This window comes from Hyposmocoma kahamanoa, unplaced genomic scaffold (assembly GCF_003589595.1).
Source record: "Hyposmocoma kahamanoa isolate Upper Pololo Valley unplaced genomic scaffold, ASM358959v1 95, whole genome shotgun sequence".
NCBI lineage: Eukaryota > Metazoa > Arthropoda > Insecta > Lepidoptera > Cosmopterigidae > Hyposmocoma > Hyposmocoma kahamanoa.
The window spans coordinates 10,575,356-10,630,934 of NW_020654972.1; the positions used below are offsets into that span (position 1 = coordinate 10,575,356).

At 37.6% G+C, this 55,579-nt stretch overlaps 1 protein-coding gene across 1 annotated transcript; it reads left to right on the forward strand.

Moving 5' to 3' along the window:
- Positions 1–37,024: 37,024 nt before the first annotated feature.
- On the forward strand, positions 37,025–45,715 carry LOC113238358. Its single transcript, XM_026475199.1, has 4 exons — positions 37,025–37,204; positions 38,023–38,129; positions 38,670–38,769; positions 45,148–45,715. The coding sequence occupies exons 1-4, from the start codon at positions 37,047–37,049 to the stop codon at positions 45,713–45,715; spliced, it is 933 nt and encodes a 310-aa protein (XP_026330984.1). The 5' UTR covers positions 37,025–37,046.
- The last annotated feature ends 9,864 nt before the right edge of the window (positions 45,716–55,579 follow it).

The window sequence follows — 55,579 nt, forward strand, 5'->3', positions numbered from 1 at the left end:
CGTTTCTGCCCAGAGGGACTGCGACGCGCGTACGCACTGACAGTTTACGCGGCACTAGCGCGAACGCCTGATCAGACGAAGCAATACCCTTCCCTCGCCCCGCTATCCCCGCGTACCCATTGAAATCTCAAATGTTTTACATTTCCGATTGCTATTTAGGAAATGTATAGATTTCCTAGGAAATGTGTCTAATATAATTTATTTTACACATTTCCGTGCGATTTTAGGAATTACATACATTTCCTAGGAATTGTATACAATGACGGATTACATACATTTCCGGTAACATATATAAACCTAGCCTAAAAAAAATATTAAATTTTTATTCTGATTGTTCTGAAATTGATATTCTGATATTTTTTGTGAAATTACTCCACAAGTTTGTTATATATTTTTTTATATGACATTATATTAGTGATTATATATAGTGACGGGACGAACAAGTTGTGCGCCTGTTGGTAAGCTACACGCCTGTACATAACAGTTGCAGTGCTACTCAGAGCTTTAAATCGCAAAGATCCGAGGGACACTGCCACTGCGCCCTGAGGCATAAGTAATTTAAGCCTGTAATTTCACCAGCACCCTTACCCTTCACAACCGGAACACAGTAATGCTGTAATATAACACTTAGAAAAAACTCCTTCGATTCACAAAAAAATAATTGAATATCATTTCAATACAAAATTAATTACAATTAATAGCGACGTATCTAGTCAGGGTTGGTAGCTGTAAAGTTACCTAACTGGGTGACGAAATATTTTCATATATTTTTCTTAGATGGCGTTACGGCTAAAAAAGTCGTTGAAAGCCAAATACAAAGATCCGACCACAAGCACATAGAATAATTCGTGAGGTTCGTTCCGTGGCTTAGTTGACATAGAGTCTGACACGGTTTGCTAGGAGACGTCGGTTCGAATTCGGCCGGATACAAGGAATTTTTCTTAATGTTCGATCTCGTACGTGGGGACGCTTCTTCCGTGAGAACCGTGGTAAGAATTTTTCTATGTTTTTGTTGCAGCATCTTGGTTTTTGGGTTGTTAACGACTTTTTTCGTAGCGCCATCTATGAGAAATCTATGAAAGCTTTCCGTCACTCAGACAGGTACCTTTACAGCTACCAGCAGCTGACTAGAGATGTCGCTTTAAAATTGAAATATTGAGTTTATTATCACGATATTTTACTACTATGATATTCAATTATTATATTTTCATTGTCTTTTTCGAAACGAAGTATAAATAACAAACAGTATACATATTATAAGGTAAAATGAACAAAGTCACGTAACGATAACTGAACATGAATCACTTTGTAAATTCCATCTCATTAGCATGTATTTTGGGTTCAATTTTGGAAGTACTAAAATGCCTATAACATTTCCTTTTTACGATTACGACCCGTGAATAACAGTAACTAGAGACTCTGTGCGTATATTTGAACTAGACATTATATTACTTGCTATCTTTTGTTGTTACGAAAACACACGCATTTATCGTGATCGTTTTTTTTTATAATATCAAGTGACGGGACGAACGAAGTCGTGCGCCTGAAGGTAAGCGACACGCCGGTCCATAACAGTTGCTGTGCCACTCAGAGCTTTAAATCGCAGATCTGAGGGGCACTGCCACTGCGCCTGTCACCCAGATACATAAGTTGACAAGTGTGCCTGTAATTTCACCAGCACCCTTACCCTTCAAAACCTCAATAAGGAGTTAAGGCAATGAAATGATTACATTGTAACATTTATTATCAAATTATAAGACAGTTTCTTTAAATCCGTTAACGTCCACTACAGTTATGTCTGAACCAGAACCTAGAACTGAAAATCCATTAAGTATACAAGTATAAAAAATTAGGCAATGCAGTTTAACATACCAACTTTCATCAGTCATCAGTGAAATAACCATGAAAATGGACGATATTTTTTTTTAAATGCAAACTTACGTACCGTATGTAGCATACAAGGGTAAAGATAGTGGTCCTTATTTGAAGTTGCTTAGCAACCGTATTTAAAGAGGGATAATGTTCATAGTTGCTGCAGTTTTCCCCTAAAAGGGTACGGATAGTTGTTGAATATAGCACGTTGAACTAATTAAATTCCACCGAAGTTCTGTTTTGGTATTTACCTTTAACCAACTAATATCAGTTTATAAGTTTCTTGAGGTGTATAAGCCTCGTTTGATTTAACTGTCTCTGAGGCTCTATTATGTAACTATCGTCAAATAAGTAAGTAATTTTCGTCTAAGTTATTAAACGCATGATGCGAATGAAGCTTCATACTTGAGATTGTGTTGTAATTAGGTCGAGTATTACTTATTTGATGGTAATTGGATCGACTGTACTTCTGATGGTTGTATGACTGATGCTTTAGTAAGTTTAGGCTCGTCGCCTAACGTCTAACTAATAAGATATTTCAAAACAGCCTGTATAGCCTTGTATGATGAAATAAACTCAGTCTTTTAAGGCGTTTTATAACGACTCGACTGCCTTTTTAACCAGCTTCAAAAAAAGGAGGAGGTTTTCAATTCGACTGTTAGTTTTTTTTTGTATGTATGTCACGCGAGATTTGTGCGCCAATTTTGATGATTCTTTTTTTGTTGGAAAGAGGGTACCTCCATAGTGGTCCCATTTCATTCTGAAGAAAATCATCCACCTCTAAGGATGGCTGTTCACGCATGAAGACTTGTTTTTATAAAAAGCGCCTAAATTTATTATAAGGTGCAATTATTTTAAAGGTTGATTTTGCTATTCTCCAATTCAAGGCGTTTTTCTCTCAATATATTATGTACTTTAAGCAGTGAGAACCGATTTTTATTATCTCCTTTGTTAAGTCACGTACATGATCGTAGACCGAAGCCGGGATGAATCCGGGTTTGCGCACTTTCCGATGACCGATTTCAATAAAACTTGGCAAATAGAAGAAGACCCCCAGACGCTATGCTAAGTAAGCCACGAAACGAACCCGCGAACCTCACGATATTTTCTGTGTTTGTTGTCGGATCTTTGTATCTGGTTTTTAACTACTTTTTAGCGGTAGCGCCATCTATGAGAAATCTAGGAAGTATTTCGTGACCCATTTAGGCCCGTTTGTAGCTACCAGTCCTGGCTAGAGATGTCGCTATTCACTGTAATTCGTCTGTAACTTTTTATCCTGTGATTTTTTTTAAATTAAAAAAAATGTCGAATTATCGGTTTTAACAGTTCTCTCTAAAACGTTAAAAGAACAAACAATTTTACAATTATTTTTGAAAAAAAAATAAAAACAGCGTGATTAAAGTTATAATTAATTTGGGGTTACTTTGAAACCCCCCCTTTTATAGTATAAATATTGAAACTAACCTAAATCAAAAAAAAAACATTAGTCAACAAGGAAAAAGCTGTTTTTATATCTTGGGGCACATTTGACCGAATAAAACTACCAATTAGGAGAGAACCTTCGTTTTAATTAGAGATTGTTGTTATTTATAATACAAAGCTCCATAAGACATATTATAAAGCTGTGATGCTCTTCTGATGGTTAGCTTACCGTCCACGATTTGACTCAATGCTTCTTCTAACCTGGCTTCTGAGTAATTTTGGTACTCGCGGTAACCTAGTTTTTAAATGACTCCAAAAATGGAGGAGGTTCTCAATTCGACTGTATGTTTTTTTTGTATGTATGTTACGCGATAACTCCGGTATTTGTGAACCGATTTTCATGATTCTTTTTTCGGTGGAAAGGGGATACTTCCCTAGTGGTCCCATTTCGTTCTGAAGAAAATCATCCACCTCTAAGGGTGCATGACGATTCATTTTCATAAATAGCACCTAAATTTTACTAAGGAGCAATTATTTTAATGGTTGATTTTGCTATTTCTCCAATTCAAGGCGTTTTTCTCTCCATATACTTTGAGTAGTGAGAACCGATTTTTATTATCTCCAGTGTCAAGTCTGTATAGCGGCGAATTTAAGGATATTTCAATAAAACTTAGCAAATAGACGTAATTCCACGTACTTTTGAGGTCGGTATTTTTAGTACTCTGTACTGAGATTATCAGTTATATGTTTAATTTTATGTTCGTGGCATCGTTCTGAAAAACAAATAATATAAAATTTTTTTTTTATTTTTTTTTTTATTTTTTTTTAAGCAAATGTTCTTGCTGGCGGCTGGGGTGACTTTGACACTTGATCAATCTCACACCATGCACCCTATCAATGACACCCCGGATAAAATAAACCGACGCCATAACGGAAGCTTCAAGGTTAGAACAATAAAAAAATGTTGTTATGAATTCACAAATGTACAATACTCTTTTGATTCTATCGAAAAAAATCATGATACTAACACACACTGAGCTGGACATGAAGTTTTGCAACACATTTTTTTAAAAACTTACCTTTTTGTACATAAAATACAGGGAAATCACCCGCCAAACGCACCCGCAGAAATGAACTTGACTGTGTGAACTTTTTTTTCTAAAAGTAGCTGCGTTTTCTGCAATTTGTAGTTTTATGTGAAAAGGAAGTTTTGATCAAAGTAATCCCGAGAGTCAAAGTAAAGGGCCTTAAAAACACTCAATCCACCAACAGAACATTGGGACATCCTCATAATTCTCATGGTTATAAGTGGGCTGGACCCAGCTGCAATGCGTGACTGAGAAAACGAACGCAACAATATCAAAAACATTCAAAATTTAAAGGAGTTTAATTATTTTTTAAAGAACCGTGCCGACTTACTTGAAACCATGGAAGAGGCACAATGTAAACCACGCAGATACAGTGATATCACACACGTTCGTCCAAAAGCATTCATGGCCAATCATACAGAAAATCAAGTTTCTCACAAGTGTCCTGTTTGCCACTATAATCATTCTATTTATCACTGTATTAAATTTAAATCTATACCAATTGAAACACGCACCGAGAAAGCAAAACCTGTGTACTAATTGTTTACGTGCAGGATACAACGAAGGACGTTGTAAATTAAGTTCGTGTAGATTTTGTTCACAACGTCACAAGAGCATGTTACACATTGGTGAAAAATCAAATCAAACGCCCAGCACGTCAACTTCTCTACCTAGCGACTGCGTAGTTTTGCCAACGGTGCAGGAGCAGACTATATTACGAACACAACAAAATGGTCAGCCAATGAATCAGGATAGCGTCATGTTGTCCTCCACACATCACAGTCATATACTACTTTCTACCGCTATAGTCAATGTTAAAGATTATTCGCGTTCTGTTAGACAACGGAAGCACTTCTAGTTCTATCACAGAAAAAATGCAAACTTAATTAGGAATACCCAGCTATTCTACGTCTTTATTTGTACAAGGGCTGAGCAAACAGTCCTCAACGATCACAAAAAGATGTGACGCCACTATATTTTTGCGTACAAACAGCGGTTATACGACAGATGTCAATTATTTTATTGTGACACAAATCACCCAGTTGATACCTACTATTATAATAAATTGTGAGGCAATAGATATTCCACGTCACATCCTCCTTGCTGACCCATCTTTTTCAGTTCCATCTGAAGTTCACATGTTACTAGGAGCAGACCTCTTCTGGGAGGTACTGTCTAATAATCACATAATCTTAGGCAAAAACAAACCAACCCTAGTTGAGACAACACTATGGTGGCTTGTCTCAGGTTCCATACAATTGCCTAAGTGACATGCAAGTCATTCCTATAATATAGTTCACTGCTGCCATCTAATTAACAATATGGAACTCGAACAAAGACTTGACAAATTTTTCGAAGTAGAATCAGGTTCCACTACTCAACAAATCCACACTAAAGGTGAGAGCTAGTGCAAGCAAACATTTTCACAAACAACAACACGCCACACAGATGGTAAATTTGTTGTCACAATACCATTGAGAGTGTCCCATGAGTGCCTAGGTGAATCAAAAGAACAAGCTCTAATTAGATTTCACACATTAGAGCGTAAATTCAAACATAACCCAGAGTTCAAAGTAATGTACACCAATTTTCTTAATGAATACTTATCCTTAGGTCTTATGTCTGAGAATACTGACAAACAAAACAACGAAATTTCTTATTTTATGCCTCATCATCGTGTGATGGGTAAGGTCAGTCTCACAACAAAATTGCGTACCGTATTTGACGCCTCAGCTGTGACTAGCTCTGGAAAGTCTTTCAATGATATACACACTGGCCAAATTGTACAAGATGATTTACTCAGCATTTCGTTTCAGACAGCATAAATTTGTTGTAACAGCAGATATAGAAAAAATGTATAGACAAATATGTATATGTTACAGAAACCCAACGAAGTCTACAGCAAATTTTCTGGCTGTCGGATTCCAGTCAACAAATAAAGCAATACAAATTAAATACAGTCACATACGGGACAGCTTCGGCACCGTATTTAGCAACCAGATGTCTGGTACAGTTGGGTCTAGAGAGCACTGACAAAGATGTAAAGGAGACTACATTACACGATTTTTGTGTAGATGATTATATCTCAAGAAGTGAAAACGAACAGATTCTGGCCCAAACGTGCAAATAGAGTTATACAAGCGCTTGAGAGCGCTCATTTTCATTTACGCAAATGGCGTTCTAATAAACCTTCCATTTTGAATAACATATTTCACGAGAGTGATAGGGATAAACTTTTGAGTTTAAACAAGGACAATTATGCTAAAACATTAGGCCTTGTATGGGCGTGCAAAATAGATACATTGTTGTTTTAGTTAACAAAATATGATACACATAAACACAACATAAATAAACGCACCATCTTGTCACAAATTGCTCAAGTGTTCGACCCTTTGGGTTTAATCAATCCTTGCATGTTACAGGCTAAACTCCTTTTACAAACACTGTGGTCTAAAAATGTCTCATAAGACGCCCAGTTACCAGCTAAGCTGGAAACACAGTGGAAAAACTTTTTAAAATACTTAGATGACATATGCGAAATTCAAATTCTTCGTTGAGTTGTATGTGATTTCTACAATAAGGTAGAAATACATCCATTTAGTGATGCATCTATTAAAGCATATTCAGCATGCTTATATTTATATGTATTTGACAATGATCTTATGATCATTGTCAAATACTGGAGAAGTAGAGGTAAATTTACTTCTTGTTAAAAGTAAAGTGGCTCCTCTGAAATAGAAATTAACTATGTCCAGATTGATGCTCTTTGGAGCGCTATATAGCTCTGATCTATATAGCGCTATAGCTCTGATCCCACAGCTTAGCATTACGTTCCCACAGTGATGAACGCCGCTGACATAGGTTCACGGGGGCCCATCGCTTCACAACTCAAAAACTCTTCTTTATGTTGGGAAGGTCCTCATTTTCTACACCTAAATGCCATTCAGTGGCCCATGCAATCTCAAAACACTCATTTCGAAAATTTACCCGAAACAAAATATCAGTGTCACCATCCCGCCAAACAAACAAACACGGCTATATACATTGACTTACAATTATAATATATGATTTCTTTAACTGGCAGCCGCGACTCTTTCTGTTCGCTATCAGGACTGGACCTGCATAGTCGACAGCTGTGTTTGAAAATGGATAATCTGCATGCAACCTTTGCTTAGGAAGATTACCCGTAATGGGTTGATAAGTTTTTCAAATTCAATTCAATTTCAAATTCAAAATTTTTATTTCGGACATAGTCCATATCATGTTAGTAACAAACAGCTTATAGCCTATGTTAGTAAGACAAATTATTAAAACTGTATCAAAATTCCAAATTGAGAAATTAATTAAAAAGAATATATGAGTGAAAATTAAATATTATAATTAAATCTAAAATTGAATAATAAAATTACATAAAATTTACATGTTATCACATTAAATCATACACCAAGCCCCTGGAACCCATGTGAAGCGAGTCCCAGTGTTTCCATAAAGCGCAAGCAGGGTCCTCCCAAATTAGGCGAATAAGGCTGTTGGAACTAACACGCACGCGACGCATCAGGGAGGCAGTTCTCTTACGAACTATTACACCGTAACTGTCTGTATGTGCCTCTGGGAACATACCTGCGCTACAAAAGCTCGGTAGCCCCAACAACCTCCTAAAACCGTTATTATATTGGACTCGCAAGACGTTGACCGCCTTCTTAGTGTAGTTTGTCCACAGGCTGCACGTGTAAAGGGTCTGACAAAACGCCTTAAAAAGGGTGGTTTTGACATCCCCATCACAGCGCGCAAACCTGCGGGACAACATATTACAACGTACGGCCAACGCCCTGCGCTCCCTCTCTATATCAACATCGTCCTGGAGTCTATCTGTGACCAAGGTACTTAAAACGTGTGACTCTTCTCAGAGGAATACCACTCAGGTGTACTGTGGGAATTGACGTAAGAGCCTTGTTTCCTGCCTTAAACACTAAGAGCTCACTTTTATTAGTGTTGTACCTTAGACCATGAGCCACCGCATACTCCTCACAAACTTTCAACAGCCTTACAAGCGCACTGATCGACGGGCACAGCAGCACCATATCGTCCGCATAACTGATATTATTCACAGTCCGACCACCTATTGAGCATCCGACACCCGTGCTGCTGAGCCTGGCGATCAGCTCGTCCATATACAAATTAAATAACCTAGGCGAGCTGAGCCCCCCCTGTCTCACCCCACACTCCAACCTGTACTTGTCTGAGAGCACACCTCCCCATCTCACTTGGTTGGTCTGATTTCCGTACCAGTACCGGAACAGGTTGATCACCTCCATCGGGGTACTTGTACACTCTTGCATCTTGTCCCAAAGGATATCATATGAGATAGTGTCGAATGCCCTCGACAGATCCAAAAAACAGGCAAATACCGGCGTTTGCCCTTTAGTGTAATACTGGACAGTGTGTTTAAAGCATAGGATGGCGCTTTCCGTTGACAGATTGGGTTTAAAGCCAAACTGTGCATCCTGGGTTGTTATGTGCTTTGATAACACACCGTCCAGCAGTCCGTCTAGCACTTTAGCCGCCACTGTTGCCAGCGATATAGGCCTATAATTGGATCCATCAGAAGCATCCCCCGTTCTATTTTTAATAATAGGCACAACCAAGGTCTTCATAAGGCTATCAGGTAGATGACAATGACTAATGCACAGGTTGAAAAGCATTTTCAAGACTCGAGGCAAGTGCGTCCCAGCGTGAAGGAGATGCTCTATACTGAGACCGTCATGCCCCGGAGACTTCCCTCTGGTCATTGATTTTATAGTACGGTCAACCTCTATAAAACTGAATTTAACCCTCCTCTCGGCATGACGTTCCCCATCCGAGACCACCCCCGATGACTCACCTAATGGACTCTCAGCTTTAAAAAGCGCCCCAAACATATTCGCTATCTGGACGGGCTAGCAAAGACCATTCACACTAGCTGGGTTACTAGTCCCTGGATTCATTTTGTTTGTGTGCCTCCAGAACCTGCCAAAGTCTTTAGCTTTGTGGTGTGTAGCTAGAATGTCCATTATTATTTGAGTCTCGTTGTCCTGACACCACTTCAGCTTCGCCTTGAAAAGTTTTCTAGAGGCACACATATTAACGTAAAGAGGTCCAGTCACTGGCTTCCCGCACCAGAGCCACTGCTTAAAGCACTCTCTCGCCCGTGAATGAACCTCCTTTACGTGTTTGTTCCAGCCGACTACCTGCTTGCGCTTACACTTCCTAGTACCATAACACATTTTCGAGGCTGCCTGCAAAGTATGAACAATTTCGGTATATAAATTATCAATTACCATCTTATGCGAACTATTATTACAAAAGCCATCACAACATGAACTTAATTCTATAGGATAATCTATTTCCCTTAATTTTTCACAGCAGATGTCATTATATAATTTTATTTGGTCAATATTTCTTTCCCCCCAAATAATTTTATTCTTATAAATTTGCCCATCATTAATACTATTAATATTATTTGATTTGTTTGAATGAAATTTACTTTTAATTATGAGAGGTAAATGATCCGACCAATAAACATCATAATTTACATACACGTCAGTAACTGTCAGCCAGGCCACCTCTGTAACCAGACAGTGATCCAGCCACCATCTACATCCATGAGCATCGCTCACATATGTATACGTCCCCGAACCACTGCCCAACCACTCTAAATCGGCACAACGCCATTTTTGTTCTACACAAAACTCACACATCTCCGTATAAAATGGACACCCAGGATGAGCATTAAAGTCACCGAGGATAAAAACACTATCCGCCCTTTGAGACTCGATAATAGCACTTACTTCACTTAGGCATTCCGTGAACTCAGGTAAGTTAATAGCGTCATCATTAGGCATGTACACAGAAAATATTAGCAACGAGCGACCCCCAACTCTGCCACTGATTGACGCCAAACGCGCACTGTTACACTCTATTACATTGACGGCCGTAAATAAACCCTTTCTCCACACTAATGCAACACCGCCATGAGGCCTCCCCCTCAGTATACCCAGAGAAGTATCCACAGCCGACTTGCTCGTGTAATCAAAGTTACCATCAATACTTCCAACGTAATCAACATCCTCTGGTAACAACCACGTTTCCTCAAGAGCTATCACGTCGGCTAATTTACACAGAGCCCTGACGTCGTCAACAGATCTCGATACTGACTTACAATTAAAAGTTGCTAATGTGATTTCCGATATTAAATTGTCAGACATACTTAAATTAATTACATATCCTTCTTGAAATTCACAAATCTTCGAAATATAATTCCCTGAGATTTTTGAGATATTTACCTGAGAATCTAAGACATGTTATGCAATTATGTGTAATCATAACAAGGTTACGGCCGTTAACAATCCAAAACTTGTGACGCAGTAGTTGTGGTCCTGCGTGTAACATAATTTTGTGATAGTGTTGTACTAGTAATTTTGTGATATGATGTGAAGCGTGAAGTAAGATGGGGTGCTTTGTGTTATACTCATAATTCGAGTTCGATAACCTCCCTACAACACGCATTATGCCTAAATCGTCTATGAAGGGATTTAATTTTAATAGTTTATCTTTTGATAGGAACGAGCGTTTCTGAACTAAAAGTGAATATTGTTTGCAGTATTATGTTACTTTGTACCTGTTTACACAAAACTGATAATGCATTATTGAGCTCCGAAGCTATTAATGGACCTACTTTTTTGTCGTTACGATGTTGACAATTATATACAAATCTCAATATGTATGCCACAGTGTGTTGTAATTTAGTAAATGTCGACAAATTATTTGTGAAATTGCTTTCATGTGGTTCAACTGCCGAAAGGTGACACTGATATTTTGTGTCGGGTAAATTTTCGAAATGAGTGTTTTGAGGTTGCATGGGCCACTGAATGGCACTTTGGTGTAGAAAATGAGGACCTTCCCAACACAAAGAACAGTTCAACAACTCAAAGTTGTGAAGCGATGAGCCCCCGTGAACCTATGTCAGCGGCGTTCGTCACTGTGGAAACGTAATGCCGAGTTTGGCGTCTATGAGGGCCTCAGTGCTCTTAAATAGACGCCTCTCCCGCTTCCGACCAGTTGCGTCTGAGGCGGCTTTGCGGCCTTCGACACCTGCGATCCGCGGATCTGTGACGCACCCGAGGTCGCCGCGGGTTTACGGCTCGGCTTTGTCGCCAGAGCCAACGTCGCGGGTCCGCAATTTGAAATCGCCGCCAACGTTGTCGCCGGTCCCCGGCTCGGTGCCGGCATTGAGACCGTCGCGGGCCCGCAGCCGTGTGTCGGTGAGGATCCTGGGGTCTGAGGATCGGCCCGCTGGTGAAGGGAGCGAAGCTCTTCCCTCAAAGATTCTACTATAGTTGAGAGGTTGGAGAGCTGAGAACGCAGCTCTGCATTCTCTCTCTCCAGTCTCTCTTCGTTGGTTACGATGCAGGACCGTCGGGCCAGCCCCTCGCCAGTTGAAGGTCGCAAAGCCGCCTCAGACGCAACTGGTCGGAAGCGACAGGGAGAGGCGTCTATTTAAGAGTATTGAGGCTCTCATAGACGCCAAATTCGGAAAGCCACAGTCGGTTCCAGCCGCACTCTCGCCTGCAGTGGCGATTACTTCCTCCTCTTCTCTTAAAAAGAAGAGGAAGAAGAAACCAAGGAAGAGCAGGGCTGCCACACAGGCTGAGACTGAGGCCGCCCCGTCAATCGCGCCTACCACTAGCGTCCTGGTACGGGAGGAGACGTGGTCGGCGGTGGTGGGGCTCAAAGCGCGAAGCAGGCTGGCACAGGAAGCCTTGCAATCCAAGGCTATGCCGCCGCAGTCGCCATAGCAAAAAAAGACGGCTACGCCTCCGAGGCCTCTGACCACTGCCGCTTTTTTGTTTTCTTTTGTTTTTTAAAGAGGTTCAACTTCCCTGTGGGACGCCCTAGAGACTGGATACCCTCCAGTCACTCATACCGTCGCCGGGCGTCGGAACTTGGGATTGGGGTGATTTTTATACAGGTTTTCTTCCTCGCGGCCCTCCTCTCAGTGAGGTGAGTCCCCAGCACCGCTCAATGTGGGATTACGGGTTGCCCGACGGTGGCTAAGGCCTAGGTCCGTCCGAAAACAGACGCGTCGCGCAGAGCAAAAGGAGTCGCCTTTTGCTAGTGGAGCAACTATGTGCCCCTTAACTCCGTTGGACAGATCCGTCCTGGGGAACCGGTATCCACCATATCTGGCAGGCATGTCTCACGACAACGAATCTGTCTCAGCTCCTCGGGCAGATACTCAATCTGAGTACCCACCTGGCCGCTCCGCTGTGCCCTCTGCTGACCAGAGGGACACGCGGAAGGGTCCTCCGTTTGCTTCTTAGCGTCGCTATAGGCTGGATCACCACGACAAGGTGAGCAAAGACGGGGGGTTGTCATCAGTAACTAAGTTATGATGAATAACTTGGCATCAAATAAAACTTTTGGCGTTTTCAGCTATTAAAAATACCCTACTTAAATATGTATGTGTTCCATTGAACAGATGTTCAACAGAATTTCAGCAAAATCAACGGCACGCGGAGAACTTTAGAAAATATTCACTCTATTATACGGAATGGTACACAAAGTCGGGCCAATCTGAAAGTCTAATAGCAAAACCAGAGTATTATTTGAGTTGCAGCTCCCATAAGCGACACTTGCCGCCATCTTGCTACCACTACTACCGGACTTTGCAAGAGAAATGGATGACAAAACTATCCACCTGGATAAAAATACAGGCAATACAGCTACGCCCTAGGATAAAAACGAAGTAAAAGCTACACCGAACTGGCTACTGGGTGAGATTGTACGACAGGGGACACCACAGACCACGGGTACTATGAAAACTGGACATAGAATTGCTTGTTTATAATTCGGTGTAAATTGTTTGTAATGCATGCTTCGGATAGATTAGACTTAAATAAACACTTTGTGTTCGTCTTAATTTTTCTCTGCGTCTCATAGTTTTCGAGAAAATTAAGAAAAAAAATGTATTTTTTACTTATCAGTATCTATCTCACTGCAGGACTAAGGCCTCACTTCCCTTTCTCCACTCATCGCGATTTCATAATGAGCATCTTGTTACGTCATCCGGTCGTCAGTTCGTCCAAGGAAGTACTGGTACCTTACCTATTTCTGCCGCCAAGCAGTAATGTAAACATTACTGTATACCTGCCGGTATCGAAGGGTGCTCGTGAAATTACAGGAACATGGGAATTGTGTAAGTTGACAACAAGACGACAAGTCTCAAGGTGATGGGCGCAGTTGGAGTATCCCTCATATATTTGTCATTTAAAGCTCTGGGTGGCACTACAACTATTATGGCAGCCGTGTCACTTACCACCAGGTGCACAACTTGTACGTCCCGTCACTTAGTATTATTAAAAAAAACCTGAAACACCAGATTACCTGCGTGGATAGCCTTTGAGAGCTTTGTTAAGTCGCTTTTTGAAGAACCCCATCTCATAGCGCTAAGGAAATCCTTCGGGCACCGAATCAAAAATTTCTCTGAGAACTCCTCGTCCTATAGACAGTCTTAATCCACAGTTAGTGAGTAGAGGACAATATATTCGATTATTATTCCAAGAAAGTATGTTTATATTTATAAAGGGTGTTTTTCTAAGAGTGCAGGTTTTTTTTTTCGAAAAATTTCTTTGTTATATAAAAAAATGTTTTTTGGCAATATTTTTTAAAAATTATTTCGGGTTAATGGCCACCTAGGCCGTTTTTGACAAATGACATTCGAATGTAGGACTATTCTGTTCAAATAATGTCGTCTGAGTTAGTGCCAATCATGTTTTCAAATAAAAAATCATTGATCATTTCCTGGTAACGTTGTTCATTGAAACGATGATATCGCTAGTTCTGCATTACTGTCAAAGTTAATTTTTAACAATTTGAATTTGAAATTTGAAAGTCCACGAAGGAAATTCGAACAATAAAAAATAAATGTTATTTATACACGTTGACAAATTACAGTTGGTTACACCGTCATCCTTACTGAGGACATAACACATCTAAAAAAGCACTTGTTATAACGATTATGATAATGTTGCATCATAATATCACATACATCTCAACGTTTTAGCGAAAATAAAAATACCACAACAAAAACCACCACGTTTTCCCATCGACATTATAGATGATGACTGGGGTATGAATCCAGCATATGAGCAGCGAACTATTAGAATACAGTTTTTTTATGATACCAAGTGTTGGAATAAACAAGTTCTGTACCTAATGGTAAGCGACACGCCTGTCCATAACAGTTGCAGTGTCACTCAGAGCTAATAATCGCAAAGATCTGAGGGGCACTGCCACGGCGCCCATCACCCTAAGACATAAGTTGACAAGTCCCATGTGCCTGTAACTTCACCAGCAACCTTATCCATCAAAACCGGAACGCAGTGATCTATAGTAAATTAATTACATTAGAAATTACGCTGGTACTTTTTTCCAACACCCTGTATTGTTAATCTTCTTTTCTTTTCGTACACTACAGACGTGGTGACTATGTTTCTTTATTTATCTAGTCCTATGAATAACACGACATTGTATGTCGACCTGTGTGCGCTCTTATCGCATTTGTCCACCTTGCGGGAGACCTGCCTTACATTGTTAATGGACCTTTTATTTTAAATATAATGTAAGGGACTAACCCTACTTGTCCATGTTAAATAATGTGTGTTTTATGGAGTTTCGTCAGCAAGCTTCATCATTAAGCTTGTGGACTATGTGCGACCCTATAATCTTAATAATTATTTCAGCCCGCTTGGTCATCATATAAAATATTAAATTAAAATGTAGAAAACCCACCTTAAAAAACAGTTTACCCTGTGTAAGTCAATAAAGCCACCATCGAATGCCAACAAGTCGTGCAGACCAATTTAGTGAGCTTAAATTGTTGTATTGTAAGTAGTTGGAAGTGCTGGGTAGGCTGCAGACTGTCCTAGTTGCAGCATTAAATCAAGGTTACCTTATTTAATTAATACAGTTAAGCGATATCCTGTACAACACAAAGGTGGCGACGGCAGGCGAATTTAAAAACAATCCAGCCGAGCCTGCCCGAACGAACTATGTACTTTCGTAATTGTGAAAAATAAAGATGGCAACAAATTTAGGGTTGGAAAGAAGAAGAAGAAGTCGACGCTACGCCACTGCTCAGAGCTTTAAACCGTCAAGATCTTAGTGCCCATGTACCTGTAGGTTTACCATCACAAAAAAAAAGGTTTACCATCACCCTTACCGTTCAAAACTGGAACGCAGTAATGCTCACATTACTGCTTGGTACACAGTACATCCCTGGACGAAATCTTTAATAAGAAGCCTCACTGCTACTTAACTAAAACCTTTTATGACTGAGATCCATGATGAGATCCGTGATATAATGTCAATGAAGCGTAACCAATAATCGTCAAAAATAAATTAGCCTGCAACTAATAAAAACGCGTTAGGATCAGTCCAGTTGTTGCAGTGGAGATCCATATGAAAGACTTCGTCTAGGGAAGAACCTTACATTATCTGTTTTTGTGTGTAAACATTACAGTCACTAGAGACTTGTCAACTTATGTACCTCTTCAGTCAATGACAAAATCCAATAAAAAACCAGTGTTATAATTCTTTGGCCCAATAAGCAGCCACCTCTATGCCCCTATCTGTTGCAGCTAGCTAGCTAGTTAGCAGGTATTCTCGGGTGAAGCTGGTCGAACACAGTGGACATGAGAGCAAATACGACATACTTTCTGTGGGAGTCCGCAAACGCAATGGTTTTGTGTAAGATTGATTTGAAATATCTCCATTTCACATTTTCTTTACATCGGATAACTTGTGACCTGAGACGATTCAGGGATTTCCATATTGACCACTGCAACACTGTCACTGTCAACTTATGTCTGAAAGTGACGGGCGAAGTTGCAAGGCCCCTCAGATCTTTATGATTTAAATCTCTGAGTTGCAGAGCAACTGTTATGGACAGGCGTATTGCTTGCCACCAGGCGCACGACTTGTTCGTCCCGTTACTTGGTGTCATAAAAAAAGTCCAGCCATTTAGGAACCACAAAGTCAATTAATCATTTATTCAAGTAAAATTAACTAACATTTGTAAACATCTCTTTAAAGCTACTGCTCGTTCACTGCGCTGACTTTCTTGAAAAGAACGAGGAAGAAACTCTAGAGTTGGTCTTTTCAAATAAACTTAAGTGCTATGGAATTTAGTAAAACTGAATCAATTAAAAACATTAAAAAATTATTATTTGACTTTGACAATTAAAATATGTATTAAAATATGTAATGTAGGTTTTAAAGTTAGGAATTAATAATCTTAATGTATGCTCCGGATAAACGTTTAAATCTTGTAGCAGCCACAGACGTGCCAGAATGTCCAACTCTCTTCTGACATTCAGGCACGTCTTAGTGCAGGCAAAAGTAAGACATACGTACCAAATTAGTATAAATAAGTAGCTCAAAGAAAATATATACACAATTATTTACCAACCCACGAGTCGTCTACCATTCTCCACCAAACTACCATGGCGAAATAGTGACCAACACCTTTCACCTGCGCCATTGTTAAAGTCTCATAACTCACCCCTTTTTGGGCTCCGGGATTAAATATAAGCGTGATTGCGACTTGTAGTAACGTATAAGCTCGTTCCATGAATATGGTTCCTGTGTGAGTTTCTTCACCTGACATAAACAAGAACTGGGTTCAAACACGAAAAAGCTTTTTTCAAATTAAATTTCAATATTAAAGCAGTTTTCTTTTTAAGTCTTTCAAAAGTGGAGAGTTAAAGTTTTTGCAGGTCGTGCGGTTGGCAAGAGACTTTGAATTTAGATTGAACGAAGCTTTTTGAATTGTTCACAAAGTTGTAGACTACTTGTTAACTGACTTCAAAAAAGGAGGAGGTTCTCAATTCGACTGTATGTTTTTTTATATGTATGCTACGCGATAACTCCGGTATTTGTGAACCGATTTTCATGATTCTTTTTTTGTTGGAAAGAGGATACCTCCATAGTAGTCTCAATTAATTTTGAAGAAAATCATCCATCTCTAAAGGTGACTGTTCACGCTTGAAGATTCATTTTTATAAATAGCGCCTAAATTTTATTATAAGGAGCAATTATTTTAATGGTCGATTTTGCTATTCTCCAATTCAAGGCATTTTTCTCTCTCAATATACTTTGAACCGATTTTTATTAACTCTTGTATCAAGTCCTATATAGTGGCGAACTAGGGGGTGAATTCGGGTTTCCGCACTTTCCGGTAACCGATTTCAATAAAACTTGGTAATTATATGTAATTCCATTTACTTTTGAGGTCGATATTTTTAGTACTCTGTACTGAGATTATCACTCTTGAGAACCAAATATTTATTTCATAGGTAACGCTTGAAATCATCATATTCGTAATTTCCTTGAGAAGGATAAATAAGAAACTCTAGGACTTTCTCTTCATAAATAGACATTAGTACACATTTATCATTTAAATTACTTATTTCGCATAATATGGATTTTTGTCATTTGTCTACTGCATAAACGTTATGCAAAAGTTAATTAAAAAGAAATAAAGAAAAAAGAAAGTAAACTGTTTAGTGCACAAGCACAGTTTTATAACAAAGTTCTTGCTTAAGTAATGAATACTTGTGGCAAGTATTTTTGTAAACTGCCACATTTATTTACTAACTTTTATTTATTTACAACTAATCTTTGTAGTAATAATTAAGTAGTAACAAACTAGTGGAGTCATTTCACATAAAAAATAATTGAATATCAATTCAATAAAAATTTAAAAACAGTAGCGACATCTCTAGCCGGGACTGGTAGCTGTAAAGGTATATCTTTACAGCTGTTAGTTAGATATAACTGGGTGACGAAATACTTTCATAGCTTTCTCATAGATGGCGCTACGGCTAAAAGTAATAATATAATAATTATATTATAACAAACTAGTCAAATCAAATGAAATAATCATTTATTCAATAGGTAAAATGTTTACACTTGAAAACGTCATTTTTCAAGCTACTGCTCGTTCACTACGCTGACCTCCCTGAGAAGAAAAGCAAGAAACTCTAGGGATGGCTCTTTTCAATTAAACTTAAATGCTATGGAATACGCTTATATACTAGACTCTGGTTGTCTTTCCATACTTCTTTATCTAATACATACTCTTCAATTTCGTAATAAGACTTATCAATTAAAATACTTTTAATGTAAGTTTTAAACTTAGGAAATGATAATCTAAATATATTCTCTGGAATCTTATTGTAAACAAAAAACCGTATACAGTTCCCCATAAAAGAATCGTCTACCTTAGTTAAACGAAACCGTGGTACCATGAGTTTGGACTTAGTTATAAGGTTAATATTATGGATATCATCTTTCTTCATGAAATTATGTATATTTTTACGGGTATACAAAATATTTAAAGTAAATGTACTGTGATGCCACAGTCATGATACTAGTCTTCTTAAACTTTTTTCTGAGAAAAATCCGAGAACCTAAACAGTACGAATCGCTCGTTTTTGCAACACAAATGTGGTTTATATATCTGCCGCTTTACCCCACATGAGAATCCCGTAGGACATTATGCTATGAAAGTAACTAAAGTAAACTAATCTAGCAGTAGCAATATCGGTAAGCTCACGTATTCTACGGACTGCGTATGCAGCAAAGACAGCTTTATTAACAAGGTCTAACTTTTCTCCATTTATTTCTATAATTGGACTAGTCGATTTTACATTAGGCAATTCAAATTTAACACACTTTGTCTTCTTGGCATTGAACAATAAATTGTTAGCGTTAAACCAATGAACTAGCTTTGAGAGGGTATCGTTAATATTTTCATACTTAACGTCATGTCTGTCTGTTTCTAAAAATCAAGGATGTGTCGTCAAACAATACTATTTCGCAAGGGTTCTTAACAAAGAATGGCAGATCATTAATATAAATGAGAAATGTGAAAGTTATAATAAAGAAGTGTTGAGCCCTGCGGACACCCATTTTTACCGGAGAACCCAAAGAAGTCACTCCATTTATGTCTACTTTCTGAATTGTAAATATTATATTTATAATTCTAGTGCAGCAATTTCACATAAAAAATAATTGAATATCAATTTCATAAAAATTTAAATACAATCGAATATTGTGATTGTCTCCTTTTTTTTAAATTCGGATGAAAACGCTTCGGCTCGTCTATTTTTGTATTTTTGATTAATTAATAGAAAACAAAACATGGCGTATGCAATACGCCTTACCTTATTTTTTTATTGAACAAATGGTAATGATAAGTAAGTGTGCGTCTTATCATAGAGCCATTATCGTTAACCCATTCCGGTTTAAAAGTTGATTAATGCAGCTATAGGGCTCGTTGTCTACTGTGTCTGACTGACGTTTAAAGCTCTGAGTCGCACTGCAAATGTTATGATTAAGCGTATCACTTACAATGTGTACAATCGTATCACTTACAAAGGTGTAATGCTGACATTACTGCTTGGCGGCAGAAATAGGTAAGGTGGCAGTACTTCCCTGGACTAACTCTTTCACAAGGAACTCTACTGCTACTAAGATAAGACTTTTTATTGAAGAAATAAAACATGATGATGATGAGTAAGTATGCGTCTTATCATAGAAAGTTAGAAGCGCTGCATTCGCGCAGCTGTCGCGCTGCTGACGTGCGACCAAATTTTTAGTGATGTTTTGTCTTTCGACTCAGTTATGCGATGTGCAAAAGCAAAAAAACAAAACTACAAAACGTTACAAAACTTGATGTACGAAAAATATTTGTAAATAGTTTTCTCCATGTTTATGGATTTTTACGAAATTTTTACGTTTGTTTAACACTTCCTCACACTTGTATTCAGAACCAAAAGATATGGTCTTGGATTAGAGTTCTTGGGGCACACACTTCACCAGTTTCAGTCAGTTTTAAACATAGCACCTTTTTCATTTGTAGTTTTAGTTTCAAAATTGTCAATAATTTTTTTTTCCAGTCGATTAGAATAACTCGCGGAACTGATATTTCATATTGCAGGGTGTTGTTTTGCATTATCTATAAATTCTTCAACTCAATTTCCGTCCATCGTAGTTAATTTGAAAAATTAGCATGCACACCTCACTAACCGTGACTGCAACCGAGCGTGACTGCAGCGCTTCTAGAAATTGTATGAAAAGTGAAAATCGCGCGGTCGTCTCACTGTTGCAGCGAGTCTTACAGCGGCTAATTTGAACGCGCCCTTAAAAGCACAGAGTGGCAACTGTTTTTTTTTGCCTGTTCACTTGGTATCACAAAAAAGCGAAAGGTATATTATTTTAAAACATTCAAAAACCTCATTGAATCTTAAGTAAAAGTTCTTGCATATACTATTGCATATCAATAAAATCGTCACGCACTGTAGTGGCAGCAAACCCTTCGAGATCGGGACCCTTCTCAAAGGCTAATCCGTGATGGTTGGATGCCTGTTAAATTTACTACTTGCCGACTTTTTCTTTTTTTTTTGCTTAAAATATCGCCAGGACAGCAGAAAAAATGGGTCAAACACATATTGTACGCGGTGGCATCTTTCCAATGTGACAGACGAAGATTAAAATTAATTTATCGGTGAGTTTCTAACTTAATGCGTATGAACTAAATAATGGACTAGAAGACGGCCTATTTTTTTTATCGAGATTTGGCTGTATGGTGTCAAATTTTCGCTCTTTACTTTACGGAGAGAATGGAAAAAACAACAACAACTAAACCTTACAATAGGAGATTGTATTTTTTTATGAACTTACTCCTCTACTTTGTTATAATTATTAATACAAAGATCGAACACAAAGAAAAATTCCTGTCTTTGGGAATCTAAGGCAACGATCTGAAGCACAACTGGTAGAGTTGTAGTCCTACATTGGCAAAACAGACCTTGTCTGTCAAAGCAAAGGAATTTTTCTTTGTATTAATAATTTAATTGGAGATGTAAATATCTCAGATAAAAACAATATAATACAAGAGACAAAGTACAACTGGCAGCTTTATTGTCATCTGTGATGTTAAAACTCAGGAGAAAAGCGCTGGAAAACAGGTAGTACTTGGAATCCGTTTATTCCCTTTTTTAACCGACTAAAAAAAGGAGGAGTTTCTCAATTCGACTGTATGTATGTTACGCGATAATTCCTACGCCATTTGTGAACCGATTTTGATGATTCTTTTTTTGTTGGAAAGAAGGTACCTCAGATGTGGTCCCATGTAAATTTCAAGAAAATATTCCACCTCTAAAGGTGGCAAATTAGGAGATGAATGACTTTTGAGGTCGGTTTTTTAGTACTCTGTAAGGTTTTGTTATGACACCAAAATAGTTCAAGAGACTTGTTTGTTACCCGCTCAAAATCTCACAACCCTCTTTTCTAACCATGGCATCTAGCGGTGTAATTGGTAATCACAAAATTAAAATGTAAATACAATTACTGTCAAAACAAATACTTTTAATTGCATCCGACGACTTCAGTGTATAAATAATGTTACGTAATTTCAATGTTTAATAATTGACTAATTAAATTATTATAATTTGAACGTTATGACTAAAACATTTTTAATAAAACGTGATGAAGCCCCGAATGAACAACTCGTAGCCTTTAGCACAATATGTGACAATAATTAAGAAGTTAAAATCAATATGAATTAAAATAACGTCTATTAAATTATGCAATTGCCTACAACACTTTGATTATTAAATAAATGAAAGTAATTATATGAAAGTAAATATATATATATTTAATATTTAAATTAATTGTAATATAATTGTACTGGTTACTTAATGTTGTTTATTCGTGGGGCGCACTATGTTTCCGGAATGAAGAAGAAAAAAATAGTATAAAATGGTCAGAAATGAATTTATTGTTTCTCAAAATATTCTCCGTCAGCGTTGCATGCACTTTTTCATACGAATGAACTAATTTTGAAAACATTTATGCCACTTCTCCGTGACAATCTCTGAAAATACTCTTCGACAGCCTCTTCACGTGATGAAAATCGTTGACTGCGTAACTGGTTCTTAATTTTTGGAAATAAATAAAAATCAATCAAGGTGTCAGGTTGGGCCTGTACGCGGGATGGCTCATAAGGTCAACGTTGTTCACCTTCAAAAATTTATTTGTCTGTCTGGCCGTGTGAAAACTGGCATTATCGTGGTGCAAGATGATACGACGTTTACGGTTAGTTCTACGGAGTTTGCCGATAATTTCCGGCAAACAAATGGTCATGTACCAATCAGTATTCACGGTACTACAATTCTCCAAACCAACAGTAGCCACGTGTCCAGTTTTATTAAAAAAAGAAGCCATCATCCGCTTAGAGGATCTTTGCATGCACGCCACTTTGGTTGGTTTCGGCTCATCTCGAAAGACCCATACGCTCGATTGCTGCTTTGTTTTGGGATCGTAACTATAAATCCGTGTTTCGTCACCTGTTACCATATCCCATTCCAAATTTGACGCCCCTTCGTTGAAACTGGTAAGCATGGTATTGCACCTAGTGACGTGATCCGTTTTTTGAGCCTCAGTCAAATAGTGTGGAATGTACCGAGAGCACAGCTTTTTCACACTCAAATGTTTGTGTAGTATTGATTGTATTTAACTCATGCCTATGCCTAAAGATGCCCGAATCTCATGGTATGTCACATGAATGTCGGTTTTGATCATAAGGCGCACAGCATCGATGTTTTTGTTGTTCGTAGCAGTGGACGGGCGACCATTACGAAATTCGTCACTGAGATTCACACGACCGCGTTTGAATTTTGCAAACTAGCTATAAATAGTCGTCTTGCATAGTGCTTCATCGCCAAAAGCAGCTTAAAGCCGAGCGAAGGTCCGCTGCGCTGTTACATTACACTTAAAGTCGTAGAAAATCATACTACGAAAATTTTCACGAGTTAAATCCATGGTGATGTAGATAACCAATTTCTAAAATGACCACACAACGTAAAAACAAGTGACAGTCAGATGAAACAAACTGTATTCTACAGCCAAAGAGTTCCATTTTCAAATGTTGTAATTACTTTTTAAATATTGTTTATGTAAGTGGCCTGTTCCGGAAACTTATAGTGCACCCTATGTATATTATAATGCTTAATTAAGTAAGATGTGATCAGAATTTGGGAGTATCTTGTAACAATCAAAATGTAGTTTTTCTACTCCTGTACTTTAATCTGTCAATTATAATTTCATAAACCATATAAGAAAGGCGCTGTTTTTAGTTTTGAATCAAAATTCTAGCGTTTAATGTACTTACTCGCCACTGAGATGAAAAATTTCATTACAATTGTACATAGAACTATAATGAGTATTATAGTACTGGATACACATCGAGTACATAACATAACATAGTCAGACAAATGGACCTTATATCACTTTTAAATATCACCTCTCGTTTGTACTGAAATCACAAACTAGAAACTGAAATAGTACAGCGCCCACAACTGACCTGTGTGTACGTCTCCGTATATTCCAAAAATATTCTGTATGTATTGTAATAAAGATAATATCCCTAACCATGGGAGGCTGTTCCATTCGGTGTTGTGGGAACAACAGCAAGACATCTAATAACAAATCAAACGGAATCACGTTTCATCGGTTATTAAATATTAAACATGTAATTTTTAAATTTTCGTCCAATATAGCAAAGTTCAAGTTAAACTGGTCGTTTTGAAGTGAAACAATTAACGACACCCGTCAATGTTTCGAATTCGGCCTGGTCAATTGGAGCGCAGTTGTCACCGTAGTGATGTGGTAGAATACACAGACCACATAAATACTAGTAAGAATAGTTTTCAAACAAATTAAATGACATTTCGTCTCTATTTCTCAAAACTATGAGTTTCAAAAAAGAACGTCGTTTTATGATAATTAAAATATCAATAATACGCTACTCAAACGTTAAACTGCCTCTTGATTGGTTAAATTGGCCTAAAAGTTTTGCCACTGGGCTAAATGCCCAGGCTTAGAATAATAACGCATAGAAACCTAGTCCACACACGCTAAGTGAGGCAAATTATAACAGAGGCGCTCCCAAAGGGTCCACACGAGCGGGCGGGCCGTCAGTGCTCAAGGTCAACTTGCACCGCGAACAGCTCAAGAGTTTTAGCTAAAAATGACGAAATGTGCGGTAAATGAGTGTAAAAATACGTTAGACAAACATAAAATAGATACTAACATCACGTTCCACAAGGAAGTAACGCGTTTCAACTTGTATTTTTATATAAATTTTCACTAAATCCGAAAATTAACCTACTACTAAAACTAGCCCACATGAATTTGATTTTTGCCTCACTTGTGACAGTTCATTTGATATGAAACTATCATTCTATGCGTTATTATTCTAAGCGCCCAGGCAGCTTTATAAAAAAAAAATATTTGCTAAAATATATGCGGTATACTTGGCCAATTTTGTTCTATCTTTGGTTTTTTGTTTTGTAGCGTTTGTTTGGCTTTCATCTAAATATATGAAAAGGCTGTATGGTGTAACTTTCGCCTACCCTAATAAATGGGTTAAAGTTTTATTTGAAAAAATAATGCGTTTGTTGTCATGGATTGTTAACGAAATATACATAATAATATGTTCCATTATTTTATTTGCGCGTAGAAAAAGCATTGTATGCAATCATTACATAATTAGGTCATAAAGTCAGGTACATTACTTAGGTCCAAACACGGTGCTCGACTTTAAGAACCCTCATTAGGCAACGGTTGCATAAAATACTATTTTTTAATGACATCATGTAACGTTTAAACAAGTCGTGCGCCTCGTGGTAAGCGACACGTTTACCCTGAACAGCTGCAGTTCCACTCAAGGTTTTACATCACAGAGACCTGAGGCGCACTGCATACTAGTCTCATGTGCCTGTAATTACCACAAGCGTAGGTACTTACTTACCTTTCAAAACTGGAACACAGTAATGGTTATGTACTGCTTAGTGCGAGAAGTAGGTGCGGTGGCAGTAATTCTCTAGACGAACTCTTTCACAAGGAGCCATTACAAAAAGCACTATTTTAAATAAACAAACTTTCGAGGTGATCGCATTTTACGATGGCCATAAAGCTCGATTAGTTAGAAAGTTTGGACTTCAGAAAATCGTGCTGTAGAACCAGCGCCTTGAAAGTCAGTTATATAGAGATGAAAATAATTCATTCTGAAATCCAAAAATTATAGTTTTTTTTTAATTCACTAGGAGACGTTGTCTGTTTTAAGTGTAATTTTAGAGGCATAAAAATAAGTTGAAAATAGTATTAATAAATAAATAACGCTCACACTCATAGTCCTGCACTAGGGAAACCCAGTGTCGCGGACACACGTATAGACAACCACAAATTGCACCCTGACTCACGAGAGAAATCAATGTAGGCTATATATACAAATAATTACATATTGTTAAATTACTCAAATATTGACCACGAGCTAAATTCAGATAAAGAGCCAATAGATGGCATTGTGTGTATAAACTAATTTACAAATTAACTCTTGTTAATACGGGTAGATGGCGCTAATCCTAAACAAAATAAAAAATAGCCGGCATTGTCATTAAAAATCAGTGGAATAAGCGCCATCTAGTTAATTAGTTTGTTGTTACTAGAAATTAGAGTAGGTTTGATAAATTGCAGATCGTCAATGTGAAACAAATTACTTACAAAAATAGCTACTACTACAAAAGCCTTTTTTTTTGTTTTCGCGGCGATGATTAAACGACAAAGATAGTTACATAAGCAATTTCATACCGTTATCCTTGTTCTTCAAAATGTAGAACCATAGTTCATTATAAAATTAACAAAAGAACCAATGACTCTTGTGCGGTATCTTACCGCTTCAACACTCGCAATAAAAAAAGAAATTTAATAATGGAATAAATATTTATTCGACCACTGATGAACCAATGGATATTAATAAAATACCCAACTATGCTGTCTTATATCGCAATTAGAAGTCCTTTTGAGTTATAAGTCCATGGTTATACTACTTATATATATATTAAGGGCAAAGGTTTCGTTTGCGTAATTCAATTCATAAATTCTACTCTACATACGCTTTCAATATTTCAAACGTTGAATTTATTCAGGAAAAATATCGTCGCTTGCATGATATTATCATCTTTTTACATGTATTTGTTTCTTCTCATATTCTATGTGGGTTTATGGTAGCTGGCTATCGCCCTTATAACTACATTTGGCACACTAAACGGTAGCAAACGAAGAAAATACGGTTAGTTTTAATCATTTTTTAACCGACTTCAAAAAGGAGGAGGTTCTCAATTCGACTGTATGTTCTTTTTTGTTTTTTTTTGTATGTATGTTACGCGATAACTCCGGTATTTGTGAACCGATTTTCATGATTCTTTTTTTGTTGGAAAGAGGGTAATTCCATAGTGGTCCCATTTTATTTTGAAGAAAATCAACCACCTCAAAGGGTGGCTGTTCACGCATGAAGATTCATTTCTATAAATAGCGCCTGACTTTAATTTAGGAGCACTTACTTTTAGCAATTATTTGCTTGATTTTGCTATTTCTCCGATTCAAGGCGTTCTTCTCTCGATATACTTTGAGTAGGTAGTGTCGTAGTGAGAACCTATTTTTATTATCTCCAGTATCAAGTCCTGTATAGTGGCGAACTAAGGGATATTTCAATGAAACTTAGCAAATAGATGTAATTCCACGTACTTTTGAGGTCGGTTTTTTTAGTACTCTGTACTGAGATTATCTCAAATATATTCCGAAATGTTTGCATAGCTCTCAAAAAACGAACAGTGTGCAGTGAAACTATAAGCATGTGGGACTTGTGTAGGTACTTTATGTCGCGTGGTAGCACTTCACACGACTATTTGTATTTGTGTATTTGATATATTTGGCAAACAATCACCATCCGTAAACAGCATATGTAACAAAGTATTTCCCTTGTTTGTCAATTCAACAAACACAGCAAACACCACACTCGCTGTACCGCGCGCCGGTTGGTTTCTTGGTGTCAAATAGGCAAATACGCAAGTTAACCGTCCACACTATCAGGTCATATTCATTATTTCAATTTATTTGCCTCCATGTGCAGACGGTCATATTTGTCGATGTTTGCATGTTTGTCTGTACGTCAAATATTTTTCCAAGTACAACAAAGAGCCAAAAGAAGTAGCAAGTAGAAAGGAGACGGAAAATCTGTAACAAAAAACAATGGTATAAAACACGGGTACAATACTATAAAACACTCTCTGACTGAAATTTGTTTATTTATTCATTACTGCTGCTTGTACAATTTGTGTAATATTGACATTATCACAGTGACAGTATATGGACTCTGTTCGGGCATTGCAATTGAACATTTCAATTTATAATAATTTATGTTATTAACAATACATTAAGTAATTATAATAAACAGATATGAACAATTCAACATTAATTCTAGGTTATTAAACTGTTTTTCCGGATTTAAATCGTCGTCGTCGTCGAAAAATCTCAAACAGACATAAGACTGCAGTACTAATGAATATGTTTTAATTTATTCTAATTTCTATTATTAATTAATAATAAATTGAACTTAATAAAAATTCATTCAATAAAATAATTTGTGAAACTTAATGTAGCGTAAATTGGAATGTTGTCTTTGTAAAATTAAAAATAAGGTATTTAATTAATAACTGTTGTAACTATAGTGAAAAAATAGGGTGGTTTGCATCAATATTAGACATAACTGGTCGAAGACTGTACCACCTCAGTCAACCGTGACCATGGGACCTGTAAAGGGCCCGAAACGTTGGTTTGTTGGAAGAAACAAATATACGCGATTTAAATGCGGAAAAAAAGTTTCATTTCCTTATTATTTTTAATTAAGAATTTTGATTTCATTAATATTTTAGATCGTAAAATAGTCATTACTAATTGAAATCGATGTGCTTATCATTAAATTACATACAGATATGTTTATGGACGAATATTGAGTTGACAAATACACAGATTAGGTTCACCATTTCATACGGTGGCGCAGTCAAGACCATCAGCGGTGAACTGCAGAGTGTCCTTCAGAAAAAAAATATCATTGCTCGTGTGGCATTCGGGGCGTTGAAACGCAAAACTCCGACAGGGCTGTGTGGCATCGCTCTAAGGTCTTGCGTTATAAGCAAACATTTTTCATTTCTATGTCTTTGTAAATCTTAGAGCGATTGCATCGACGCAAACGCGAGACTGCATCGATACAAACGCGCGATTGCATCGATGCAATCGCCTATAAAACCCAAGTGTAGCGATGCAATCGCGCGTTTGTATCGGCGCAGATGCGCGCTTGCATCGGTGCTTAAAATTGTACAAGGGTAGACAATTAGCCACTGCATCTCTACTGCACCGCGTTTGCATCGCTGCTGAATGTCAACGTATCTAACCGCTCTTAATTATTGAGCGACTATGGTCACCATTCAGGTCAAAGAAACAACATGTGTAAGGTTTTGTGTGGACGGTAACTAAATAAAGGTCACAGGTGTATAGGATAAACCCTTTAGAAGGATGGCCGACATCGGTCGACGACAAACGGCAGACATAAATTAGCCAAGACTTGCAGAAAAGGGGCAGCCCGCCATTTATTACGTATCATATCTTCAGCAGAGTTGTGGGTTATGGACCCTTTGTATGAGGTTCTGCAAACGTAACTAACGCTGTTTTCATAATACTAAACAACTTTTATTATAGAGACCCTTCTCAAATCGCGATATAAAAAACAGCTGTTAAATACTTTTTGGGCTTTTAGGTAAGGAATATGGCACAGATAATAAGGCTACATCTGCGCTTTGCGCAATGACATAGGGTTCTTCAAAAAGCGCTTTTGTTTACAGGGCTTTCAAATGCTGTTGCAAATGTCCAAGAGCGACGATAACCACCTCTCATCAAGTGGCTCGTCTGCTCGTTTGTCTTCTTCTTTCTATACGTAGCTAGGGAGGGTAAAGAAAGACGCTTGGAGTCTCTAACTGTTCAACTGTTTTTATTGATATAGTTGTATGATCGACATAAGACACTGCAGAGCACTCATCGTCGATGTCAGCTAACCGTCCCACCCGGTGGAAGCGGCAGCCGGCGATTCTAAAATATCCCAGCAGGTGGAAGTACCGGAGTGCCACTCATAGGCCCTATGATTCGATACAAAGCAATGCCCATTTGCAACTTAAATGGCAACACACAGTAGTTAAGAGTTCGATAGCGCGTTCTATTTTGATCCCAACGCCATCTAGCGGCAAGGTGAGGTTACTAATATTTCTTTTACCTGGTGTTACAAGATTAATTTAAAAAAAACAAATTTTCAGTTTAATTGGCAAAAACGTGCTTGATCCCTAAACACTTTTTGACTGTCCCTACGTATACAATCGAAACTTAAAAAATACACTTTTTTTATTAGCGTAATCTGCATTTAATAGTATTATCTTTCGATAGGGAAAACAACAAAACATAAAATTTTATTAGTTTTCATTTTAGCAACACGTAAATTATCAAATGTCTGCCGCTGCTCCCTCGTAAACTCGCGTATTTCAACTTTCATCCGTTTAGGCGGGAACTGAAAGCGCGCGAAAGTAAGTGAGCCGGACGCAACTAGGACTATCGATTATTTACTCCGCCCCGCGCCGACCGCTCGCCTGTTATTTGTCATTTATTGGTTATGAATGCGCTAAAATAATGGTTATGCGTTACACATTTTAAGTAAATAAGTGTAACTACTATTTCAAGATACATAAAGGACGTACAAGATCATCCAACGTATTGAATTTTGTCAAAATGGAAGTAATTCCATCCAAATTCAAGTACAAAACACTGTTCCAGGCCAGTTTTTTAGATTTATTATTTGATCATAATTATAATTAATACCCATTACGGGTATTTACATTATATATATTAAGTAAGATATACGCACTAGATTTGTGAGGAATTGTAAGTATTTTCATGTAATAATCTGTTTGAATTCTCTTTTTTACGCATTACCCGAGTAAACAGTCGAAACTCGAAGTTTCTATTTTATACAACGGAGTTTTAGCAATAAGTTATATCGTAAGTCGTAGTTTCAATACTTTTACTATGGAACTATCTTAATGTTTTAATCGAAACTGTTTGTTTCGATTATTTACATAGCAACATTTTTTTATCATAATCGAAAGTGATGGTTTCGATTATTTACGTAGATAAAAATGTTTAAAACATCACCAGAATCACCAATTTCGGTACTTAACGTTGGTGAAAACGTATACAATTCTCTAGGTACTAGTAGATAATTCACAATTTTTTTTTGTTTTAAATTTAATATATTTTTTAAACAATGTAATTTATGCATCTTTGATTTAATTACTCTTATCATTAATACACAGTATGTTTTTTTTTTTGCTGGGATAATGGGGAAATCCGTAACCGTAGGAGATATTAGGAAACTTCTTAGGAACCATTATAAATCTTTTTATTTGGTCAAGCGTGAGTTCATAATTATAATACTAAGAAATGTATAAAATGTCATTTTTTAAATTTTGATCGATTCAGTTTTTTCTAAGGATCATTTAATTGTGCCGAAAGAAAAAATCGGGACTGCAGAAGCGACCAACTTAAAATGAAAAAGAGCATATTTTATATTACATACCTCTAATTCTAATTCACCAGTACGAATAAGTGAATTGAATTTCAAAGCGCTAGAGACACTGGTCGACTACGAACTGTCAGAAAAACTTTGGCCGCCTGGCAATCACTGTAAAAGTATTTCACTCTTGCAGGCAACTACAGATCAAATTGATAGCGATAATAACGCAGTGATTTTACATAGCAATGAGAGAACTCCAATGGGAATGGGAAATGGTTCCCATACAACCAAATTGTGATAATGCACAATCAATACCTGATAATATTTGCCTCTAGCTGCAGATTCTCCACAAGTGTTGACGAAATCATCTTACGTTATAAAAATCTTATTTATAAGAACTCTCCAAATGGCTGATATTGGTATTCCAATTACTAATATCAATATACCTGAACACAATAATGATTTATTGATATGACATTTTTTTTATTTAAACTTTCACGATTTTCACAAATTATTTAATTTTTAGTTCGGGCCTTAGTCACGTATAAAATATATTTTAATTATCCCGTCGTTTCGAACGTATTGTAACGTCCATGGTCTCGAAGGGAGTGAAGAGGCGGGTGTCAATATCTTCTAGCCGTGCGAGTTTTTGTAACTGCCCGTACTTGGTCTTTATTATTTACTTGTGCACTAGGGTTGTCACTAGACCGACGCACAACACTCACGATACCTGGCGATTTGTCGGGCGATACTTGATGTCGTTTACATTTGCTGATAACTGGATCCTACTAGATGAAAGTTTAAAAACCGTCTTCTCGGTTGAAATTACGGTGTTTTTTTTTTATTTCAATAGCTTCACGTTCGATTGTACTATAGTGATGACGTTATGTAGAAAAGATCTTGGGATTATGAAGCTCAATCCAGTGGTTTGGTCCTGAATTCAACAAATGCTCGAAATTGCAGACTTATTGAGCGGACGGTTCCTAACAGCCGCGACATGTTCTTTAACTCTTTTTTTTTATAGTATCAAGTGACGAGACGAACATGTCGTGTGTCTGGTAGTAAGCTACACGCCTGTCCTTAACAGTTGCAGTGCCACTCAGCGCTTTGAATCGCAAAGATCTGGTGGGCACTGTCATTGCGCTCGTCACCCTGAGACATAAGTGGACACGTCCCATGTTCCTGTAATTTCACCAGCACCCTTACCCATCAAAACCAGAACACAGTAATGCTGACATTACTGCTTGGCGGCAGAAATAGGAAAGGACTAAAACGTAAATAGGACTCTTTCCGGTGTGACGCGTTCTGTCTGCCCACCATTTCACTCTCCGGGCGTTTACAAGATTAATTGCAGTTGCGGGAGTTCCCATTTTTCATATTAAATTTCGCACAAAATTCTGAGAAACTCAGAGGTGCCAGTTCCGGATTCGAATCCACGACCTTCTGCTTGAGAGGCGGTAGACCAAACCTTTACGCTACCACGGCTTTTCAGGTAACTTAATTACTAAAAAAATATATTGCTTTTCGTTTCAATAAGCTGTATCAGAAGACCATTTTGTTTTAATTCATTGATTGTTCTTTTTCTTCATGATAAGCATAATATGCTCATATTAGATTCTTCTTAAAATTGTGTCAATAATTTAAATATCTGATAAAAATGATTAGTACTACTAAATAGGTAACTTAATTACTAAAAAAAATATATAGCTTTTTGTTTCAGTAAGCTCTACCAGAAGACTATTTTGTCTTCTAGAAAGTATTATTTTAATTTTTTTGTTGTAGTTAGTTAAGTCGTAAACTACAGACATCATTATGCAAATCGCCTTTGAACTGATTATCAGTATGTTCCTACTTAGTACTAAAATGTTGTTTCGAACAGTCTATTATAAGTATATATATTAATTTGATATATGTTTTTTATCTTCACTTAATTTTTGAATACATTAATTCCTTTAATATTAATTGAAATGACAAGTCATTAATAACAATTTCGATAGCCACAATTTAGACAAAAATATACAGTGATATTCAGTGTACACTATTGAATGTACTACATTCGATATAATTCATAATTTAAATTCCGATGAAAGCTATCAAAACTGCAAGATTCTATCCAATTTCTTGAGTGTATTCGAACGTAAGGAATCGAATCTTAAATATCTCAAAAACAATCAAAACCTACCCAAAATTTAACATAACATCCAAAAAATTACAATTATAATTTGTTATGAATTTTTATAGAAGCGCCTAATAATTATTTTCCTTTATAATAAAATCAGCAGTTCCAAGAAGTTTTGCATTTTTAATTCATTCAATAGTCGAAATAGTATACTATCGGACTTCAAACATACAAAACGTTTTACCATACAGCTACAAATAACAGGTGAGCTGCCAAATTTTTTCTGCCCTATGTACAAGAGGTGACAGATAAAATAGCCAGGTTGCTAAGGAAGTTTTCCATAAAAACTGTTTTCACCCCCTTAACCAGAATAGGAAAAATGTTACGTTCACCAAAAGACCCCCTTCCTTCACAAACACCGGGTGTCTATAAAGTAAACTGCAGTTGTGGGAGCTCGTATATCGGTCAGACTAAACGAACTATTGTCAATCGTATAAAGGAACACATCCGAGCAGTAAAAAACAATGCACAGAAGTCGGCTATAGCACAAGATCTCACACAGACTGACATTAACCACTGGATCGAGTTGCATAGCCCCCAGGTATTCTCGACACAACGTCACTACATACCACGGTTGGTACGAGAAGCCATCGAGATCACGAAGTACAAAACATTTAACCGTGATGATGGTTTTAAACTGTCCAGTGCATGGAATCCGGTCCTTAGTGCGTGCAGTAATAAAAACAAAAACACCTCGAGTTCAGTTTCGCGTGTGGATACAGTGAGTGTGGTTTGTGTAAAAAAAGTGAGTGACAATGGTAACGCCACAACAAATGGCGATGAAGGTAGTCGTCGACAACGCAAGAGGGTAGACAGATATGTCTGCTCTTAAAGCTGTCATCTGTCGCCGTCCAGTCAACTCGTGACCATGGAGCGTGCAACCGTTCCGAAATATCGGGAAAATAGAAAGAATACTGAAGATTTTTTGATGGGTGGCAAGGCATTTGCATTATTATTGATCATACTTTAGTATCGCAAATGTCCACGACAGTAATCACTAACTGATGGTTACAATCATTTCAAAAGGCTTTTTCTTCAACCTACATCTTCGATCAATAAAACCCTTTACTTTAATTAGTTTTCAAAATACATACTAACACGTACTTAATAAAAGCTTACATTGTGGGCACTTGGTGAGGAGGTCCCGGGTTCAATTCCCGGTAGGACCAATTTGGAAAATGAACTTTTCTAAATTGGTTCTGGTATGGGTATTCTGAGAAACCCCCCAGAATTACCTGTAAGAATTACCTGGGACCTCGTGAGTAGATCTTTTGGTACGATCTTCTTCTTCTTAACAATGAATAATGTATACACTGATTTAAACTTTGACTATGATGCAATACGTCGACGTTTCGGATGTATTGCAACGTATGCGGTCTCGAAGGGACTGAAGAATCTTCTAGTTCTTCTAACTACCCTCAATTGTTCTTCATTATTTATTTGTGCAATAGGGTTATCACTAAATCGACACGCAACACACATTTATACACGATTAGGCCCCAATTTCTAAATCGAACATTTTGTATTCTTTAAGCTCTTTTTAAAAATTCCGTGACTAACATTGAAACCGCGTGGGTGGTTAAAGCAATATCAGCAGTACTTCGTTCTTTGGCAGAAAACTGCGGCTCCCTCCCTAGCGACACTGCGCACGTCAAACGTACGAGTTTGGAATAACATCGTTGAATGAGGTTGGAAAACTGCAGAGTCGTAAGAATAATTTGATTCATAGCGAGCCCTTTCCTGTGTTTCGAGTCTCAAGGAAATGTTTAATTTATTTTTTTATATCTCTGTCTGTACACTACTTCTAGTAAGTGCGATTGGTTTGTAAATAAATACTTAACCTACTTAAAGTACTAGTAATTTCAGTAAAAAGTACTAAAAAATCGACCTCAAAAGTTCGTGGAACTACATTTATTTGCTAAGTTTTATTAACATCGGTTGCCGGAAACTGCACAAAACCGGATTCATCAAGTAGTTCGCCACTATACGGGTCTTAACACAGGAGATAACAAAAATCGGTACTCACTGCTTAATTGAAAAAAAAATACGCCTTCCATTGGAGCATAGCAAAACCAACCATTAAAATAATTGCTCCTTATAAAATTAGGAGCTATTTATAAAAATAAATCTTCATAAACGGCCACCCTTAGAGGTGAAATATTGGGTGTCCCAAAAAACATGCAAGAAGTAACTTTGATAGAAAACACAGGTTCATAATTAAAAATTGTAATTTTTTTATTGCTCCATGAAGTACATGGAGGCCTCCACGGCTTTGCTGGCGCATTCACATTTTCATACTTCATTCATACTTTTCATGACATTTTCGATGACCGTTTTGCATAATTGTGGCTGAATCACGTTGATACTGCGCTCAATTTCTTTTAAGGCTTGGGTGGTCGTGGGTTTCTTGGCATAAACCTTCGATTTCAAAATGCCCCAAAGAAAAAGTGGAAATTACACGACCAGTAAATGACTCGTGCAGTAATTGCATTGTTTCTTGCGCTGTATGGCATGTGGCAATGTCTTGTTAAAACTTCATGTCATCCACATTTTTATTTAAGCTTTTTTTGAAATCGATGGTTTATGTTAACAAGCCCCTGACCACAAACGCCTTGAAGATAAAAATTGAGCGCTGTATCAACGACATTCAATCACAGTTGTGCAAAATCGTCATCGAATATTTCATAAATACACATAACCCTATACTATGTACTTCATGGATTAATAAAGGAAATACACTTTTTAATTGTAAACCTGTGTATTCTATCAACATTATTTCTTGCGTGAGTTTTGGGATTTTACTTCGAACGAACGACGAACAAGTCATACGTCTTATGGTAAGCTACACGCCTGTCTATAATAATTGCAGTGCTAATAAGAGCTTTATATCTGCGCCCGTCACCCTCAGACATAAGTTGACAGGTCCCATGTACCCGTAATTTCACCACCACCGTTAAGACCGGAACACAGTAATGCTGATATTAAATGCTGATAAGTAATTCCTTGTGTTGGTAATTAGTGAATTTACATTATAAACGCGACGGTATTTTTCCTAAAATATTCTACAAATTTCAAATTCGTCTCGTTGCTCGACACATATTGATTGCAATTCAGTCAATTGAGTGGTTTTCGAAACTTCACGAAGCTAGTAACACATCTGCCCTTTTCGTTTATGAAATCATTGGTATTATTAATTCATTTCTTTATTTGTTGCTCCCACTAACCATATCAATTGCTCCGATAATATACGCTTTTTAATAGAACAAAAAGTTCTCAACAGACGTACAAACTCTTTTCCTTATCTGTCAAAATCTGTGACAGTCACTGTGGCACGTCTAAGTGCCCTCGCTCACTGGGATACTAGTCGGGGCCACTAAACGCTACCACTAGTTGCTGAGTCAAGCCACTAGACGCGGCTACCACTTGTAGATACAAATCGAACTGGACGCAGACACAGTGTTGTTGAATTCGACGTTGGTGTTAGCAGCATAAGATATGAAAATAGCACATAGAAATATAACTTTATTTTTAATTTTAAATTTACTTTGATTGACAGGTCACGATTTTTATATTTAATAAAATAATACGGGTCGAAAGATGCTACAGGTCGCTAAATATTCATTTCTCGCTAAAACCAAATTTTTGACTAGTAAACATTCATAAAATTCCACCAATGGCGAGCAGAAAGAAGCCGGCGACTGTAGACGCTGTAGATTGTGGCCGCCAGTAGTGGCCCAATGGGCGGCCGGTCTTAAACGAAAAGTTATCAACAAAAGCAAATCAAAAAAAAAATCAACATGTGTTATTGTCATGTCATAGAACAATGTTACGATATTTTTATTTATTATGTTTCTTAGTTTATATCGAATGGACTTTTTGCTATGATATATCTGATCACCGGCCGGTGAGGCGGAGGGCGAAAGAGATGAGGGTGAAACGCCAAAGACATGGCGATCTGGTAAGAAAACCCCACGAGATGGAAGACAAGGATTCTTTGTCTCATATTGATGTTGCTAGTTTCTTACAACAACCAGATTATGAGGCTTCTATGGCTAATCACTACAAACCTAAATGTACAGATAGGTAAGCTATTGTAATTTTAAACTTAATTTTTATTTTTATATCTGGTTTGATAGTATTGGTTTCTGTTTAATTGATGAGCAAGTACCTAAGACGAAAAGAGTGACTATACCCCTGAAACATTACTAGGTTCTTTATTATCAATTTGTAGAATTTGTTTTTCAAATATACCATTTATTTGAAATATAATGTTCCCTTTTTGTTTTCAAATAAAGAGAAATTCGAAATTTTGCAATGCAAATTTCAACTTTTCGTTATCCGGACCACAAAAGTAAAGTTTTTATGAGGATATAAAGCTGTTTCATGCTTTTTTATGTTAGAAACAATTAGGAAGTGATATTGATAACCCAGAAACAAAAATTGTGTCACACGATGTTATTACTAACGGAAATACGACCCATTGGTAGACTTGGAGCCATAGTCCACCACGTTGGCCTAATGCGGGTTGAGGACTTGATATGTCTTTTAAGATCTAAGTGAACAAGCATCTCTACATTGATTGTAATGAAGCTAATAATAATTAGGGTAAAACACAATTCAATGCTCAAAGTAAGACCTCTTTCGTAAAGGCAATCGTTCATTCTAGTGGTTACACTGCTGTCTCTAGCAATGACAGTGCAATCTTTGAAATAGATTTTCCTCTTATTATGTACGGACATCAGACTACACATTTTTGTTCGAAAATCGCCTCCAGTGCAACGGAACAAGATACGTCACTGTATATAGCTTGATATGCTGTTGACTATACATGAACCGACTCAGTAATGATACCTTAAAATATTTGTAAAAAATTCGTACAATACAATTTTGAAAAATTACAGGAGTCCAAAGGAATCGAGATATGACAATATAATTGCGCTTGGTTCTATCAATGGTATGAATTATCACATGCCTCTTATTAATAAACAACAACGAAATGAGAATTCAGGTAAGCAAGTAATTACTAAAAATTACTGGGGATTTGAAGTTACAAACTCAAGTCTGAGTGGTATCACTGCGTTGTACTACACATAAATTAGAATACACAACATGCGTGCCACATGGTGCGTTGAAACGGCGCGAGGCGATGGAACGTATCCGTATCAGACAAGGGGCCAAGAGACAAAGCGGAGAGGGGTGCTGTGGTTGTGTTGCGTATTGCTCGTGTGGCACTCGGTGTTGAAATCATAGCGTCGCGACGATGCGACGTATCGGTACGCCCATGTGGCATCACCCACAAACGTGCAGATTCATAGAAAATAATATAGCTGACAGTTTAGCCCGAGATGCTACAAAATAAATTACTAGTCGTCTTATGATGAAATAATGGTGGTTGAAAAGTCATTGGAAAGCATCGCTGTAGAAAAAACAGAACAGTCATTTAGTATTTAAAAACGTAGTTATAACACAACAGAAAGTGGTTTTATTAGAATACCTAGAAGTAGGTCAGGGTGAGAGTAGGCTTAATCAATCTGATTTTGAATTCTAGAAAATAATCGCAACGCTGCTCATGAAGATTATTCTAATAATGATGAAGAAACGCGTAGAGTACCCTTGGATAAGAGAGCGCACAGTCGCGTAAATGCGTGGTAATTATTTTTTTATAACTATATACAGTGGTACAGCATTCGAAGTTTGATAAAAAAATTATTTATAGTAAATGAATTTTCATACGTGATTTCTCTACGTGATCGATTCAGAAATGAGGAGATCCGTAGAAGAACTCACGGATATAGCTCAAAGGATTAGCAAGCTGAAGTGGCAGTGGGCAGGGCACAGGGTTCTCGAATGGAGACCACGAACCGGAAAGCGTTCAGTGGGACGGCCCCCTACTAGATGACGGATGACCTGGTAAGGGTGGCGGGTAACCGATGGCCGCGTCCTACCGGCTAGTCTGGCATCTTTGGGAGAGGCCTATGTTCGGACGGACGTCTCCCAACGGGTATAATGATGATGATGAATTTTCATAGCAGCGACTGGGAAAGATGGGATAATCGCATCTCCTTGATCAAGGCATCTCCAGATTTAGCACCATTCAACTTCCAACTCGTCATAATCTGATTGAGATGGCCTCAGTTATAAAACAATTTTGTTTTTCTTCTACTTGTTCGACTTGAAACTTTTTACTAGCAGTAGAGCTCCTTGTGAAAGAGTTCGGCCAGGGAAGTACTGCCACCTTACCTATTTCCGCCGCCAAGGTTCAATCTTACTGTACTACGCTTGCACAGGTTTCAATACAATACCTACAGCTTTCAGCCTTGCATAACAAATGACTATTTATTTATCTGGTATTGTAAGAATTAAATTCTATAACCGTGTTTAAACTATTTAGTTATTCTAAATCGAATAACTAAAAGAATTAAACGTAACTACATTGGGAGGAGTCGTCATTGGTTTTAGTGGCGTTACGCGGGCTTTAACACACTACAACTTGACTACGACACCTTTAGTATTTTTATTCTCTGATCGCAAGTAAGCACAGGCTGCGTAGGCATGCTATCATCCATCGACGAAACAGTGTAGCGGTATATTTATCGGAATTTCACTTAAACTTCGTCGTGGTATCTCAATCTCAAACAATACCGATAAATCCTTTAATTAATTAGCCCAATCTTTACTAAAGCTTTCTGGCACTGGGTCATCCCAACCTAACTAAAGACTTCATAAGTTCTAGAGTAAAATTTTTGCAATAATTATCCAAGGACACAACAATCCTAACGGATCAAAAATTTTGCTAGTGATCGATAATACAGACCTCTTCGTAATTTTAGAATCTACAGTTATATCTGCTGAAAACTGTAGGGTGTCAGATTGATGTGAATTACTAAGTCCTAATACACTAGCTCCTTACTTAAGTCCAAAGGCTTCAAAGAATTGACCTTGCTGTCAAAGAGACTAAGGGTCGTATTCTAGAACTCTATTCAATGCTCAAGTCAGGATTGCACTGGAAACACAAGCACTGGAAATACGATCCTAATGGCAGGGACTTGAGTATGATATCAAGTGCTTTAAACCATACTCAAATCCTGACTTGAGCATTGAGTAGAGTTCTAGAATACGACCCTAAGACAGTTAGTACGAAACTTCCGAAGTGGCAGACAAGCTGAGGACAAAACCTGAACTACACCGGCTGCGATATGCCTTAGACCTTCTACTATGTCGGACTTTGTTAGGTCATCCATACAAAAGTCGTTCTCTATAATGTTGCTTAAAACACTATCCTCACATTCCTTGGCCAGATGTAAAAGGCAGCGTGTGCTCAAGAAAATAGAGGCAGTGCCATACGTGACGGTATTCAATTGCAGAACTTGTATTGGCCCTCTTGAGTCATCTCGCCATAGTATTAATTGTAGGTGGCGCTGTTTTGGATCGATCTCTATTTGCCGATACATTTTCTCGATGACGAAGGAGAATAGAAATAAGATCACTTTGCAGTACTGGGCCAACTATCTGTATATCATTCAGAGATTTCCCAGAAGACGTTTTTACCGATACGTTAAAAATAGCCCTACATTTGGTGGTCTCACTTTTCTCCTTTATTACAGCATGATACGGTAAATAGTACCAAAATTTAGGTTTCTGAACCGGGGTTAAATTATTCAAATCAGCATACTCCTTAAGAAAATTCTTATAACTCTCCTTCAATTTAGGGTCTTTATCAAATTTTTAGTGTAAATTATTTAAACACTTTTTACCGACAAAATAATTATCGTTTAAAATCTCCTTTGGTAGTTCCTTCACTTAGGCAAACGCGAGGCATTTTCAAGAAAATGAGATTCGCACAGACGTTCCTCGACAGAATAGCATTTAGTCATAAATGGTAAGTCATCTGTGCGCCAAAACCTATCTAAATCCCGAATTTCTTTACGAAAATTGCAATGTACCTACATGTTTTGGTGTAGACTGACAATTAGGTTATGGGCCAGCAACTAACCATCCCAGCTTTAACTTTTATAAAATAGGCTGGTTCTTTACTAATCTTATAGTTTACACATAATAAAACGTCAATTTCAGACGGACGAAAAAATGTAGGGTCCGCTAAAATTAATTTGCGTGGTAACTGAATATTCCTGTATTGTATAGTGACTTCAAATAATAGTACACCTTGCCGTGACCTTACTATTGCCCTGGTTAATACCACAAATACTAATTGAGCTACATCACCGGTCAACCCGATCATCTTTTTACAATCCACTGTTATAAAGGAAGACTGACTGCCTGTGTCTAATAATGCTCTGACAGAGTGGGAATCACCATGAACCACCTCAACGACAGCAGTGCACAATAAAACTTGACTAGAAAGTGACACTGGCAGGGAAGATGTAAACAGTTGACTGGTTTCATTGACAGTGGAAGTATCTATATGTAATAGCGTATTGTTTTCTTTCCTACACAGGCGACAACAGCCCTTAAGTTGATATTTAAATTAATTGTCGCCATGTCGAAAATAACTCTTACATAATTTTCGTTTTCCAACTTCCTCTAACCTATCCTCTACACTCATATGTTTAAACTTGGGGCACTCATGTAAGTAATGTTTGTCGTTGCATATTACATTACATTCACGATTCATTTTTTTATCTACGAATGCTCGCAAATGTTTAGAAGCATGATCGACAATAAAATGCTAAGCTTTGCAAGATTCTTTAGAAATAGGCTCAATATTATGTAAAGACTTAGACTTTATTTTTATAAGTAGGGGGCGTACCCAGTATTTTTTGCCCCTTTGCCAGAAGTGAAAAAAATAAATTCTCAATGGCAACCCGGTCCACCACGTGACTCTCGGTATCGTCTAAACATACCATATTCATCAAATTCTGTGAGCAATGATTATATTTAGCTAATCTTTAATTCTAGCTCCTAGCGACCTTTAAATCTTCTGAATAGTGTTCATATTGTAATCATAATATTGAGTCAAACGACTCTTGATAGATGCACGTATTATTTTTAACTTAACAATTTCCTCTTTTTGCTCTGATGAAAGTTCTGGGAATCGACTCTGGTGTCAATTTTTTATCAATATTAGGCATGATTCCAATCACTAACAAAATAAACGCCCCAACATTGAACTGCGTAAGACAAAAAATTACAAACTCTAAGAGGCGAAAACAGCTTGAGTAGTCAGATCCAGTCGTGCTTATGATGATGACTTGCCGCGCCAATGTCACACACCAGCAAGACGCGCCGCACTTAGATCCGCCACGCACAGCGTTAGGTATGTACGTTGCGCTGAAATCGGTCAGCAAATATCTTTGTAATGTTTTAATTAGGAGAACTATAAACCTGTCGGTAGTTATATCTTTATTTTAACGGTAACAAAATATTAACGTTGAAATCGTATAATAATGTTAACTTTAAGGTGTATCAATAATTAATCAAATTTCTCAAATACGCCAAATCACTGGCAAAACTACAATCGTTTTAAATTAGCAATAGTATTTAAAATTTTCATTGAATTGATATTCAATTTTTTTGTGAAATGTAATTATAAATGTATTATACATATATATAATTTATAAAACTTAAAATACATTGAATAGCGACATCTCTCGCCAGGACTGGTAACTGTGAAGATATCTAACTGGGTGATAAAACTTTCATAGATTTCTCATAGATGGCGCTACTATTAAAAAGTCGTTGAAAAAACGAAATACAAAGATACGACGCAAGCACATGGAAACATTAGTGAGGTCCGCTGGTTCGTTCCGTGGCTTAATTGGTATAGCGTCTTTCACGGTAAGCTAGAAGACGTCGGTTCGAATCTGGCCGGATTGAAGAAATTTCTTCTGAGTGTTCGATCTTTGTATTAATAATTATAACAAACTAGTGGAATAATTTAACAAAAAAAATGTATATCAATTCAATAAAAATTTAAAATACATTGAATAGCGACATCTCTCGTCAGGACTGGTACTTATGAAGATATCTAACTGGGTGATAAAACTTTCATAGATTTCTCATAGATGGCGCTACGACTAAAAGTCTTTGAAAAAACCAAATACAAAGATACGACGCAAGCACATGGAAAAATTCGTGAGGTCCGCTGGTTCGTTCCGTAGCTTAATTGGTATAGCGTCTGGCGCGGTAAGCTAGAAGATGTCAGTTTGAATCTGGCCGGATCGATGGATTTTTTTCTGAGTGTTCGATCTTTGCATTAATAATTAGTAATAGTAGTTAAAATACAATCGTAACCAATCAAAATAACATGTAGAAATAAACCTGACAATCGAGTACGTAGGAACTTTTTACACAAATATTGACTAAATTAGGTAATAGAAAAGGAATTAGGGCTACTTCCCATGGGTTAGGCCTCCAGATCTTGATTATCTCCTTTCTGCAGGTCCCAGAAATAGCTGTGTCTTCTTTTTGACCTTGCCACCTTGAACTTGACTGCTTGCTCCCGTAGAACAAAATAGACTTCAATTCCAAATTGCATAGATGAGTCCTATCACGGTCGCTAAATTGTTTAGGGGGATTATTGAAATTAAATTCTCTCTTACTACTCGTACTTTAACGGGAAATACATTGAAACTGCTAGGTACAGAGGTTTTTAAAAAATATAGGGAAAAAATATATGCACTCTAAGTTGGTGTTCCGATGACAAGTAAAATTGCTGTAATGAGAGGTTCATCGCCGCCTGGAGCCGGTTTCACTCCGCACCACACATCTCTCGTATTTGCTCGGATGCTACAAATAGGCGCGTATACACTTCTGTTTTTTTCAATTTCAGCTGTCTGTTTAGTTACTTTTCTTTTTACTACACAAACCACTTTTCCTTAAACAAATTGGAAATTTTGTGACGTATTTTTTATTTTATTTTATTCGGAACTACAACAGCTATTAATATGGATTTACATTGAATGTTTTTAGGTAAAGCTAGGTAGCGCCAATCACAGTTGTGCACATTAGTTTTCAAACATTTAACTTATGGTAAAAGTAAGGCAAAAGTTAACACCTCAAAAAGAAAAAATACAAACACAAAAGTATGTACAATAATAAGCATAACAAAAAAGGTAAAGCGATGTGAAAAGTGCAATGCAGACCTACAGAAAAGCGTCATTAAAAGAAAGTTATTAAATAAAAAGACACAAAACAAGAAAAATAAACCAAATCTGTAAGCGATACACTGCACTGTATTCAAATTTAATGAGTATTTGTACCTTGATTTGTATTTGCTTCTTGTTACCGTTAAATCTTTCTGCCTTCATCTGTATTCACTCCTTCTTTCCGTTAAATCCTTCCGCTTTGATCTGTATTTATACCTCCTTACCATTAAATCCTTTTGCCTTGATCTGTATTTACTCCTTCTTACCGTTAAATCCTTCTGCCTTGATCTGTATTTATACCTCCTTACCATTAAATCCTTCTGCCTTGATCTGTATTTACTCCTTCTTACCGTTAAATCCTTCTGCCTTGATCTGTATTTACTTCCTCTTTCCATTAAATCCTCCTGCCTTGATCTGTATGTACGCCTTCTTACCGTTAAATCCGTCTGCCTTGATCAGAATACTGCAATATGGCTCAAGCGACACTTAACTCTGTGAAAAATACTCCCTTATCTATGAAATATGGATCAAATAATAAAATGATATACAAAAAATATATTTTAATATACACTTCACCTTCTTTCGTTGAATTCATTTTGTACAGGGAATTATTTAAGAAAAAAACTTTAAAATACTCTCCTGTAAAAGTTAAAATGTTGCTTAAATCAAGTCAGCTTTTCACCGTCGACATTATTTGATCAAACTCCATGTATATGGCATCGCTATGTTTGAATACCACAAAGTAGTTAAGAGGTGAAGAAATTTTGAGATTTTTCGAATTTTAATCTATCTCAATATACCTACCTTATTTTTAATATTATTTTATATCTATATTTTGTAATTTGATATGTTATTAAGATGACAAAGTGCATATTCTGTTCATATAATCATACAATTGTAATAAATATTTATATTTTCCAGCTCCATGAAACAAATGAAGTTTCCGTTTTTTTCCCATAAGAAGACTGTGACACCAAAATCGAAGAAGTCAAAAAAGAAGAAGACATATGTAAGTACAACAAACTACCCAGTATTACAGAGTTCACTGGCCAAATCGGCTAGTATACAATCGTTTAGTGATAACGACAAGATTATAAAACGATCGTACGAGGAGACATTCTGTCCATTGTGCAAAAGAAAACTCGGACCAAAACGTGGAAATTCTGAGCTTAAAAAAAAAACTAAGATAATTCACAATAGCAGGCAGTTTTACCAAAATGCAGAAGAAGGAGCCAAAGCCATATCCAATAAAAATATTCAAAATGAAGTTACAGGCAAAAATACTTTAGATTCAGTATCGCATGGAGGGAACAGGTGGAAAAGATTCGATAGCGGTGATGAAAGAGAAAAACATTTAAAAGAAATAGAAGATATTCAAAATAAAGTAGACAATATGGACGTAAATAAACTAGGCGCACCAGCAGAGACGCATAAAGGAAGTAGCGATAAAGATAAAGAAAAAGAAAAAGAAAAAGAGGAAATGAGATAGGTGTAGCTAGTACGTGTGACTCAATATTTTAGAATAAATTGATTTAGATATGTTTCAATTGTCTACTAGTTCGTTATTTTAGATTGTCTCTTAAGATTATTTTTACGCGTGTATTTAAATAAAGTAACGTCTTACATATAATATTTGAATTACCTTAAATGACCTACCTAAATAATCTATTCCCATGCTCTCAAAATGGAATAAATTATCAAGTTTAATTATTTTATTGAATGTCAAGATGTTTCACCACCATGATATCGTTTACTTGAAGGTAAAACCGCATAAGTGACATTTTCCACAAAAAATCTCCAAATTGTGTACCAATTGTAAGAAATTCGCCATCTTTAAGCAGAAAAAACATTATTAAGTTTATAGATTTTTTGTTATTAAGTTTCACGTGCAAAAAGACAGCGATTTCCTGACCATAGCTATATAAATTATAGACTTTTGGTAGAAAATGTCACTTATGTGATTTTACTTCACTAGTTTGTTATAATTATAATATCAGTCGCATTTGCAGGCGGACGTGCCTTCTGCATATTGTATTAAAATTTTAATAACAATAAATTTCATAACTGTGTCAATACGCGTAAATCTGTGTCAGCGCATGGTGATCGTGCGGTTATTGGTATTACGTTAAGATTTCTATAGTGATTTCTGGTTCTAAAATAGATAGTCCATTTAATCGGAGTGCGATGACAACCAGTAGCCCACCCCAGAAACGACAAGTAGAAGAAGCCCCAACTCCCATACCAACAATTGAAGCAGTATCAACTGTAGAAATAGAAAAGTGGCTATCTTCAATCGAGCAATGCCTGAACGTTTTAAGCAGCATTGCAAATGATGGTAAACTCAATTCAGAGCAATAGCTTAAAATATGCAGCATAAGCATAAGTATTATGGGAAAACTCGTTCCAGTTAGCCGTAAAATATCAGTCCCTTAAGCAAAAATACATTTCATATCAAATAACTATCCAGAACCATAATGACCAGAAAGGAATCTGTTTCTTCACATAGCGATTTTGCTGAGTAGCCCAAAGACGACCACTTTGCAGGGGAAAGCAATGGTGCCTTCCTACGATTTGTGGACTATATATGGTTGATTGGAACCATAGATATAGAAATTGGAACAAATATGCGAATAGGTAAATTGGGAGCACAATACCTTTAACGATATTAACCTCGTGGCAGTTCGCCGGAGTTTTCAGAGATCTCAGCTCCTTGCTTCGCCCAGGGAGCGGTTCTTGATCCTGTAGGTTCACTAAAGCGTACTTTCACTATTGCTTACTATAGATTTCAGTTTATTATAGTTTCACTACGATATTTTAGTAAATTAGCTGAGGCGGTTGCACACGGCCATTTGCATTCATCGGCGAGATTTCAACTCTAACGGAAGCGAGACTAATCTCCTCTGTCCACTAGGTGTCACTAGTTGGGTGACGTTGGCTCGCTCTTGCGTGCGAGTAAAGGAATGTGCGGGAAAGGGATGAATAAGGAAACAATTATTGATCCAATCAAACCATTTCGTCCAAATCGTCCAAATTTACGAGGTAAAATCAAAATGCTATTTGATTTTACCTCCAACCATTCCCCCGGCTTGTAGGCTCCCTTCACAAAGAAAGAAATAAACGAATGTGTGAACTACCTATGGCTAAACTAAACCTAATCTACCAATTAATATTGATTAGGCAAAGGGCAAAGACGTACAACTGGGCGTACGTATGTTCCAGTTGTCGTTCTAACACGAACAATCCGAACAACTCCATTGAATCCCGGAAAAACTTCTTCTACCACCCCAAGCGGCCAATGTAATGGAGATGTATTCTCGGTTCGAATCACTATAACCTGTTCTCCAACGCTTTCAAAACGACTGAACCAATTTATCCAGTAAAGAGTGACGCTTGATAATATGAAGTCGATCTTCCTCTACTTCTAACGCAGGTAAGTATTTTAACAGTGTCACATTCAAAAAGTGCACTGGAGTCAATGCAAGTCGCTCTGCGGGATCACTAGATAGTGTTTTACAAAGAGGTCGTGTGTTCATAACTGCTTCAACCTAAGTGAGCACTCTGCTCAATTCTTCAAATGATACGATTTGTTCACCTAAAACGCAAAAAAGATGTGATTTTAGGCTTTTGATGTTAACTTCCCAATTACCACCAAAATATCTAGCTGCGGGCGTGTTGAACGACCACTCAATACGATTTTCCGCCAAGACGTGAGCAAAGTCGATGTTGATTCGAATCGACGTCTTCGAGCAAACCGTGCCAGACGCTATGCCAACTAAGCCACGGAACGACCCAGCGGACCTCACGAATTTTTCTGTTGTTGTTGTCGGGTCTTTGTATTTGGTATTTAACGACTTTTTAGCCGTAGCGCCATCTATGATAAATTTATGAAAGTATTTAGTGACCGTTTACTTTTACGTTACAGTTAATAGCGACGTCTCTAGCCAGGGCTGGTACCTGTAAAGGTGCCTAACTGGGTGACGAATACTTTTAAAAAATTCGTTCAGGTCCGCTGATTTGTTCAGTGGCTTAGTGGGCATAGCTTCTGGCATGGATTGCTAGAAGACATCGGTTCGAAACCGGCCAGATCGGAAGAATTTTTTGTAATTGTTCGATCTTTGTATTAATACATATAACAAACTACGTTTTAGTTAAGGGTTTAATAAAAAAAAAACAAGAAAATACACAACTACTTAATAAGCTTGTCACGTTAAATAAACGGGAAGAAGCATTGACTTTTGTAAGTCAATGGGAAGAAGAATATATGGCCCTCTGCCATTTAGTGTATACTTATTTTATACTTCATAAGTAAACAAGACAGTAATTTGTACGATAACAATTAATTAATTATCAACCGTTTTCAAGTTAATTACAATCGATTGGATAAAGTGATCTATCACGAACGGCACGAAGTTCCATACTTTTATTTTTTGACGGGAGGGAAATCTTTATGGATACCCCTGAGCCCAGGGAGACTCAGGGGTTATGTGGGGACTCTCCCTCCAGACTGGAGGGCCTACCCCACTAAAACCCGCCCGGGTTTCCCTCTCGCCGGTTGAGTCGGCACCGTGGGATCGGTGAACATTCACCACGACGCCGCCCGGCCGCCCTAGCTTGCGCCAGGGCTCCCGCGCCATCGGAGGGGCGAGTCGGTTGTCCTCCGACCCGCCCCCCAGACGAGTGAGGCCGTGCAATGCAGGCTCCGGAGTCCCTGTCCAGAGCCCGCTGGCTTCACTAGGGGATCAGGCGAGCAGCGAACTGCCTTCGCCTTCTCCCCGTACGTCTGCGCCGAAGCGGGTGCGCGTCCGCCGCGTCCTCGCGCACCCGCTCCGCGGCCTCCTTTTGCGACATAACCTCTGCGCAAAAGGAGGCCACCGCCTCCCAGGACTCCTCGGTACCGAGCATGGCGGTAACCACGCTCGGCAGCGAGAGGTCCTGCCCTACAGTCCCCGTCAGAGTGCGGCGCTGCCCATCCCACCGGCTGCACACCTCTAGGGTGTGCTGCGCGGTGTCATCCGCAGCGCCGCACTCGTAGCACGACGGGAACGACGAAGTTCCATCCTGCTATAAGTATTGCTAAGTCGCTAGGAGTTTCCACAGATCGTCTTGATCATTCCATCACTTGTAACTCTGTAAGACGCAGTATCTACTGCTGAAACCTCCTGCCGCAGTAATCGTCGGTCCCTGGTCGTACCATCCCCTGCAGCCCCCAGACCTTAGTGTCCAAGTAACACTGCGAATTTAGCTCAGCTATTGCAGCAACGGCTAGATACCTCCTCTACTTAGAGATTACATTTCTATTTCAACCAAATTCTTTGTTTTATTTGTGTGGGAAAATCTTTGTAACAAATTTAAATGTGTAATAGGAGTTCCTGGTTTTATGTGTGGTTAGTTATAATATTTAAAACTAATTATTATTTACACCACGCCGTGGGGCATAGCATTTGGAATCAAACGCCACGCTTATTTCGTAACCTACATTGTAACGATATTACCGGACACTGCCAAGTATATATTACTAAGAGAAATGGGGTATTGTTGCGTCTACCGGTCATCCACATTGAACATTCGAATATCCCTTCCATTATTGCCATTTGTGTTGCCAATTTACTGCTATTGGTTCTTCTCGTCGAGACAAAATAATCATTTCATAATTTAGTATTTTATTGAAATTTGAAATACCGACATGCATCTAGAATTAAATGACGTACAATAAACAGAAAAACAAAGCCTAAAAACTTAGACATTTAACCAGTGCCAGAGAATAAAGAATAAGAAAACGGACACTCTCCGTCCCTCCCTAGCTTTATACCGCACCACGCCCCGCACATTGTCGGTCACATTGACTGAACGACAACAAGGCTGCCGGCGAGCCGTTTTCGCGCGTAGACGGCTTAGATATTTGAATATATCATGTATTCATTACGAAACTTGTAATATAAAACATCATTTTACGTTACTATTTATAATGGTCGTAAATTGTGATGTATACGGCTCTGTATCATCATTTTCCGAAATATGATACGAAGTAAGTAAAAAAAAACTTATGTCTAAGACTCATTCTTCATTTATTTACTGCAGAGTAATGTATGTATGTGTAAAAAATACAGATTTATTATATCAATATAAAGAAACACCAAGACTTCGCGAATTTTCTATTCGTATTGCCGATAAATATTACGTAGGTAGTGAACATATCTAATTATTAACTAAACTTGGACAAGCAATTTCAAATACCTTCGTTACCTTACTTAAAAGTACATGTTCGAAATATAACATTTTAAGTGCTTTTAATATATTTTTGAAATAAAGCTTCAATATTACTCTAGTTAGTCAATTAATAAAAATATAATAATATATCGATATAAATACCTAATAGACATGTATAATTATCAGGATTGTATTAATAGAATCATAGATAACAAATTCGCGTTAGAATTTTCGCTATGTTGCCGCTCCGACCACTTAACATAATAGTGCGAGAAAGTGACGGGTAACCCTGCCACTTCACGCACGCATTTGCGCGTGTGCAGATGGCGCTTTGCTGTATGTAGTAGTAGTAGGTGAATAATTTTCGACCGTTGTATGGAGTGCCCAGGGTGTGCCAGTGCGTTCCCCCAGTTACGTCCTACGCAGCTGAGACGTGGACATTAACAACAAGCCTCATCCACAAATCCAAGGTGCGATGCGGCGAGCTATGCTTGGAGTTTCTCTGATGGACCGAATTCCTAACGAGGTCATACATCAGAGAACTAAAGTGATCGACATAGTTACCGACCACGTCAAGGAAAACGTAGTGTGGGACGTCCTGCGGCAAGATGGACGGACGACCTGAGCAAGGTGGCCGGCAGTGGCTGGATGCAGACGGCACAAGACCGGGAGCATAGATATAGGAATATATCTATGACTGGGAGAGTTGGCGTGCTCAAGGGGAGGTTTATGTCTAGCAGTGGATGCGTGTAAGCTAATGATTGACAATAAACAGCTGATGCTAATAGTACCTAGTCTTTATTTTGTCTCAGTAAATTAGTAGTTATATTTCATGCAGCTGATACGATGTAGAAGATAATAATCGTTACGTTTACTACGAAGCGTTTAACAAAACATTTTATTAAATGTTTCATGTTCACAGTTCCATAATACAGCTGCTCATTCCGAGAGCAGTTGTCGCCTCTAATTGGTGTGCTGTAGCGTTAATACCGGCAGGCCGAGTTACACCCAACGACTTGAGCATATTTTTCTTCTCATTATTCCCACTACTTCTGTTGTACAGTTCTGTTGCCAAAACTATCAATTCCATAAACTCTTTGTGTGGATTTGTGGAACTAAGAACGAACCTAAAACAGAATTGCAAAGAGTTTGTCACATGATTTTTCACAGATTAGACGCTGACAAGCATCGATGACATTGAGCGATAACGTGCCTACTATAATTTCTCCGATAAGGTGGCGCCATACGCAGATGTGGTAAGAGTGTGCTAGTTGGACCTTCAGCGTAAGTTAACATAATATTGATTGTCGCTAGCAGATGGCGTTGTACTTAAAGTATACACATGCTCTCTCTCATATACACACACACTTACATAGAGCTAAGAAGAGATAGACAGGAAATTACTCGATTGTCGCACTAACGTATGTTATGTAAAAAGTATTTCTACATAGACCCGTAAATACACACCTTTTAAAACATAATTAAACAATTATTCACACGTATAGTTTGCTACGTGTGACGCAAATGTCCGGTAATTGACCTCGGAAACGTCGGTACATGACACCCTTCGGCCAAAACTCCTCCTTCATGAAGGTCGACAGTTGTGACAGTTGTTGAATTGGTTTGGTACCCTCACCAGAAAAGAATTGAAGTTTACATTGTGGAGGAAACCCCCACTACTCGACCCTCAGGGCACCATTGGCTTTCACCCGTATATACTCCACAATGTCCGCAGATAGGGACAGGGAAAAAATATCAATACTTTTTGGTATCGAGTACTTTCCCTCCGATACCGATACTTTTGTACTCCATACTTTTCACTAGATACTTTTCAGGTATTAGTACTTTTTGACAACTATCGTATCAATTAAATTTTTACTGAATTGATATTCAATTATTTTTAGTGAAATTACTCCACTAGTTTGCTACAATTATTAATACAAAGATCGAACACTCAGAAAAAATTCCTTCGATCCGGTCGGATTTGAATCGACGTCTTCTTGCAAACCGTACCAGACGCCATACCAACCAAGCCACGGAACGAACCAACGGACCTCACGAATTTTTCTACGTGCTTGCGTCGTGTCTTTGTATTTGCTTTTTCAACGACTTTTTAGTCGTACCGCCATCTATGAGAAATCTATTACAGATTTATCACCCAGTTAGTACCTTTACAGCTACCAGTCCTGGCGAGAGATGTCGCTATTCACTGTATTAATTAAATTTTTACTGAATTAATATTCAATTATTTTTTGTGAAATTACTCCACTAGTTTGCTCTATCAACTATCGTATCGTTTCGAATAATTCCTACTTAAGACACCTCATATCTTAACGCAAGCCACCTAGCGATTTTTTTTTTAATGGGAACCTTTATCACAAATTACAAAATATACCTACATATTGTATGCCACTATTTGCGTCTTTAAAAGATGTTTGTCCCTTCTTCAGAACGTTTGTTCTCAAAAGCAGACAATACACTACCAAAAACGAGAAACAGACCATCACCAAATAGATTTTTGTTTTTAAGTGATTGTACAGAGGAATGAGAAATTGGAAATTTAACTAAAACAAATTATGTGAAATGACGATTAAATGAATCGATGAATTGTTTTAATTAATCAAATTCTTTTACTATTTGTTCAATTAAAAATTACAAATCAACAAAAAAAGACAAATTCATGTGTTTTATTCTACCCTTAAGTAGGGAAAATATATACTTTTATGAGTACGATTCTTTTTATTCGATACTACTCATGAGTACAGTATCGATACTTTTGATTCGATACTGTGTCCCTAGCCGCAGACTTTGTTTGTGTTTTATGCCACCAAGGTTACGGCTGGTGTACTTCTTTTTCTGTTCCATTTTGCAACCGTCCTCGACGCACTGGTCAACTTGTCTCGGTGATACTGACGACACGGGTCCAGAGAAGAACAGTTCCCGTTTATTCTTCTTCCCCTTCATTGATAATTCCTCGGGTTGTAGTTGTGGAGCAATGAATCGGTTAGCACCGGCAAAAGCAGCATAATCATGTCGAGGTGTTAACGTAGTTACGCGTGCCGTCTTCGTCCGCGCGGAAAAATCACTCGCGGTGACAGCTGTGGTCGGAGATGCGTGAAATAAAATTCCAACCCGTATTAAATAAAGTTTCGGTATAATATTCCGTGGATAAGATACCACGAGTATCTTAAACCTCTAATTTAACACATTAACAAGGGCTTTTCGAAATGCCCCCTAGTATTATCGTGACTTCAGAGGGTCTACCATAACCTTTCCAAAAACAATCTTATTTCAATGTAAGCATAAAGTAAGCTTATTGTAATATTACTCATTTTCGTACCATGACAAACCTATCAACCAAGAAATGAAATGTATTATTGCTAAAGTAACTGTAAGAACGAATGATTTCCCAATATTGTCCTATTCCTTACTAAAATTAAGAAAGAAATAACGCTATATGAACAGTATAATGCCATCTCTTTCTTATTTGATGTTCCGAATCGTGTTATCGTAGTATAATGTTAAAGTACTTAATATTATTTACATTCAGAGAATTTTAACTGCTAAAATCAAAAATCATTACAAATCTATATTAAGACAATAAAACTGAACATAATATTGTTTCCATTGCATCCGTGTAACTATTTTAAGATTGCTACTGAATTTGACATAAGAGCAATATTTCTTTAACGTCAAAATCATAGTACGAACTGAGTGAATGAATAGTCACAAAGCTGCCAATAAACATCATAGTTTTGACATTACAAATAAGCTTACTTTAAGCGCGTTATGGTACAAAAAGTTAATGTAAGGTTAAAGTAATATTGTTTTAAGAGGTTGTGGTAGGCCCCCAGGTTCTCTTTTGTAAAAAAGTATATAACATTTGTGTTCCCGAGATTTTATACAAAGATCTATAATAAAAACACGAGAATTTCAATGATTCGATTACTTGACCTGTAGCTCAGTTGGTATAGAGCAGCGCTACGATACAGTGGTCATGGGTTCAAGTCCTACCGGGTCGAAGAAATATTTATGTGTTCGATCTTTGTGTAACTAATCATAGTATATAACATTGTTTGATAAAATATTCTTTCGCAAGATTTAGTTGTATTCTCCAAAAGACAAAATTTCAAACAATAATCTTGAAAGTAGTGACTGCAAATAAAATCGGATCGTCATCGTGTAGTTCATTATAAAGGGATGTAAAGTCATATTAAGAGGGGAGTGTTCCGCCCGCTACTGAAGATCTTATTATTGGACATTACTGTACAGGTTCTAACGTAATTGATTCCATGCTTCCGTTTACAAGGAACTTGGAATTATTTTGTAGACTATAACTATACACGCTGAAAAGATTACTTGAAGCTTCAAATTGATAGCGTTAAAGGTTGACAAAATTGTTTTAATGTCCGTGACTACAGCTTTTATATCGATACTGGATAAACGATAATAAAAAATGCTAAAGTTATAGACGTGGTGTAATGCTTTCACCTACCGCCTCTGAAGCAGTAGGAGTGGGTTCGAATCCTCTCGTTCGCAACTCTGAGTTTCTCGGAATTTATGTGCGAAAATTAATTTTGTGAAATTACTACTAGTTTTACTAGTTTGCTGTAATTAATAATAAAAAGTTCGGAGCACAAAGAAAAAATCCTTCGATCTGACAGGACTCGAACCTGCGTCTGTGCCAAACTAGGGAACACCGCTCTACCAACTCAGCTGCAGAGAGTCAGCAAATTTTACGAATTTGTGACAGGGTCTCATAGATGTTTTTGTATTGGCTTTTTTGACTTGTATATTATTAAAATAAAATTCTAAGTGTATAAGTTTAGTGCAGTGTGTGTGTGTGTGCGTGCGTGCGTGCGTGCGTGCATGCATGCGTGCGTGCATGACACCACAAGAAAAAGAAGATATCGACAACTTGTGGCTGTGTGAGCTCCTACTCATATTTAAATTTAAAATTTTGAATTTGAATAAGAGTAGAAGATGAAAAAACGATATGATACGAATGGAGAGGGGCGATACAAAAAGGTGGAATGATGGTGTAAGGAGGTAACTACGTCACAAACTAAAGGTGCTGGTGAAATTAACAGGCACATAGCACTTGTCGACTTGTGTCTCAGGGTGACAGGCGCAGTGGCAGTGCCCC

What these genes read in the sequence shown, in the direction of transcription:
- LOC113238358 (XM_026475199.1), top strand. Translation starts at nt 37,047, where the DNA reads ATGAGGGTGAAACGCCAAAGACATGGCGATCTGGTAAGAAAACCCCAC. An exon ending in AAACCTAAATGTACAGATAG is followed by an intron (nt 37,205 to 38,022) that starts GTAAGCTATTGT and finishes GAAAAATTACAG; the next exon opens with GAGTCCAAAGGAATCGAGAT. An exon ending in ACAACGAAATGAGAATTCAG is followed by an intron (nt 38,130 to 38,669) that starts GTAAGCAAGTAA and finishes TTTGAATTCTAG; the next exon opens with AAAATAATCGCAACGCTGCT.